Genomic DNA, 72089 nt, shown 5'->3' on the forward strand with positions numbered 1-72089 from the left:
CAACCTGGAGCGTGAAGGTCGAGAACGCCTAGCTTGCGAAGAAGAGTAAGAAACTGTGGTGCACCCAAGGCTTTGGTGAAAATGTCAGCTAATTGGGACGTAGTAGACACATGAGCCGTAGTAATCAAGCCATCAATAATAGCATCCCGAATGAAATGACAATCGATTTCAATGTGCTTAGTGCGCTCGTGAAAAACAGGGTTGCGAGCAAGATCGATGGCTGACTTGCTATCGGAAAAAACCTTCATGGGATTGCAAATGTTGATGTCGAAGTTTAGAAGCAGACCTTTCAACCATTTCAATTCACAAACAAGATTTGCCATGGAACGATATTCCGCTTCAGCTGAGGATAGCGAGACCGTGGTTTGTTTTTTTGTTTTCCACGATACTGGGGACCCGCCTAAGAAAACGAACCAACCGGACACAGAGCGCCTCGAAGTTGGACATCCACCATAGTCAGAATCACACCAACCATTAATGGTTAAATCGCTATCAGCACGAAGTAAAATCCCTTGACCCGGACTCCCTTTAAGGTACCTGACAACCCGTAATGCCGCCGACATATGCTCCTCGCGGGGTTGATGAAGGAAGCGAGAGAGAATATGGACCGCATAGGACAAATCCGGGCGCGTTACTGAGAGATAAACAAGGCGTCCAACAAGACGTCGATAAGACTCGATATTCTCGAGGAGTTGGCCAGTGGCTTCACCGAGCTTGTGGTGCTGCTCGATAGGAGTAGTAACGGGCTTGCAGCCTAATAAACCAACTTCAGAAATTATGTCAAGTGCATATTTCCGTTGGGTAACATATATTCCCTCCGAACTTCGTGAGATTTCGAGACCCAAAAAATATTTGAGGGGTCCCAAAACCTTCATATGAAAGCATTGTCCTAAATATGATTTGAAATTTGCGACGGCTGGAGAATTATTCCCCGCAATGACCAGATCATCAACATAAATAAGAATAAAGAGCCGAACCTGGTCTTGCGAGTAAGAAAAAAAGTGAATAATCGGAATGAGATTGTTGAAACCCATATGCTTTGAGGGCCGTTGTTAGCTTGGCAAACCAACAACGAAGAGCTTGTCGAAGGCCATATAACGACTTCTTCAAGTGACAAACTTTACCTTCTTTGCCACGGCTGAAACCCGGAGGAATTTTCATGTATACTTCCTCGTCCAAGTCACCGTGCAAGAAAGCATTATGCACATCCATTTGATGAAGTTCCCATTTCACTACAAGAAAAAAGGATTCAGGCGACCATATAAGGCGACTGAAAACAGTCGCTAAAACCAAATTGGCGACTGAAATTGGTCGCCTGAGGACAGTCGCAAGCGATAGTCGCCTATTTTGATTCGGGCGACTGAATTCAGTCGCTAAATTTGGCGACTGCTATGTTAGTCGCCAAATAGGATATATGGCGACTGAGAGGTAGTCGCCAATTTGGCGACTGAAATTTAAGGTAGTCGCCAAATTGGCGACTGAAATCAGTCTCCAAAAAATAATTTCAGTCGCCACTTTAGAGACTGAAATCAGTCGCCACTTTTATCTTTCAACATAAAAAAGGCACTGCAACTCTAACTCTGCAACTTTGCAATATTGATGGCCACTACTTTTTTGTACCTTTATATTTGTGCTTAGAAATTCTCAACAACAATTAGGCATTTATTAAAAGGTGTTGCACATTAAACGATAATTACCAAAACACTTTAACAACCCTCAAATCCAAATAATCAACTTTCTTAATCAACACCTTGTAGGATGTAATGTCATATACACAATCCAATTCAACCATCCAGTGAAAGGAAAATAAATGTGAAAAAAAATACAAAAAAAGTAATAGCTTAATTTCTAAATTGTACTACAACCAAATAATTTGAAGTGCGGCCATAATATACATACTTCAAAAGCCATTACAATCAATTTCCATTTACATACTTTAAAAAAATTTACATTACAAACTAGTATTTACATTTACATAAATTACATGAACATACTTACAAAAGCTATAAAAAAACACCTAGAATCCGTCTCCACTGCTTCTCGTCTCGTTTTCGGCCGACTCAACACCTTGTTTTAATGAGATGAAATCCAAAAAGAGGAAGATGAAGATAAGAGAGTAATAAAACTGAAAAGAGAAATAATATCTTTAATTAATCAAACAAGTATAAAAATAAGATGAGATTCGAATTGAGACTTAATAAAACTAAAAATGTGAGGAAGCTTAATGTTGTTTTAATGAGATTATGTTGGGAGATTTTTGAATATTTGTGATTTTATTGGGAAAACAAGTGAAAGGTGAAGATATCTGAGTTGGGTTAGAATCTAAAATAAAAGAAGATGGAGATATGAAGTTGACGGATAAAACAAGAGAAAGAAGAGCTTTTTGGGTTTGTAAAAGTAAAAGTAGGTGAGGACTGGGGGAGGTGTCATCCTAGACTTTATTTGTTCACACAAAATGGCGACTGACAGAGGGGTAGTCGCCAATTTGGCGACTGGTTTCAGTCGCCCGTTCTGAAAATCAGTCGCCAGGTCAAATAATTTGGAGGAATTTGGTAGTCGCCAAATTAGCGACAGCTAGTAGTCGCCCGAATTTTTTTTCAGTCGCCAATTTGGCGACTATTTTTTTCAGTCGCCATTTTTAGTCGCCCGAAACAGGATTTCTTGTAGTGTTTATTGATAGCTGCAACGGCTAAGAAAGTGCAAACAGTGACCATTTTAACAACAGGAGCGAATGTCTCACCGTAATCTAATCCTTCTTTTTTATGGTTGCCAAAGACGACAAGGCGAGCTTTCAGTCGTTCGACCGACCCATCAGACTTATATTTGATTTTATAAATCCAGCGACAACCAAGTGCCTTTTTGTCAGACGGAAGATCAGCTAGCTCCCATGTCTCATTTCTTTCAAGTGCATCAATTTCGAGTTTCACAGCTTCGCACCATCCAGGATCACGGATAACATCTTTGAAGGACGGAGGTTCCATGCCCATAGTCACGGCTTCCAAGAAGTTACGATGCTTGTTCGAAAATAAATTACAATTAATAAAATTTGCTAATCGATATTGTGTACCTGAGGACGAAGTAGGAGAGCCCGGTGGACTAGGGGACGGAGATGGACTGTGCGTTGTGTCAAGAACGTAGCCACTAAGTCGTGAATTTGGGAAACGAAGGCGATGACCCCTGCCCATTACAGCCTCTGTTTCGGTGCACATGTCAGAGCTGGCCGAGACCTGCGTGCCTGCGGAAGTATCAGTTGCAGCAGCATCATCAACCTGGGTACCTGCGGTATCAGACCCGTCATTGGGCGCAGTACCCGAGACTTCAGTCGACGGGGATGAAACCGAATCAGGGATAAGAGACCCATTAAATGGTTCGTCGGATAGAGGCGGATCACACTCAGGAGGCGGTACTATTGCAGCCGGCCCATCATCAGTGGAGAATGGAAAATTGTTTTCATGAAAGACGACGTCGCGGGAGACGAAAAATGATTTTGTTTCAAGATCATAGAGTTTCCACCCCCTTTTTGTTAGATGGGTAACCCACGAAGATACACTTACGTCCCCGTTTAGCGAATTTGTCTCCTTTAGTGTGTTGATTATGGGCGAAGCACAAACAACCAAAAACACGGAGATTCGTGTACGATGGTGGCTCTCCAAATAAACATTCAAAGGGAGTCTTGCCATTTAGTAAAGATGACGGAGTCCGATTAATTAAATAAGCAGCCGATAGGACACATTCACCCCAAAAGGATGTGGGAAGATTACCTTGAAAGCAAAGGGCACGTGCAACATTTAAAATATGTTGATGCTTACGTTCGACACGCCCATTTTGTTGAGGCGTGCCGACACAAGATGTCTCAAATTTAATGCCTTGAGAAAAGAAATAGGCTGCGACACAATTAAATTTCGTCCCATTGTCGCTACGGACAGGTTTGATTGTTTTTGAAAATTGATTGGCAACCATATTAATAAAACTCATAAACATGTCGGTTACTTCTGTTTTATCGGGCAATAAATAAACCCATGTAGCTCGCGAGTAATCGTCAACAATAGTAAAAAAATATCGCGCACCACACGATGAAGGAGTACGATAAGATCCCCACAAGTCACAGTGTATCAATTCAAATAAATCTGAAGCATGCTTATTATTGGAATTAAAACTGTGACGATGTTGTTTTGCATAATGGCAAATATCACAAACCAAATCCTTATTGCAATTTAAATGACTAAGAGGAGGAATAATCTTGACTACTTTATCCGTCGGATGACCAAGACGCCGGTGCCAAAGATCAAAAGTACCTTGTTACGTCACATTATGCACCACCGTGGGCTTTGTCCCCGCACAGATCCAATATAGTCCATCCCGTAACTCACCGGCTCCAATCGTCGTCCTCAAGGAACGGTCCTGAATAAGACAAGTGGAATTAGCAAATTCAAAACAAAGATTAGTGCCCGAGGTAAGCTGCGAAACGGAAATCAAATTACACTGTAAAGTTGGTATATAAAGAACATCATGAAGAGAGAGCGATGCATTAATAAAAACCGATCCAATCATTGTGGCTATGACTTGTTGTCCGTTTGGTAGACAAACCGGCCTGCCACTGATAGTTTTTCGGTCTTCCAAACAGGACAGATTTCCTGTCACATGATTGGAAGCACCGGTGTCAAGAATCTAATTACACATACCGCTTAGACGATCAGAAGTAAGAAGGGAATGAGCCGTGGGATCTAGCATAGCATTGGCACGAACCGGGACACCGCCATCCTTTTCAGTGCTTGTCCCGGAGCTAGACGAGACTGAACCCGTGACAGTGCTACCACGCGAACTCCCTGAGTGTCTCATCCTATAACGTCGGTATTCGGCAAGAGTACGCGGCCTGTCTCCCCACCAGTCCGGAAACCGATTAGTCTTAAAACAACAGGTGACAATCTCATGTCCTCGGGTGTCACAGTGAGAGCAAAATAATGGGCGACGATTAGCCCGTTCTTTATCACGCAAGACCCGCCAATCAACAGTCGAATTGGCAGAGGAAAGTGCGAAAGCACTAACATCCGACACATCAGGAACAGCCTCGGAACGAAGACGTTCCTCTTGGAAGGACAAGGTTATACGCACGGTTCAAAGTGGGTAGGGGATCAAGCTGAAATTGTTGAGAGCGGATATTACCGTATAATGTCGAATCGAGGCCCATAAAGAATTGGTGTAGCCTCTCGTTATCAAGACGCCTTGTGACACCCTCATTTATTGCGGAAAAGTAAACACATAATTCTAGATAAAAACTGCATGGGTATGTTTGTAATAGGTTCATTTGGGTAAAAACCTGTAATTTTTAAAACCTGAACCTGTTACAAAAATATCCAAATGGGAAGGTGTCAAGCATGCAAGGTCTAAATAAATCTCATAAATAAAACATCGCTAAAGTCGCGAAACAAAATTATACAACCCAAATATGAAAAAGGGAGACATATGTCCCTAAAAAGTATATGACATAAAAAGTGTTTAAGGGTCACAATAAAATAAAGCCAATCTAGGTCCCAAGGTTACTTTGCTCGCTAGCTCGTCCATGTACCCCATATATGCATCACCTACTTGTCAATCGCATTTTATACAAATACGAAAGCCACAGTCAGTGGGGAGTAAGGCCCTGTTCTTTCTGGCTTATTTTCAGCCCATTTCAGTTCAGCTCAGCTTTATTCGATTCGATTACTCGATTCGATTCGATTCGATTCGGCTCCATTCGATTGATTGATTGATTCAGCTCCATTCGATTCGATTTGATTGATTCAGCTCCATTCAGTTCAATTCAGTTCAGCTCAGCTCCATTAAATTCAGCTCATTTCAGCTTTACTAATTTAAATAATAGTTATTATTAATTTTGTTAACAATAATACTATTTTTTTAATACTAATATTATTTATTATTTATTATTATTATAATTATAATTAATAATATTGTTAATAATTTATTTATTTATTTATTATTATTACTATTATTATTATGATGATGATGATGATGATGATGAATATTATTATTAAAATGAATAATAATGTTATTAATGTTAATGTTAATGTTATTGTTGTTGTTGTTGTTGTTGTTGTTGTTGTTTGTTGTTGTTGTTGTTGTTGTTGTTGTTGTTATTATTATTATTATTATTATTATTATTATTATTATTATTATTATTATTATTATTATTATTATTGTCGTTGTTATTATAATTATTATTGGTATTATTATTATTAAAATTCATAACATTTATTGGTATTATTATTAAAATTCATAACATTTATTATTAATATTATTAATGAGGCACACCGAACCGACTTGACTCACTTGCCAATACGGGGTCTTACAAGTCAACACGCTTGCCAACATGGTTACAAATTAGCTTGGTACCCTACGAATCACAAATTGTTAAAAGCGAATTCTATCAAGTTGATTACTGAAAATACATGTAACACATTTTCTATAAGCGATTCGCGAATCGGTAAGGCGTATTCATAGCGAAAATGGTAACCGTGCTTGCCAAACCATCATTTGAGTTACACATAAAACCTATAAATATCTCACTATTCACCAATCAATGGTAAAAACTTCTCACCAACAACTTCCTCTCTCTAGAAGTAAGACTAATCGAGCTACTACAAGAGGGCAGAGAGACCTTTGTTTCAAGCAATGTCCCGACTATCCACCATTACCATAAGGCATCAGAGAATGACCTTTTGCATACCCTCTGAGGCCTTTGTTACGCGTGAAAGATCCATCCGAAGAGAGCAAGCATAGGCTCGAGATACCATATGAGAGTAGAGCGTTGACTCAACCTGAATTCGAGCAACGCTTACTTGAGTGTTTTTATTCTAAACAATTATTTTACTAATATCATTATTAATATGACCTTATTATTTATTATTGTTATTAAAAATATTATTAGTAGAAAAATACTATTTTTTCATTATAATAATTTATGATTATTCATATATAATATTAAAAATTTTTTCTTATAAATATTAATTTTAGTATTACTATTATACTATGAATATTAATATATTATAGTTGATAATAACAATAATATTGAATACTATTATTATTATTAATATGATTATTTCAGTTCAATTCAGCTCAATTCAATTGATTCGATTCAAATTCATTTTCAAATTTCACTCTATTCGATTGATTGATTGATTGATTCGATTCGATTGATTCAGCTCCATTGATTCGATTCGATTCGATTCGGCTCCATTTCAGTTGATTCATTTCAGTTGATTGATTCAGCTCTATTGATTGATTGATTGATTCGGCTCTTAAAAAGCCGTAAAGAAACAGGACCTAACTCCGAGTTCTCCCAGCCACGAAATGTCATAGTTAATATAACATGTAAACATAAGAATATGAATATGAACAACACATAGCCTTAGCATACAAATGCAAGACAATCGTGCTTATCATGTGAACAACAATATAACAACACATAGTCCTAGCATGTGAATACTAGACTGACTCATACTACACTATCATGTGAATCACATAACATCCGGGAATCCAAACTCTATCAACCATAGCCGGCTTGCATCTCACCTTCTATGATTCATAGAATCATCAAACAAGAAAGGACAATATATCTAGAGACAGGCATAAGTTCTTAGGACAGTCAATAGTCACTCTATAACTCGAGTCTATACCACGAGGTAAGGTAAACACCCTAGTCCTAAACCTACGCAGACCTAGCGACATGCGGAAAATACCGCATCCAAGACCCATGATCACACACATGAGTACCCCTAAGGAGTCCACCAAAGGGTTGGCTAGTACTTAAGGTGACCACATACTTCTAAGAGTACGTCAGGAGGTCATGCCCTAACTTGGATATAAGCCCACCAAGTTAAGACACAAAGGCTATAAAGCGGTGAACATACACTCGTCAAAGACTATATACTCACCTAGGACCTAGTCCCAGCTTGAATACTTTAGCCCACTCCACACAAGACAAGTAGGACACCCAATTAACCATAAGAGGGGCAAAGAGTCCAAACTTGCACACACACAAATGATCATACACACCCTAGCATATGAAAGACTACGCAAGAGCATATTCAGCTGACAATCCAACAATATCTCCAATATCAATAATAATCCAAATTCCAGCTAACCAACAGTACCATAATCCATGAGAACAAGCTAAAATGGCAGAGAGGCAACAAGACTCAAGCATAAGGCATCCAAAGCATCCAACAACCAACATGTGAAATGATAATCACAAATATCAAGGCATCAACCTAAAACATCCAATAACAACCAATCTCACCTCAAAGACAAACCCTCGACCCTAGTCCCGCGACGGGTCATTGGTCAAATCGAGGCTGACCGGTTTAAACCTAGTTTGACCAAACTCGTTCGGTCAACTGCCCACTCGCAGTCTTGGCCTACTTTGGCCCAAATCACAAAATTCATCACAATATCATTCTCATGCCATTTCCAATTTCTATCATGTGAAAGACTATCAACATAAGAAAATATATTCCAACTTACAAAATAACTAATTCCACAAAATTCTCGCATAATAAAATAGCATAAATAACCGTCTCACACAAGGGTAAACTTTTCTATAAATTTTAATCGATAAAACGACGCCATTTACTCATACGGACTCCGAATTGAGTGATTTAAGTGGCTAAACCACCTAATTTTTCGATGCCGTTCAATCTGTCATATTTTTGGAAATATTTGAAAACGTCTCGGTCCGATACTGACGCGTTCCAGCCAAAACACGGACTTGTCACAACACATAATTCCTCATCCAAATTTGTTCCAAACAATAATATACAAATGGGTAACATAAACTAAATATAAGCATACTCATCTTACTCCATTCATTCATTTATCAACAAACAACAACAAAACAACAACAAACAACAACAAACAACAACAAACAACAAATACAACTACTAATGTGACATTAATTCATCGAGTAACTCGGAATAGTTACCTTAAGCTAGCAAAGAGACAAGTAATAACTTGAGAAAGCTTCTAAAACCCAAAATTACTCTTCATCTTCAACAACATATGAGTCACCTAACTCATCTTCAAATTCTTCACCTATAAGAACAACAAAAACACAATTATTAAGCTTAAATTGGAAACCCTAAAAAAAAGTATCTTAAACAAAAATTGGAGGAAATGAAAATAAAGCTTACTAGTAGATGAGGATTGAAGAGAGGATTCCAAATAAATAATTTTTATGAGATTTGGTGGAGAAATGAAGGATTTATGGTGGATTTAGGGATTGTAAGGAGGATTTTTAGTGAGTTTTTGGTGTTTGAGAGAAGGAGGAGATAGATTGAGTTATGGAGGAAATGAAAATTGGAAGAGGGGACAAATGGAGGGTAGGTGGCCAGCCAAAAGGCATGGGGAGATGAGTCATTTGTTTACGTTTTTTGGTTCGTTTTTATTTTGAAATTAGAAATATTCGTCGAACGCGATTTCCGAGAAAATTAAAGTTCTTAAACACGATTTTACTAAAAGATTAAGTACTCATATGCCCAATATCCAAACTCGTTTACCCAACGACCGTAAGAAATGGAAAAATCCCAATTTTACGACTTTTATCCGAAATCTATTTTATCAAAGGAAAAGGTTTAAATATAGTTTAAATTACTTTTAAACATTTCTAAACTATCAAAAATGATTACATTTCTTCAAATAAAATAAGGTTATATTTTATCAAATAAATTTTATTTCAAATAAATTAATATTAAATTAAAATAGATTAAAATATTACTCTTAAAATATAATAAAGGTCTTCAAATTTACGGGGTGTTACACGCCTGATAGCATCTCTGCCTATATCGCACTCGCACTTGTTGCATTTACACGAGAACGGCGGCTCATGTACAATTAAAGCATCCCATAAAGATTTCAATTTTCCATAATAAGAGGTAACGGACATACCTTTCGTTTGTTTGCAGTTATGCAACTGCGTTTTCAAGCCATGGATTTTGGTGCCGTCGACGACAGCGAATTGCGACTCCAATTCGGCCCAAAGAACAGAGGCATCATCGACATATGAAACGGTTTCAAGCAAGGACGTATCAATCGTATTACGAATCCATTGTACAAGGGTACAGTGGACAACCTCCCAATTCTCCAAATCGAACTTTGCGGGGGGTTTCGTGATTGTGCCATCCACAAATCCGAATTTGCGACGGGATTTCAGAGACATCTTCATCGATTGTTTCCAATCATCGTAATTGTCACGACGAAGGGTAATGTTTGAAATTTTGGCTCCTGGACCATCGTGTGATCCAAGATAATAGGGACTTGATGGATCAATTCTGGGAAATTCAGGCGTCGGAATGTCGTTCCCAGTCATTGGAAGAAATTTGAGGATTTTCGTTTTGTCGTTTTTTTTTTTTTTTTTTTTTTTTTAGGTTAGGGTTTGAAGGATCGTAAGCCTGATACCATGTTAAGAGAGTAGAGGGAAAGGTTGATTGTATTACTGCGCCTAACACGGCTTAAATAGAATTACAAACGGAATCGTAATCTCGCAACATAAGGCAAGAATATCGGGATGAATAACAAATATTATATGACTAACAATATTTCCTAATAATATGGGATATTTCCTAATAAATATTCACTTCGCTGATTTCTTTTAGCTGTTTGATGAGCCAGAATAACTATTTCATATTCACTTTGCTGATTTATTTGAAGATGGTGTGCTCATATTCCCTTCGCTGCAATTCATTTTGTTCCATTGATTGATTGATTGATGATGGACGGGGTGAACAAGGTTTTTTTTTTTTTTTCAGCTAGTCTTACTTAAGACAATATTATCTGTCTTAAGATTATATTATACGTTGTTTTTCAATGCATTCTAGTTTTATCTTATTCATCTCACATGGGTGAGTATATTTGACCCGTCTTAACTCTTTAATTTTAGACAGATAGTACCCGTTTTAAACAAAAAATGTGTTCTATTTTTGTCGTTTTCTTCATTTGTTTACCTTTCGATATCATGAAGTTTTTCTTGAGTTAATTTGTTCATACACATTCACTATTTTTCACATCAACCAACAACCACAAAAATTGCCATTTGTGCTTCCTTTTGTCCTTGTACCAAAATCAAAGATAAACAATAGTAAAAACAGAGCGAGTATGATATAAATCAATACTGTATATATAATCCAGAAATTAAAGAACTTTATTGAATTACCGTCGTTTGTATCACTGTATGCCTGCATACATGGTTGTCTTACTAAGAAAATAACTCGACCTTATGTATGTCTTGCAAAAAGTGAACAAAACATTGCCGCAGTATCAATCTCGGACCAGATTTATACTCCTAACGTCCTGCAAGGTAAGAACATCAGCTTGTCATGGATAAATTAGACAAGATAATAATTTTAACGCAACCATGAAGACAAAGATAAATGTTGGAAAGCAATTGAATTCATTGTGCCTGATGAAAGGAACTCAAAGCCAATCACTAATACTCCTGGAATGACGAATTACTTTTTTGAGCATTTAAGAAAAATCACTTTGCAATTACCAGGGATTTAAGGGAATCCGATAACCTGGATTCAAATTCACATCGTTTACTTCTACCCTACTGTTTCCGTGTTTCCCCTGTCAAACTGGCATGATTAAAATTTCTTTCTTTGTCACTCTAGACATGACAAACAATTCACTACAGGTAGATGTCAAGCATAAAACATTCTACTGCACCACGATCCTGTCGTTGTAACAAGAGCAAACTCATCTTTTTTATTAACTGAAGTTCACAACTTTGTACAGTCATAAGAATAGGCAGCCCCTTCCGTCGCAATTCACGGAGCCTTTGAGGCAATGTTGTCCTGTTGTTGTAAAGAACAATCAAATTCCAATAGTCGAAGATAGCTCATACAACTCTGCGTACAGAGAAATTTACTCACATCAAGACGAAGATCATCAAGAAGCTTTGCAATGTAATCAACTACTTCAAGTACGAAGATCGTTACGGAGATCAAAGTTATCTTGCAAATCACACCCACAATTTCTAACTAAACAAATAACAATAAAAAAAACTCTTGTAACTTCTAAGACTTAATTGTTATAAAATAAAATAAAAAATGAAAGAAGTAAATAAATTACAGCCAATTCTTGAAGAAGGTTTTGAGGCAGGTTGATTTCCTTGACACTAGAGAGTGGACAGCAAGGATCAACACCACCAAAGAAGCCGATAGTGTTGTGTGCTGGAACTGCATTCGAAATCCATTACCATACTTTGAGCTTAGAGTCGTAATTTTAATTTTCAAGCCGATTAAAGTATGACGCGTTAGTTAAGAAAAAAGTAGGTCAGAAGTAGCAGAAGATCTAATACGGGTCTTCCCAGCATCATCCATAACAGTTCGTTCGCGTTTACTTTGATTGGTATCGTATTTATTGCACAATACCAAGCTCTCAAAATATGTTGCCACATCTACATCATGATGGCTCATAGATTTTTCAATCTCCCGTACTTGGCAAGTAGCAATATTATAGGACTTCGTCCCATAAACGAGATAGCCACCATCACCCTCACAATATAAAACCCTTTGCCTTGTAGATCCCATATAGTAGAACAAATCAAAACCATCACTACTCGAACCACCTGAAAACCATAACGTCCACTCCCTCTTTCCACTCTCCTGTTTCAAAACCCATATTTTCAAACGTATAGGAGAAATACAAAAAAACGCTAGTGACTCTCCAAGAAGAAATAGAGACCCTGAAGTAGTACCTATGTCATCAAATGTAGCTGGCAATTCCAAAAAAGTGAAATTTTCTGAATCAAAATCGAGTGAAACAAGATGAGTCGGATTACCAAATTGATTACTAGAATCCCCAAATGGAGGATTTCCAAGCCAGTGAGCTGCCCCCTCACAGAAATAATAAGGCCCAAACAAATTCTTAAAAGACGAACAATCGATATTGAGGACATTATCTCTGACAGTCCATTTTTGATCACTAAGTGTGTAAACTGCAACACACAACTCTCCAACCGCTAAATAAAAAATGCATTTAATTGCGATTGTGATGATTTTATAATCCTGACTATGAAGCGCAAATCCAAGCACAAATTCCGGCAAGTATCCGTCAGGCGGAAGAAGGGGACAAGGAGGAACTCGCAATGATTTTCTAATACTCGGATTGCATAATTTCATTCCTTCAGACGTGCAGTCTGGAGAGCGGTTTATTAAAAGCAAAGAATGACATGTTCCATAAAGATCGTACTTTTTAGAACTCTCAAAAATCAAATCGATGTTTATAAGATTGTCAGTCTCACCAAGTGTCAAGCATCCTCCGTTTCGCTTGCCTCCCATTCTCTCGAGGAATAACAACTTACCCGACGATTTGTTATTGTTGCAAAATTGCAAGTACATGAAATTAGGATGATTGATAATTGAGCACCAAGATTTGCATACGCACCTGGATTTTAATAAGGTTTTAACCGGCAATTTTGCGAGAATAAGAGACAATACTTCGGAGGGTATGTATTCATTTAAAGATATCTTCGCCAATTTGATGTTGCTGCGACTCATCTTTTCTACAATTGATTGATGGAATTCTAGGGTTGTTTTGCGAGATAAGCTGCTGCCTTTGGGATTAGACCCAATTATAAGTTGCTGCCTTTGGGATTAGACCCAATTATATCTTCGCCAATTATCAATTACACCCACGTGGCCATGTTTAATCCACTTTTTTACAATTAGTATAGATCCCGCGTATGCATGTGCGGTATTTCTAGATCATTTAATTTATAATGCGCAAAAGTGGTAATTAAGCCCCTTAACTTTGTTCAATTGTGAAATTAGGCCCCATAAGTTTTATTTGGAGCAATCAAACCCCTTAAGTTTCACCAAAAGTGAAATTGAACCCCATTTTTATAATTTTCACAAGAATTTTAATTAAAAACATTTTATATTAGTATTAAACAATTTATTATATAATTAAAAATTACTAATTGCAACTTTACGAATTTCTACATAATTTATTAATTATTGAAGAGCATTTTTACATACATATTTAGTAGATTGTTTATAATTTATATAATATTCATACATATATAATAAAATGTCTATATACTATAAAATTCAAAATAAAACAATTCTCAATATTTAATATAAGTATAAAAGTTCTAAAATTATAAAAGAAATATTTTATATTTGATAAATTGTATCAAAAGTGATTTTAATATAAGAATTTGGTGAAAATTACAAAAATGGGGTTGAATGTCACTTTTGGTAAAACTTAAGGGGCTTGATTGCTCCAAATAAAACTTATGGGACCTAATTTCACAATTCAACAAAGTTAAGGGGCCTAATTACCACTTTCGCGATTTATAATGTATTATTTTGGGTTATGCCATTATACCTTGTGATTTCTACCCTCTTATTTCAATCCAATAAATCTCTTAATTACTCTTTACAATCCCAACTTACATGATGTTCACATTCCCATAATGGCATAATCAGATTCAACGCCAAGTGAATCCAGATCTCTTCTTTACACTAAGATTTGTCCCACATTTGTTCTAGCCCAGAAAATTCTAGCATCATTACACTTTTGTAAATTTGTGTTTTATACTTGTTTTCGTTTTGCAGTTGAAGAGTTAAGAACGATTAACACCTAAGAGGGGGAGGGGGTGAATTAGGTGTACCTTTTAAAAATTTTATCTTTAACTTAGTTAATTAACTACTTTAAGCTAAGAATAAAGAAGTACAAGACTTGAGAAACTTAATTGAATGAAAGTTCACAAGAAGGAAAAGAGTTCTATGTCACAAAGATAGGTGATGTGACATGTAACTTGATTAGGTAGATGCGAGAAATAGCAAAGTGGAAGAACGTAAAAGTAAATGAACAAACAAACGACATTTTAAAAATTGGTTCAGCCTCTACTCCGAGGCCTACGTCCAACCGTTATTTTATTGCTTGTTTAAAAATTTATTCAAACTTACTAAACCCCTTACAATGAAAATAACTCGCCAACCTACTCCGGTTGCACTCAAACTTAAAGCTACTCCGCTTCAAGAGTTTATGAGTTCTATCTCAAAGTGTTACAGAATCTTGAATCTCAAGAGTTCACTTAAATGAACATGGAGATTACAATGAAGATCTAACACGAGAATCAGGGAACAAACTCATCATGTCACAAAGACAAATGAATGATACTTGGAGGTTTTACAGCTTTTTTCGAAAACAATTTTGAAGACTTAAAATCAGAAAAACGTTTTGCAAACACTTGAAGAACAAAGCTTTAAATGCACAAATGATTTGCAAGGTTTTTATAATAAATGTTTTGGAAGTCTTAAGAAATAAATGTGACTAAGATACTCTATTTATAGTGGATTTAGTCTTAGGTAAGTACACTTTGAAGAATTAAATTCAATATTAAAATGATAGCTTTGAGTGATGGTAAGTGTTAGACTTATAGGCTTGGGGCTTAAGAAATCAGAAAACTTAAGCTTCTACACTCAACATGTGACAATTTACCAAAATGGCAAAAAGTTTTTCTTACTTTAGAAGTTTGACAAGTCTTTTTAGCCATTTTAGTAAAAGGTGTTTGCACAAATCTAGAGGCTTAGACAAGTGGGCTTGTGACTCCAAAATTTCAGATTATTTTCAAGCTTTTGAAAATTCAAATGTTTAAGGTTTAAAGTTTGCAAAGTTTTGACACTTAAAAACATTTGGTCGAAAATTCCTCCTCCGTATGATAGTACCAGAAACCACAGTACAGCGTACCGTTGCATGGTTTTGCCATTACTTAACTTAAATGAGAATGTTACACTTACTCTTACATATATCGACTAAGGCTTGGAAAATATCATTGTCTTGACTTCCTTGATTAGCTTGATCATCTTGAATCATTGTTGAAAGTCCATTTGATTGCTTCATTCACTAATTATTTCAACTAAGAGCAAACAATCAAATAACAAAGGGACTTGGCATCATCAATCCAATGTGTTCTAACAAATTCCCCCTTTGATGATGACAAGTCCAAACATGTGTGATATTCCCCCTTAGCCCATGGTTAGTCGGTCTTTGGTCAATTTCAACATAAACATAATTAATAAACATGATCAAGGTAGTCGAAAGGTGCAACATGCTTGGCCAAAGTAAAACATCTAATCATGGAAGCTAAGACATAATTAAGGTGGACGTTAGCCTAAGAGTTAGAAGATCACACATAGCATAATTAAACTACTTCCCCCTCTTGACATCGTCAAAGGAGGATAAAACATGTCCAAAAGTCAAGCAACACGATTTAAACACACGCAAATAGTTCAAGCAAGATAAAAACAAACAGCCGAAAGTGCAAGAGAGTGTCTTTAAAAAACAACATAGAGCCAAAGTTCATAAAGAGAGACGGGTTAAAGAGGCAAGAGCTTAGGAGGCATTCTGAAGACGTTCAAGAAGATCTTCATTCATAGTGCGAAGATCACCGACTTCATCCCTTAACTTGGCCTGTTCTTTGACCAACCGATTCACAATTCCAAGGAGTTCATCCAACTTTGCTAGCACCACACCCATTTCAACAGTAGAACCTGCTGTAGAACCGGACTGATTCTTCCTTTCCAATTTTCCATTCTTAATCTCCAAGCTCATCCGAGAAAGAAGGCCCGGTGTCATTTCATCACTCAATTTCTCAATTGCAGGGCTTCCTTTCAACACTAACCCCTCCCTCATAAAAATGATCGAGAGCCACATACCATAAGGGACCACGGCATTTTTGTCAAAGTTGCCGCTTTGGAACTCAGTGGACATCTCAAGAATTCGGTGAAACATAAGGCGAGGAAGGTTAATGGGTTTGTGCTTGACAATGTGATGAATCAGGAGCATGTCAAGGAGAGAACATCTCCCACGGCTATTGTTGGAAGGGACAAGGTTACGAAAAACCAGGTTAAAGATGAACCGGATGGGTGCGGTTAATTCAAAGGCATATATGTTGGTAGGGCCATCGTCATCATGAGGTCGAAGAACCTTCATGACCTGGGTAGAGGTAACCTCATCAACTTCACCCCAATCTCGTTTGGGGAAGGAGGTAAGCCCGACATCACAAATGTCCAGATGGGCAGCAAGTTGGTTGATGGTTAGGACAAAGGGTTTCTGATTTATAAAGGCTGAGAGAGTTCCAGATTCAACATCTACCTTGACTGTTGCATAGAATTGGATGATTTCGGACAAGTACATGGGACTATATTTGTCCAACAGATTCACCCAACCCTGTGCATACATAGCTTCTTTTAAGTATTTGAAAGCAAGAGAGGTGTCATACCAGGATTTCTTATAACGCCTTCCACTGTGGAAGCAACAAATCAGCATACCGTGGCATATCTTGAAGATCTCCTCCGAGAGATCGAGAGAACTGAGATGGTTGAGGATATCATTCTTGAATGATTCGGCATAAGGAGCAATAACAAGGTCCATGCATGTGTTGAGAGAAACCTTCTCCTCAATGATCTCATTCTCATCTATGCTCGGCAAATCCCGATGATAACGAGCCCTTTTGGGTGCTTTGGTTTTTGATCCGGATCCCCTTTTTCTTTGAGTGACCTTGGGTTTTGGAGGGGATGCCTCCGGTGTCACATCCTCATCATCATCACCGAATATTTCAAGCATCTTTCGCTTGGACCGGGTTCGTGATACGGGTTTTGAAAATAATGGGTCAAGCCCATCATCAAACACCACTGTGGCATCATCATGATCCTCAACATCAACAACTTCTTCATCAATTTTTTCAGCATTGGAACCGATTTCCCTTTCAACAGTGGAAGCCACCGTTGCATCAATCTCACTCCTCTCATCCTTCTCTAAAGTTTCACTCACCAAATCTTTTAAGAGCACATCATCATCATTCTTTTCAACTGCAACATCACTATCCTCCTTCCTTTCCTTTTCGTTTGAATCCCCTTCATTCTCATCTAATTTTTCTTTTTCTCCTCTCGATTTTTCTTCACTTTCTTTTTCTTTGTTTCCCTCTAATTTTTCCTCACTTTCTTTTGATTGCTCTTTATCTCCCTCTGATTTTTCCTCACTTTCTTTTGATTTTTCTTTACTTTCTTTTCCCTCTTTTGATTTCTCACTTCCAAGTTCCCCCTCTTTCATCTCACTTGATTGATCTTTCATTTCATTTGTTTCGGCAACATCACTTGATTTTCGAATGTCTTCATCCTTTTTGGTTGCCTTAGAACCGGAGTCCTCTTCATCGGTGTCAATGTCCACTTCAGCATCTAGTTGAAGAGAGATAGGAGGATTCCTACTTCTTCCTCCTCTGCCACGACCACCGCCCCTTTTGGCGGTTGTATTCTTTCGTGCAGCGGTTGGTTTGGCAGTGGCAGAGATTTCATTTGGTTTAGCAGCGGTTTTGGGAGCCATCTTTTTCTTGGCAATGTATTTTGGATTGAAAGTATTTCTGAGTTGAAGAACTTCCTTTGAAAATCTTGGAGGCATTTTAAGAGAGTGGAAAGAGAAAGGTTGTGACGGTTTTGGGAATTCGAAAAAGGTGAGGGTTGGTTTTTGTTTAGTGGGTAATAGGGTGTGTTAGTGGAAACAAGGAAGTAAATAAGGGGTTGGTGTAATTAATCAAGGTGAGAGGACGGTTGAGTGTTGAGAGAGTGAGGCTAGGGTGTAGGCTTTTTAGGAGTGATGGGACATAAAGTAATTTTGGAAGCTCAATGCAAAAAACAACTCAAGTGCACATAGACATTTGTTAGTTTCATTTTGTTCGACATATGCATGCATTTTAACCATATTGACTGAAATTTAATTACACGTAAATCCTCCTTCTAATCAATCATTGGACAAAGTAATCTAATTTAGCGGTATGTCACCCAATAAACCAATTTCCGACCGAAGTCTTTCGAATTGTTCTCTTTCTAACGGTTTTGTAAGAATGTCCGCAATTTGATTTTCCGTTCACTACTACAATAACCATTAAGGAGAACGGTCAAGGACCGTTCTAAATGCGTCTTTCAACCGGTCTGTGGCCAAGCGTTCTCTTTGATATATGAGAACGGTTGGTAAATGGTCAACCCGTGCTCGTTGTTACTTCAAATAGCACGGTTGCTAATGGGAACCGCTCTCATTGATATTTCAAACAGCACGGGTGTAAAAGGGGACCGGTCTGTTTGTTAAGGCGTTCTCTTTGACAGGAGTGTTTGGCGCCATTGTTGAACCTTTTCAAAGAGAACGGGGGATGGTACAACCGTCCTATTTGTTAAGGCGTGCTCTTTGATATACCATTTGGCGCCATTTTGTGCCATTTCAAATAGAACAGGTTTAACAATTAACCGTTCTCTTTGAAAAGTGTTTTTTTTTATATTTCCTTTTTCATCGTAATTCCTACACGATAGAATCGTATATATAGCTCATATAAGAATTAAACCTGCATTAAAATTCAGAAACTCCAGCATATTTTACGCAACAAATTTTATTAGAATTAACAAGGACAAATCCTTGAAAAAATATACATCGTTTAATGTTTGTAATAGCGCATAGGCTACAAATATACTTTCATACTTGCAAAATATAAATAAAAATCCTTGAATCGTTATTACTTAGTAGCATGTAAGTGCAAAAAGAATTGAACATCAAGAAATTGTAATCAGCTTCATCCACCATTACTTTTCGGCTTAAAATTGAGGGTGAATTCAGCCCAAATATTCCGCACCTCGTCGATTTGCTCAACCGTATATGTCTTTGGGGCGTTAAGCATGAACTATATATATAGGACATCCAAAAATTTAGTTAATACGCTATATATATGACGTGTAAAGTAAAGCAATTAATAAGATGGAGATTATAATAAGCAAAGCGATGGAAATAATTGAAATGAAGAAAAAAATACATACATTTGGGGTAATATTAATATATCTTCCTTTGATTAGCTCCAACATATATCGACAAATATAATACCCGCATAATACGCTCCCATCAGGCTGGCGAGGACACTAAAACAAAAACCAAACCCATATACATATGTTATATCTACTCCGACCAAAACCAGGCCAAAATAAAGCCTGATGCAAAAACTGACGAGAATGCAAATACTGATCAGGCCAAAAAACAAACAGGTGCTGCACAAAACTGACGAGAATGCAAAAATACTGATCAGCCTAAAAAACAAACAGGTGCTGCACAAAAACATGCCAAAATTCCCAGCCTGATGCAAAAACTGAAAGAAAACAGGCCAAAATAAAGTCTGATGCAAAAAGTGACGAGAATGCAAAACTAAATGCTACATGTAGAGCTACATGTAGAGCTACTTTCAAAATGGATTGACAGTAGCTGTATATGTACTAGGTACTCCATATTCAAGGAAATAAAAGAATTACTCCAAGAGACCCCCAATCAGTCAATGGTGTAGAATAGGTTATTCATACAAATCTGATGGCATATTAGTAGATATAATAGAAAGGACAATGTTCCATGAAACATGTGAATCAAGCAATGACAACACAAACAAGTCGTCCCTTCACAATGCCACAATTAATAGAACATATATCTGGGATGGTAAAACTTAGATGCCAAACAATTTTTTCAACTCTACAACTCTTTCAAACTAGTATAAAATAGAAATTATCAAAGTATCATTCTAACATCAAAATTATGGTGTTGGTTGCAGTCCTAACACTTTCTCTATCCAGTTGAAAATGAAATCAAGGTTTCAGTCTACTAGCTCAGATATAATTCACATCATTAGATGGATCTGTTTGTCTTTAGAAATTTTGAACTGGGAATTTGAAATAGTACAAGTTGCTAATTAATTACTAATTACATAACACAACTACAAGTTCTAGTATAGAGTTCAGTCATTTCAAACTAGTTCCACTTGTACTTTATTATGCTGCAATATTAAGGAAGCATTACAACATCCACATGACAGTCTAACTATTAAAATATAGGGTGAATTAAACAGATTAACAACATTATTCTGTCATTCCTGTGCCTCAATGATTACCACTAATAAATATTGACAATATAAAAGATATACCTTAATTATTCTCCAAGTAACTGGTTTTGCCTCGAGCCTTGCTAGTGGATCGATAGAGTTTCTTTTCTCGAAGGCTCTGTATGTGATTTAACTAAAATAAGTCGTCATGTCAAACATAAGTCAAATCACGCACTAACATGTAATATACATGATTTACCTATTAATTATTTCCATGATAAACTTTCGAGGCTCCGTATACCCAGCAGGATCACACCAATACACAATACTTTCAGATGGATTAATTGCAGCCAACATCCAATGATCACTTTGATTAAAAAAAGAGGACAATGAGAAAATTTCACGTAAATAGCCAGGAATAAATAAATAGAAGTTCGAAAATGGAAAGCTTTATGTATACCTTTCGTGATAAGCTGCAAATATCAGTTTTCGACCCCTGCCACACTGCGTACATGTCATAGCTCTAGCTATATAATCTGATCGTAAATCATCAGTTACGGATGCAAATTTAGACAACGTCTCCGGGAACCAGAATCCGTAGAAACTAGTAGACTTCATAGTATCACTAAGATCACTCAAATAACTACAACAAGAATCCAATGACCATTTGGGATTAATGCTCTATTACTGTTGTTTAAAACACAAAATGTAGATGCATAAACTGTTTATTTGGCTCCTCTGATAGGATCTGCAGTGGCTCAAAACCATCACCAAATTGCCTATTTTACTGAAAGGAGTGGTCACTGCCAAGGATGGTAAGTGCCACATAGCGTAACTCTAACTAATGAAGTAGCCTGTAATCCTGTATATATGACATTTCCTATATCCATCTGTGCTTATCTACAGCACGATTAGCGGTCCAATCAGGTGTTGCAGGAATCATTGTGTCCAACCATGGAGCCCGACAACTTGATTATGTCCCAGCAACTATAATGGCTCTGGAAGAGGTAATTCAGTTATCATGAAATAATTTCAGTTCCACTATCTCCCATTTATATACTCCACAAGAGTCTGATTTGGACTGCGGGTTATTCCTGTAGCTTCATTTAAAAGACGTGACAGTGTGGCGCTATCAAATGCCTTTTATGTAATTTACAGGTTGTGGAAGCTGTCGAAGGGAGAATACCTGTTTTCTTGGATGGTGGTGTTGTACATGTACTTATATTCATAGTACCCCTTCTGAGAATGCAGTTAGATGATCTGAGGTGTTGTACATGTACTTAGACAACTCATTCCATTCCTTTCTTACTCTCAAACGTTCAACAAACAAAATAACGGCTGGCTTCCTACGGATAAAAATAGACAGAACATGGTCATTAAGAAAGCTTACCTCATAAAAATAGCAATGTGAGAGGCACCTATCTCGCCTTCGTCACACCAATGAATAAGCTCCTCGTAAGAAATCGAAGAAGTGTAGTCATCAAGGTGTAATACATGGTCATCAATCGAAACGTTAATCAGTGATCCGCTCGCCTTCAATACGCGAGCCTCGAGACGTAAAGAATTCATCAGCGGGGTTCTCAACTTTTGCTTAAACTCACTACTAACTTCTACACCCAGAATAGTCGGGACAAGAGGTGGTGCAGACCTTTGATGATTCTTCTTCTTCTTCTTCATTACGATTTCCATCTTTATTATTTTTTCACAAAATAGTTAATATTTATATTAACTTATTATAAGATAATACTTCTAATTTAAAAAAAAAACTACAAAATTACCTTACTAGGACTGTGAATATGATTCTGAGGCCACTGAACATATGAGTCCTTCGCATCAATCAATACTATCAAATCATCCCCAACAGGCACAGGCAACGTATCATTTTCCGATCCAGATTGTACTTTCTTAACTTCTACTTTCTTATAACCATTAAGTAGTGATCTACCGTGAACAGTTATGAATTCCGCCTTTTTTTCCATATACATCAAGCCTGATGCCACTATCTTATTCGGATTTCCGGGTAATGATAAATCACAGTCTCTCCACCCCTTGAAATATTAGTAAAATCAGAACTTCAAACTCATTACGCAAATATATTAATAAGTTTCCTTAAAATCTTAGTGATAAATCAAAAGATGATACCTCCTTCTCTTGGCTAGGTGGCTCTTCATGTGGTATCTCTTTACGGTGTGGCTCCGGATGGGATTGCTCCTCACTCTCTTGTATTGAGATACTATGAGAACCATCCGTAGATGGACAAGCTTTCGATCCTTGAGTACTCATAGAAATTCCTTTCAGGAAGCATTCTAATAATTCTTGACTTGGCTTCTCACCACTTTGCCAAAAATGCACCATCATACTTTGCATATTTGATACTTGTGTTTGCAAAGTATTTATCTGCATGTAAGACAAAAATTCAACAAATTGGTTATGCTTAAAGTAAAATAAGTTTCAAATAATAAATATTTTGAGACGGTCTTATTCTATGTTTACATAATAAATTACCGTCTCTTTGAGACGCTCTACTTACAGCCAGCGGACTTTTTAGGAGCCTTCCCAAAATACTCAGTTATGCATATGCCATCAGGAACCCCTCGCACACGGCCACCATGTTCAGGTTTGCCAATTACCTTAGCTAGTATATCTTCTCGTCCCTTAGGCTTAAATGTACCTGCCTCCACCTCTTTTTCTAGTTCTTTCTACACCCATTCATAATATTATATTATTTAAATACATATATAGTTGTGTCAATTCCTAGAAATTAATAATTTTTGTTTTAAAAATTGAAGAACTTACAATTTTCGTAGCCACTTCCTTGTAATATTCGGTCAGGTCTCCGTTATTAGGCGTGTGACCCCTTAGCCAAGTTAAGTGCCTGTCAACTTCCTCCAATATCACTCCATTTTTGGCAAAGTCTTTTTTCTACAAAAAAAAATATTAAGAATGTCAAGAGTATAGTAAAACCTCCAGATTTAAATAAATATAAATTATAAAGGTATGTCTAGGTGTATGTACTTACGATTTTAACTTCAATCCCACGGTAACCTGCTCGAGAGCCAACGAACCTTGTCCTATTCATACAAGCATTCTTCTTGTTGTTTGCACTTATTTCCTTACATTTTACAACATATAAAGTAGTTAGAATAATTATATATAGTAAGCGGAAAGGCAAAGATACTGAGAAAGCACCGTGTTCTTTAGAAACAAACAAGCAGTTCATTGCAATTACAAGAAAAGATGAAATTTGGACAAAAGCAAAGATACTGAAAACGGTGTGTGGTGTTGGAGAAAGTTAATTGACCTGCTCATACACTCCTTCAACGAACAAAATTGTATTTAGCCGGTCTTTGGTCCTGACCGGGTTTTACCAGATCACCGGTATGCAACATACCAGGGACCTGAAAACAGATAATCCAAAACCAAAGACCTGCTGGGTAAGCTACAAGTCTGGATCAGTCTGGACCGAACTTCACAGATCGATCCGGCTAGCCAGTCAGTGCCTAGTGTTAAACAGTTCAAACATAATAAGTGAATATTACCTTAAATGCCTGAGTAGTGTGAGATGCCACAAACACATTCCAATCCTCAGGTGTTATTGAGTCATACTTTTTTGTTGGTGGTGTCCTCTGTATTGCGCCTGTCTCGTCGTATAGCCACTTACGGACTAAGGTGCATTTCCACTTTCTCCATAAATTCCCAGCCTTTATGAGACACCAATCATAACGGTCTGCGATAACGGTGAAAGCGCCCTACACAAATGACAAAGTATTGCATAAAACAGATTGCATGCTGTGGAATCAAATGCTTGTTTCTGAGCTCAAATCAGCTACTCTTTAAACAGTTAACTCTGATAGCTGGAGTTTGACTTCACTCTGATAGCTCTTAAAAAGAAAGATTTTGTTCTGAAAGTGAATATATGGAATAGGATTGACTTGCAAAGCTCGTCTCTGTGAACAACAGAAAGTGAACAAGTTCATGTAAAAGCCCATCCAATTGCTTCATTTCAAGCAACCAAACACCTAAGTTGCAGAATTTAAACTGCTCCTCTGGTGTGTTAGCTAAACAAACAAGACTCTACACATGCATTCATTTCTTTATCACAGGTAAACAGGTGCACATTATTCATGAAATTTTCAAGAATTCCATTACGGCATATTAAATCCACAGATACAAAAAATAGAGGAAACTAATACTTGGTCGCCAGTAATTAAGATTGAGGGTGCAGCATCGTCTTTGTGATCACCGATGATAAGCTCTGATTTCGTAGCTTCTGCCTGACAACAAAGGCGAGGGACTGACGTAAATAAGGAACCCACAACATAACTGACAGTGTAAAAATTTTACAGTCACTGCCACACAGGATTGGTTGAATGATGGGGAAAATGTCAATGCCATAGAAATGCCATCATTGTTCTAAACAGTTTGACCGAATTAGTAAAATTACTTTATATCGTATCACAACAACTAGCCAACAAGAAATATGACCATTGATTAAGGTCAGAGCTTGCATTAGGAAAGTAGTGACATAAAAGGTTTCACTATGAAAAATAAGTGTCACAATATCCTGTATCCTAATCACCTAGCTAAGAAACAATGTTCATCGAGAAAGACAAAGCAATGCGACTACTGAGTCAAGAGTGTCAGCTGAAACTGGTATTATATAGCATCAAGAAATATATAGTATTAGGTATTGTTGGGTTTGACAACACCACCAACATTACCAAAACAGAGAGCATGTAATGCAATGGTATATCAGTATATGGAATCAAACAGATTGCATGTTGTGGCTGCCCTTACTCCTTAAATCAGTATTGCATAAAACAGATTGCATGCTGTGGCTGCCCTTACTCCTTAAATCTTAATTTGTTACACTTAGAGAATGGTAGAAAAAAAGTCTGAGCTATTATATATAAACTTTTTACTAGGAGTATATCAGTCTTCAGCTAACTGTTAAAAATGATATGCGACTTTCAATTAATCCTAATGAAACTTTAAATGCTCTTGGTTTTTGACACTTACTATTTTATGCATAGAATAACCAAGTCAATTATCAGATAACCAAGACAATTACTGACCGTGATACTATCCAAAATTTCTTGCTTCGTGACATCATCCACATGGTCCCACATTTCCACTGCGCAACTAACATGCCTCCGAGTAGTAACGCCAACCCAGCTACTAAACTTCCCAGCGTACGTTCCTGTAGGCAATCTATGCACTTTATCCCACTCTAATTCAATTGGTTTCTTCTCCTTAAGTGCTTTTGAAACTAAGGCCAACACTGTTCGACCCCTCTCCTTAGACCTTCTCTTCCTCTTCTTGCCTGAGTCATCAGAGTTAGTATTCTGAGTTCCTTTACACCTCTGTGAGCCCATCGATCAACCTGGCCTGCATTAACAAATTACACACTCATCAAATTCTGTAAATATATCAACATAAATAAGACGTAAATATATCAAATTCTGTAAATATATCAACATAAATATATCAAAAGCTTCTGAGACAGCAGGTTAAAATAAGGGGTTGGGGGTAAAGTGGCTCAGTTATGCAGGTAGGTAGGTAGGTAGGTTGGTGTTGGTTAGATGTGTCCTTCCTTATAAGGTATGTGGTGATGAAGTCAGAGCAGGAGAAGCGCGCAACTGTTATAAGGGCAGAAGGAGAAAGTGAGGCTGCCAAGTTGATTTCAGAGGCAACTACATCCAGCACCTCCACCTTGGTGATCTTAGTAATAGATACTTCTACTCTAGGATTTCTGCTAGAAATGTTAGAAATAATATTGGCAGAATCATTGATGATGCAGGAAGGCAGTGCACAGGATTTTATAAAGCATAACTATAATAAACATAAATCATCATGACTTACTCATTTTTCAACAACACGAGGGCGTTTTCTGGAAGGGGTGTCAGTATTAATCCATATTCCTTCGTTGTGATCATCACGCGTATATAAACTCGAACTATTGACAGTATACGTATCATCTAAACCTGATACATTACGATCAAAACCCTCATATACAACATCTTCATCAAAACTATCCACATCCCGCCTACTCCTTACGGATAAAACAACTGACCAATTTTTATCTTTTGGATCGGTCACATAAAACACTTGTTTGGCTTGTGTGGCTAAAATGAAAGGATCTTCCTTATGTCCACTTTTATCAAGATTCACCAAAGTGAATCCTAATTCATCCTTACGGACACCGGTATTAGTTTGACACCATTTGCACCAAAAAACAGGGATATCGAAATCTGTGTAATCTAACACCCAAATCTCTTCAATAACTCCATAATAATGCATCTTACTTAAAATTGGATTCTTATCTTTTGAACTAGAAAAGTGCATGGCTTCAGCTTCTACACTTACCCCACTATTTTGCATTGTACTCTTGTCATCTTGCTCACGAGTGTAAAAGGTGCACCCATTAATGGCATAACCACTATAAGAAGATGCATATGTATTTGGGCCGAAACAAAGCCTTCTTAATCTAGAAGAAATATAATCAGGATATTTTTGCAAGTCTTCTATCACTCGACCCTTGAACCATGCTCGAAATGTCTTGTTGTGCTCATTTCCGATCCACATCTCGGTTTTATTTCGATGCTTGTCCCTCAAGAAAACCATGTGTTCCTCAATGTACGGCTGTACCTCATCCTCGTTATGAAGGACATATGTGTGTGCTCCATGCCACTTATCAAATGCCATATCTTGACGAACATGACCCCTAAGACCTTTGCCCTTCATCCACTCACTATGTCGATTCTTAGGGATCCCAAGTATCTCAGAATTTGATAAGTGTGTATAACAATAAGAAAGTGCTTCATCGATGATGGCACGCTCGGCAATGCACCCTTCAGGATGATATCTATTAGACGTATAATCCTTATATACTTTCATCAATCTTTCAAAAGGATATTGATACCTTAAGTAAACAGGTCCTAGATACTTGATCTCTCTTACCAAGTGTACGGTCAAATGAACCATGATTGTAAAAAATAAAGGAGGAAAGTACATTTCGAATTGACAAAGAGAAGTGACAACTAAATTTTGCAAATCCTCTAACTCTCCAGGATCAATAACTTTGTTACATATGGCATTAAAGAAAAAACAGAACTTGGTTATGGCATATCGAACCTTTGTAGGTAAAATGTTACGTATGGCCACAACTAGTAATTGTTGCATCAAAGTATGACAGTCGTGAGATTTTAAACCAAAGAAGCTTGAGATCTCGCATTGATACGAGGCTACTAATATTCGAAGAATATCCTCCGGCACTTTAACACCATGCAAACATTCACAAAACTCTATTTTCTCCTTTTTTGAGAGTGTATGGGCAGCAGGAGGCAAATAAGTCCGTCCTCCCTTCTCTTGCGGGGCCAACTCGGGTCGAATTTTCATATCCACCATATCCTTCCTAGCTGCCACATTGTCTTTTGACTTATTTGGGACATTCAAAAGAGTGTTGATAATATTGTCACAAACATTCTTTTCGATATGCATAACATCCAAACAGTGTCTTATGGAGAGTTCCCGCCAATATGGGAGTCGTTCAAAAAGAGGAGACATCTTCTTGAATCCCCGTGATGCTAATTTAGAACCCTTCTTCCCATATGTAATTTTAATATCTTTCACCTTTTGATATACATCATGACCGCTTAATATCTTAGGACATGGACGATGATCAGGTTTTCCATTGAAAGCTTTTTGTTGCTTGCGATACGAATGATCTTCCTCCAAAAATTTACGGTATCCTAAGAAAGCCTGCTTTCGATAAAACCTCAAATAAGAAGTCAACATCTTCTGCACACAAGGGGCACGCCTCTTTCCCATGCACAGTATGTCCACAAAGATTACCGTATGCAGGAAAATCAGATATAGTGCATAATAACATTGTTTTCAAATTGAAAAAACTATTTTGGTACGCATCAAAGACTTCTATTCCTTCATCCCATAGTGTTCTCAAATCGTCAAGAAGGGGCGCCAAGTAAACATCTATATCATTACCCGGTTCTTTGGGACCAGAAATCAATAAGGACAGCATCAAATACTTCCTTTTCATGCACACATATGGAGGTAAATTGTAAATAGCTAAAAGCACAGGCCAAGTGCTATGTTGACTACTTAAATTCCCAAAAGGATTCATCCCGTCAATAGAGAGTGCAAGTCGAAGATTTCTGGGTTCTTTCCCAAATTCGGGATACTTGGAATCAATGTGTTTCCACTCTAAACCATCCCGGGTGTCTCAACTTGCCATCATTAACTTTTGCATTTTTATGCCATGTCAACAACTTTGCATCTTCCTTATTCGCAAAGAGTCGTCGCAACCTGGGTATTATCGGAAAATACCACAAAACTTTTGCTGGGATCCCCTCCTTCTTTTTATATCGCCATTCATTACAAACTGGACAATGAGTGAAACTCTCATATTCCTTGCGATATAATATACAATCATTAGGACATGCATGAATCTTCACATATTTCATACCAATTCCTCTAAGTATCTTCTTGGCTGCATATGTACGATTAGGAAGAACATTATCTTCTGGAAGCATGTCCTTCAATAATTCGAGGAGGTGGGTAAAACTTTTATCACTCCACCCATTTGTTGCTTTCAAATTATATAGCTTAACAACGGCTGACAATTTTGTATAATTCTTACAACTCTTATACAAAGGCATTTCAGCGTCTTTTAGCTTCTCTAATACAATGCTTGTGATGTCATCTAAATTAGTAACATCGGGTTCTTCATCTTCACCTAGAATGTCATCTATATCAGCGGGATCATGATCTACGTAAGGGTTATCTTCTTCAAGACCGTCCTCAATTAACCGATCTCGTAATATTTTTTCTAATTCATCATCATCAAACTCGTCAGCGGACACAGAATTCATATCACAAGAATTCATATCCCAGTCCGAATCTTCCAGTGAGTCGATACCTTTATCTATAGGAAGACTTCCCCCTCAATCTGAGTCTCTCCCATATTTTCCTCCATTCTCTGTACCACTCTAGACTCCCCATGAAACCTCCAAAGTTTATACTTTGAATTAAATTTATGCTTTTCTAAATGGATTTTAACATCCGAGAAGCTCATATATTTGATATTCAGACATATTTCACAAGGGCATGGCATATTAGACTTGTCTTTCACATTCTTTCTAACGAATTCATAAAATTCACTAAACCGCATCATATTTAGGATCACCTCTTTTCCCATCCATCATCCACGTACGATCCATATTGGTCTATATAATAGAAAAAAGCAACTAATATTACAAATATATTTAATTTGACACTATATATGGGATATGGGCACTTGCTTTAAAAGCGATAGAACGACTCTTTTGGAGCATGAAGATAGACAAACACAGAGAAGTCTGCAATGTGAAAGAGACTCGACAAACAGAATAGAAGTAAAATTAAGCAAAAGAGTTATGACACGATATATCATTATTTAATACAAAGATGTGTTCTTGTCCCTTCACCTTAGGGAAAGGGAAGGGTGTACTACCATAGTACCATTCTTATTTGTGTAAATTATCAAAAACTACCTTTTATATACAACTTTTTAAAATTTACTCCCTTTTAAATTTTTTTTAAAAAAATTACTACCTTTAAACGCACTTTTTTTAAAAATTGCTACCAAACTTCTATTTTTGTGTTTTTGTGACGAAAATGCCCCTAATCTTTCTAATTGGGCAGAATTGGGTCATTTTGTTTGCTTCATATCTAGAGTTTTACATGGACAAAAATTATGTTCTTTATACGGATAGAATCTTGAAGAAGTCTACTTTCCAATGGCGTTGGAATCAATAAGTTTTACCGTGTGAATTTTGCCCAACAAGCCTTCAAAGACTGATACGATTTTATGATGATTTGCGTCTTTCCACGAGAATTGCGATTCCCGACAAACTACAAATCACCCAGAAGTCTACCTTACCAATTCGGAAACTAGACTCAAAGGGCTACAACCATGTGAAAGGGGGTTTACATTAAATCAAAATAACACCATGGAAATGGCTCCTCAGTATCAGACACGAATCTGGAAAAACAGAGAATTTCAGTCTTAAAATCGTATCAGTCTTTGAAGGCTTGTTGGGCAAAATTCACACGGTAAAACTTATTGATTCCAACGCCATTGGAAAGTAGACTTCTTCAAGATTCTATCCGTATAAAGAACGTAATTTTTGTCTATGTAAAACTCCAGATATGAAGCAAACAAAATGACCCAATTCTGCCCAATTGTCGCTAAGAATAGTCTTCTTTTATTGTCGCTAACAATATTTATAGTTGTAAACAATAATGAATAATAAAGAACAAATTGTCCTAGTAGTTTTATAATAGTCATCTAAAATAATCAAGAAATATTTTTCCCCTGATATTTCTTGATTCTTGAATGGACCTCAAATGTCAACACATAACAATTGTTACCCAAAAAAAAAATGTCAATACAAAAACACTGAAAACAACTAGAAGTTCTATTAGACTTAGCCTTTGTTCTTTTAAACTTAATTTTGTTGAACTTTTCGGAACCGAACTTTTTTGTTGTTGTAATGTGAGTAAATATTATTAAGATCATCAACAAAATAATGTCTAATTACATCAAAAAAGTTCAGCCAAGGACAAGATAAAAGAGCTACATCATATCTCTAGCTTACTCAACCAACAATCAGTGTTCCTATTAATAGGATACTTGATCATTTGTCTAGCTCGATTTGGTACCTGCTGCTTTATATAATACGGAATTAGTTCAGGTCTCCTAATCACCAGGTTACATCTACTATTATTTCTTTCTCTCCAAATATAATAGTAGTAAGCCATCATGATCATCATAACCCTTTTCCTCTGAATAATGTAATAGTAGTAAGCCATCATGATCATCATTATTTGCCTAAGTTCTTAACTAGCTCAATGATTCTATTACTATAGCAGCAATTGTAGAAGATGTAGTTCTGATTTTCAGGCAGTAAGCCACAACGACAGCAACTGTCATCATCACAACAGCCAATTTGCATTAGTTTGCTACTTTGCTCCTCACATTCACCCATTTGAGGCCTTTTTCACTTGAAATATTGTTCTTTATTATTCATTATTTGTTATTTGTTTTGTTCAGGTTCGTGTAAAAGCTGCACTCAACAGACAATCAAAAACCAGACTAATAGGTCCAACTGCCCTGACATCATTAAACCAGGAGAGTGCAAGATAGGAATTATGCCTGGCTACATCCTTACTCCCTTGTAGATGTATCACACTGACTATCCTTACTCGAGAAATTTGAATTCAGCAAAGCAAAATAAAAGTTAACCAATTTTTCACATTATTTGTATCGATCAAACAATAAATTCCCACTCTTATCAGAACTAAACCCGTAACTACTAAACCCTAGCATCACCAAATACTAAACCCTAACATCAGCATACATTAAAGTATACAATCAACAACAATGATGAAAGACGAGCAGCAAGGATCAATGAAATAAACAGATAATATAATCTAAGATTGTAGTATTAAAGCTAACATTAAAAATAATGAAAAACGATCTTACCAGCAGCAACGATCAACGGCGATGAAACACAAGTGACCAACGACAATAAGGCGGTGGCCGGAGTACGAGCAAGCACTGACAAGAAGGGGCAACTGATAATTTGATTGAAATTAAAACTTGCGATGATGATAATAAAACTGTGCGAAGGAAACAATTAGGGCGCAGTACGTAGAAGTGTAAACGCCAAGTTTTCATTTGATCGAGTTAATTAGAAATTTATGAAGGAGAACAGTTGGGAAGGGAGCCGTTCTCTATGACAGATGAAGGAGAACGGTGCAGAGGATGAAGCGGTCTGAATGAAATTTCTAGTTTGTATGAACACGGTTGGTCAAAGCAACCCGTTCTCTTTGTTTATCTACAAGAACGGTTCGACCCAATAACCATTCTATTTAGAATTCATAATTGCCCGCCTAACATGAAAAAAAAAAGAGAACAGTTCCGTTACCAACCGTTCTCTAAGTGGCGTTCTCGTAGCCTTAAATTGTAGTAGTGGTTTTACAAAAGCTTAGACAAATATTACCTTTCTCAACTTGATCACGTAGAAAATGATGTCGTATGTCGATGTGTTTAGTTCGTGAGTGTTGTATAGGATTCTTTGATATATTAATTACACTAGTGTTGTCACAAAATATAGGGGTAGTCTCGAAAGTAAGGCCATAATCATGCAATTGTTGACGTACCCAAAGAATTTGTGCACAACATAGAGCGGCACTCACATATTCGCTTTCGGCCGTGGACAATGCAATGGTGTTTTGCTTCTTCGAAGCCCATGAAATGAGACACGGTCCTAGGAAAGTAGCAATGCCCGAGGTGCTTTTTCTATCTAATGTATCACCGGCATAGTCCGCATCCGAAAAACCTACAAGATCAAGTTCGTAGTGAGTTGGGTACCAAAGATATAGCCCTTGTGTTCCAATCAAATACCTAAAAATCCGTTTGACGGCTTTGAAATGAGATTCTTTAGGATTTGCTTGGAAACGGGCACAAGCACACACACTAAATTGTATGTCGGGTCGACTAGCGGTTAAGTAAAGTAAGGAACCGATCATACCTCGATATACCTTTTCACTAATGCTCTTACCGTTTTCGTCTTTGTCAAGCTTGACTTTAGACACCATTGGTGTAGGCATAGGATTAGAATTAGTCAACCCAAACTTACTTAGCATTTCTTTTAAGTACTTTTGTTGGTGAATCATCGTTCCATTCTCACATTGTTTGATTTGAAGACCAAGAAAGAATCCGAGTTCTCCCATCATACTCATTTCAAATTCCGAAGTCATCAAATCAGAAAAGTACTTATAAAGAACATTGTTAGTTACACCAAAAATAATGTCATCGACATATACTTGCACAAGCAACAGTTCATCTCCTTGTGACTTGATAAACAACGTTTTATCCACGGACCCACGTATGAAACCATTTTCCAATAGAAACTTTGAAAGCCTATCATACCAAGCCCTAGGAGCCTATTTTAAACCATAGAGTGCTTTATCTAGTTTAAAAACGTGGTTGGGAAACTCGTTGTTTATAAAGCCCGAAGGTTGTTCAACGAACACTTCTTCATCAAGGTATCCATTTAAAAATGCGGTTTTGACATCCATTTGAAAAAGCTTTATACCTTGAAAAGATGCAAAAGCTACAAGCATTCGTATGGCTTCAAGCCTAGCTACCGGTGCAAAGGTTTCATCGTAATCAATTCCTTCTTGTTGGTTAAAACCTTGCACCACTAGTCTAGCTTTATTCCTTACGATTTCTCCAACATCATCTAGCTTATTGCGAAAGACCCACCGTGTACCAATTACGAAGACGTTGGGAGGGCCTAGGGACAAGATGCCATACCTTGTTCCTTTCGAATTGCTCCAATTCCTCTTGCATTGCAATCATCCAGCATTCATCAGTCAAGGCTACTGTGACATGGTCTGGTTCGATTTTTGAGATGAAGGCATTATGTGCACAGAAATTTTGAAGCGACGATCTGGTTTTTATTCCAGAGGTTAGGTCACTGGTTAAGTTTGATAAAGGATGTGAGCTTTGGTGTTTCCATTTCTTGGGGATAAGTGAGTTAGAGGATTCGGTTTGTTCGTCTGCAACAGTAGAGGGGACTGTTGCATGAGGATTGTTTGAAGGAGGTGATTGTGGTTCGTCTATGATTAGGTTGGGTTGTTCTTCACCATCCTTGTTCCCCCTGGATGAGGTAGCATTATCTTGGGTAGGAGGACGATTAGTTCCCCCTGAATTTTGCGCATCCTCCTCATGCAACAGTGGTTCCAACTGTTGCTCAGCTTCTTCTACCACTTGATCCATTTCATGTCGTATCATACCAATCTCAAAATCATCATCATATTCATCATCCTCTTCATCAACCTGTGTGTTTGACACAAAAAGACTAGATTCGTCAAATATTGCATGAACGCTTTCTTCCATTTTCATAGTCCTTTTGTTATAAACTTTATAGGCTTTACTATGATCGGAATAACCAACAAAAACTCTTTCATCACTACGAGCATCAAATTTGCCAAGGTTGTCTTTTCCATTATTGTGCACAAAGCATTTACTACCAAAGCATTTTAAATGTGAAAGATTAGGTTTTCTTCCTCGTAGTAGTTCATAGGGAGTTTTCTCAATGATTTTTCTAATCATGACACGGTTGTAAATATAACAAGATGTGTTTACGGCTTCGGCCCAAAAATTCTTGGGAACCTTAGAGCTAATGAGCATGGTCCTAGCCATATTTTCAAGAGTTCGATTCATTCGTTCCACAACCCCATTTTGTTGTGGGGTTCTTGCGGCCGAAAAGTTATGACTAACACCATACTCATTACAATAGGACTCAAATGACGAGTTCTCAAACTCGGTTCCATGGTCGGATCTCAATGAGACAAGTTTATAACCAAATTTGTTTTGAACCTTTTTTACCCAAATTAAGAACTCATCAAATGTTTGATCCTTAGAACTTAAGAAGAGAAGCCAAACAAATCTTGTGAAGTCATCTACAATGACACAAATAAAACGACTTCCACCTCTACTCACAACTCGCATGGGACCACATAAATCAATATGAATGAGTTCAAGAGGTAAGGAAGTGCTAACAACCTTTTTGGATTTAAAAGAGCACTTAACTTGTTTTCCTTTAACACAATCATCGCAAAGTGATTTAAATTCAAATTTAATGTTAGGAATGCCGTCAACTAGATCAAGTTTCTTAAGTGTGTTAAGTGTCTTAGCATTTACATGACCAAGTCGTTTGTGCCAAAGCCAAGGGTCGTTCTTTTGAACACTCATGCATGATAGTGATTGACCCGACAATGCATACAAGTTAGTCATGTAGACATCTTTAACACGTTTACCTTCAAGTATGAGTTCTCTAGTTTTTCCATTGATGATTCTACATTCACTAGCAAGAAATTCAACAATATTACCTCGATCACAAAGTTGTGAAATGCTCAAGAGATTGTGTTTCAAACCTTTGACAAGCAACACTTTGTCCACGCATAATGACTTTGACTTACCAACCTTTCCAATACCAATGATTTCACCTTTTTTGTTGTCGCCAAAAGTCACCATGCCACCATCGTAGGCTTCTAGCGAGAGGAATTGGTTTTCATCTCCCGTCATGTGACGAGAGCATCCACTGTCTAAGTACCAATTGCTGCTGCCCCTCACTAATGTCTATAAGAAATCAAATATTTAGTTTAGGAACCCAAACAAGTTTGGGCTCCTTCTTGACAACGACCTTTTTGACTTCCTCTTTCTTTATCCACACTTGTTTAGCATTTTTAGTGTTTCTTTCTAAGTCACGGACTCTTTTGTCACAACCATTAAACTCATGACCTGTTTTGCCACAATAGTTACAAATGATGTACTCAGAAGACCAAGATACTTCCTTCTTTGAAGTCGTTTGACTTGGATCCTGGTTTCGAGTGCAACAAAGTGTGTGCTCTTGTTGCATTTGAAACCAAGTCCAAGATTCTTTGCAAATTTTTCATATTCTTGTGATTGTTTCAAGAGAAACTCCAAAACATTCTGACTTCCTTCTCATTTTAAGTAGAACATCTTAGCCTCATCTAGCTCTTTAGTTAATGTTTCGATTTTAGCAAGATGATTAAGATTCAATTTACCTAAATTGTCGAAAGCTTGTTTTGCAAGTCTTGCTTCATCACTAAGTAACATCCCAATTTGTTCCAATTGTTTATTATCCCTTTGACATAATTTGAGGTCAGCTAGAATAGTTTCACGTTCCTTAGTTAAAGAAGACACTAATTTCGTGAGAGTATCTATTTCTTTTCTTGAATCAGATGCCACAGTAGAGACCTCTGTGGCATGAGTCTGTTCAGCTCTTTTTAATATCTCAATTTGAGCAAGAAGGTCATCATTTAATTTTTGAGCTCGTTCTAAGGCACTTTTGACATGACTAGACTCATCATTTAACATTTCAGCAATCTTAACAAGATCATCCTTTTTGTTGTTACGAGTAGCTAAGTCAATCAAAAGTTGGTCACGTTCTTGTGTTAGTGATGACACATTTCCTTTAGAACTGGATGCAATAGTACAGGGATCTGTTGCACTGGTTTCATCGACTTTGTTGGCTAAAAACAAATTTTGTTTTTGAAGCTTTTTGATTTCTTTTTCAAGACCCAACATGGAGCTAGGTTAATCATTCTCATTTAGACTTTCTTTTAGGACTACATTTTCCTCAGCTATGTCCTCAATTTTGATTTGCATAGCTTCCAACTTATTAGTTTGGACACGACATTTATCTATGAATTGATCTAGGAGGAGACAAACTTTGTCTTTAGAGAAAGATCGAACCTTTTTCTTGAGCTTAATTACCTCATGGTCTGAATCAGAGTCTGAATCCGCGGAGTGAGCCATAAGACACTTGATGTCTTCTTTCTTTGATGATTTGGAAGCATTTTTTGAGGAACTAGACGAGATGCTAAGTTTAGCGTCTAATTCATCCTCAAGGACATCGTCCTCTTCAGAATCAGACATGCCCCAAATAGCAGTCATTACCTTGTTTTTGTAATCACGTTTTGCAAAGTCACGTTTTTCCTTAGATTTGATATCGTTCAACTTTGGGCATTCCTTGATTTGGTGACCTTTGTCACCACATTTAAAGCAACCAACAGTGGAGTTAGAACTTCTCTTAGGAAAACGGCGTTTACTAGAGTTGTTGCTATACCTTTGAGAGTTTCGACCATTGATCATGCCAACAATGTTTTTAGTGAACATTGCAAACTCATCATCTTCATCCTCCTCATCACTTGAGAGAGCATTAAGAGCGAGTCCTTTCCCTTTAGAGCTTTCACTAGAACGCTTCATGAGAGTTAACTCATGAGCCATAAGTGAGCCCATAAGTTCATCAAGGGTAAGCAATGAAAGGTCCTTAGCTTCCTCAATAGCCGTAACCTTCGGTTGCCACTTTTCAGTTAGGCTACGAAGGATTTTACGGACTAAATCCTCGGATTGAAAACTCCTACCTAAACTCTTAAGGTCATTGACAATACTAGAAAAACGTGAAGACAAACTATTAATTGACTCATCTCGTTCCATATTGAACATCTCATATTATTGCATGAGAAGATCAATACGGTATTTCTTGACTTGTGACGTTCCCTCATAGGCAAGGTTTAGGGTGTCCCAAATCTCTTTGGCCGAAGCACATCCAGATATACGATAAATATCTTGGTCACCGATCCCATATTGAAGAATGGACATGGCCTTAGAGTTTTTCTCGATTTTCTTATAGTCGGCCTCAACATATTTATCCTCACTTTTCAAGGAGCTAGTGCCATCAGCATTAGTCACTTCGATTTTGAGGGGACCCTTTTGAATGATTAACCAACATTCATAGTCCGCACTTTTGACATAGTGCTCCATGCGATGTTTCCACCAGGCATAGTTTTCTCCCTTGAAAATGGGATACTTAGTGTGTTTTGAATCGTCCATAACTATAGGATCAACTCTTTGGATTTAACCAATATCAAGAGCACAAGGCTCTGATACCAATTGAAGAGTTAAGAACGATTAACACCTAAGAGGGGGAGGGGGTGAATTAGGTGTACCTTTTAAAAATTTTATCCTTAACTTAGTTAATTAACTACTTTAAGCTAAGAATAAAGAAGTACAAGACTTGAGAAACTTAATTGAATGTAAGTTCACAAGAAGGTACATCAGTTCTATGTCACAAAGATAGGTGACGTGACACGTAACTTGATTAGGTACATGCGAGAAATAGCAAAGTGGAAGAACGTAAAAGTAAATGAACAAACAAACGACATTTTAAAAATTGGTTCAGCCTCTACTCCGAGGCCTACGTCCAACCGTTATTTTATTGCTTGTTTAGAAATTTACTCAAACTTACTAAACCCCTTACAATGAAAATAACTCGCCAACCTACTCTGGTTGCACTCAAACTTAAAGCTACTCCGCTTCAAGAGTTTATGGGTTCTATCTCAAGGTGTTACAGAATCTTGAATCTCAAGAGTTCACTTAAATGAACATGGAGATTACAATGAAGATCTAACACGAGAATCATGGAACAAACTCATCATGTCACAGTACAACGAACTGATACTTGGAGGTTTTACAGCTTTTTTCGAAAACAATTTTGAAGACTTAAAATCAGAAAAACGTTTTGCAAACACTTGAAGAACAAAGCTTTAAATGCACAAATGATTTGCAAGGTTTTTATAATAAATGTTTTGGAAGTCTTAAGAAATAAATGTGACTAAGATACTCTATTTATAGTGGATTTAGTCTTAGGTAAGTACACTTTGAAGAATTAAATTCAATATTAAAATGATAGCTTTGAGTGATGGTAAGTGTTAGACTTATAGGCTTGGGGCTTAAGAAATCAGAAAACTTAAGCTTCTACACTCAACATGTGACAATTTACCAAAATGGCAAAAAGCTTTTCTTACTTTAGAAGTTTGACAAGTCTTTTTTGCCATTTTAGTAAAAGGTGTTTGCACAAATCTAGAGGCTTAGACAAGTGGGCTTGTGACTCCAAAATTTCTAATTATTTTCAAGCTTTTGAAAATTCAAATGTTTAAGATTTAAAGTTTGCAAAGTTTTGACACTTAAAAACATTTGGCCGAAAATTCCTCCTCCGTATGATAGTACCAGAAACCACAAAGATCTGACATCGTTGCATGGTTTTGCCATTACTTGACTTAAATGAGAATGTTACACTTACTCTTACATATATCGACTAAGGCTTGGAAAATATCATTGTCTTGACTTCCTTGATTAGCTTGATCATCTTGAATCATTGTTGAAAGTCCATTTGATTGCTTCATTCACTAATTATTTCAACTAAGAGCAAACAATCAAATAACAAAGGGACTTGGCATCATCAATCCAATGTGTTCTAACAGCAGTCAAATGAAAGGAGGAATTGGGTGAGTCATTACAACACAAACAGTATACCGCCACCCTTGCCTCCCCCCCCCCCACCCCACCCCACCCCACCCCCACATAAACCCGAATTTTAAACAACTTATTTTTATCTAACCCTAATTTAATCTCTGCGTAATTATTTACATCTAATTTAATATACATAATGAATGATTAAAGTAATGGTGAAATAAGAATCATTATTTGATTATGAGAAGTGAGATTAATAATGGAGTAATTTGATGATAATTTGGTTAATTTTAAAAGATAAAAAGAGAGAGAATTTTTTTGTTAATTAGTAAAAGGGTAAGATATGGAAATATTATGGCAAAAAGTCCACGGAAGAGTAAAACTCGTCCATGAATGAGCAACTACGTATTTATATTTATAGATTTAAAATTGAAACATTATTAATTTTTTATATTTTAATAAGGATAAAAAATTAAAATGAAAAACTAATCAAAAGAATTAAGTGTGTGTTTGGCCTAGTTTGTAAAAGTGTTTTTGGACTCAAAAACACTTTTTAGCCAAACAAGTAGTTTTCTAAAAGTTAAACAAAAATTCCCATAGAAATAGAAGCATATGTGTTGTTTCTGCTTTTGAAAAATTAAGCTTGAAAAACAAAAACTCATTTTTGAAAATCGAGGCCAAACATGCTCTTGTCAAGTCATAAAATATGTATTTTAATGAATTTTTTTACCACAAGACAGATAATTTCAATTTATAATTTCTCAATTATTTTTAAAAAATTTTTTTGTCACTAAATTAATATTATTACTTCATATATTTCTACACAAATTAAGTACGTGGTAAGTTTTTTTTACACGAAACTAATAATATCAATTTATAGATTTTTAATATACGAATTTTTGGATTTATACCAGTTTTGTTTTATTTTAATGAAAAGATTATAATTTAGTTAAAAAAAGATTATAATGATTAAAAAATCAATATATTAATTAAAAGATAATAATTTAAAAAAAAATAAAGTATTGTTTCCTTATTTAAGCAGATTCCTTTTGGAGGAAAAACTATTGAGAATTTTTATTCTCTTAGTAGTAGGGGGGATTACTCCCACGTCAAATTTTTTTAATATATCACACACAAATTAACAGCTCAAGTTATAAATTGCACCCCAATATTTTCTTCAAGAAAAAAAATGAAGAGATAGAGAGAGAAAAGGCTCTAAAATTCCTAAAACCCAAAAATATCATAAAACCTAAAAATCAAAAAATATGTCAATCGATTGTTCAAACGTTGAACAATTTCCCCCTCTGATCTCTGGTAATACAAAATCGAAAAGTCCTAAATCAACGACGAATAATGCGACATCTTCCTCTGAAGTGTCGTCTGTCCCTGTGGTGGTGGTGGTTGGAGGTCCTTCAGCTGAGGAAACCCAGAAAATGAAGAGTGTAAATTCGATCGTTGGTGTCCAACCCTATGAATTGGATTCACTCCAACCTGATGACCAGGATTGGGTGATTCAGCGTAGGCGTAAAGGGAAAAATCAGCTGGAAGTTATTGAGGAAGAACGTGATGCTTTGTTGCGATTCTCCTCTGAGGATGTTAAGGAGGAAATTGAATACTGGACAAACTCGGTGTACTGCTTCATATTGGGTGTTAATCTGCCAGTAGAAGTGGTTGATGGTTTTATTAAGAGAATTTGGGCTCATCTCCCACTTGATAAGGTATCTTTCCTTCCGAATGGGGTATTTTTGGTAAGATTTACTAATAGTGCTGCCAAAGATCGTGTCTTGCAGCAAGGTCACTTGTTGTTCAACAATAAGCCTCTTATTGTTCGTCCTTGGAGTCCTGATGTTGATTTAGTGAAGGAAGATGTCAAGGAGGTTCCAGTTTGGGTTCGGTTAGAACATCTTCCTCTGAAATTTTGGGGGAAGTGTCTTCCCAGAATTGCTGGATTGTTGGGGAAATTTGTTCAATGTGATGTGGCTACTAAGGATAAGACCCGACTTGGGTTTGCTCGAGTCATGGTGGAGGTTCCTTTTGGCAAAGCTATCCCTGATAAGCTTAAGTTTTTAGATGAAGATGGTCGTGTGGTTGTTATTAATGTTGTGTCTGAATGGAAGCCACTCTTATGTACCTCGTGTAAAGGAGTTGGGCATGCTACTGCTACTTGCAGGAAGATGAAACAACCGCAAGCCCCTGAAACCAAGGCTCAGAAAGAGACCGTAAAGCAGTGGAAACCTAAAGCCCGGCAACCAGCTGAGCCTGCAGGTTCATTGCCTTCCTCTGAGGAGACATGTCTTGTTACTCCAATTGAGAAACCTAACCAGTTCCAGGTGACATGGGGTAAGAATGGGAAGTATCATGTTGCTCAAACCCCTGCAAAGAAGATTATTCGATTCAGCAGACAGGAGTTGTTGGATAAAAGGTATAGTTCGGTCAAGTTTGGTAAAGATTCTTTTCTTGACTCCCTCAACACTGCTACTCCTACTGTTGGAATTGGTGTAATTCAGTTAAATGGTAGTGCATTACCTCATATTGGGGGTAATGTATAACTTTGGATTTTGGAACATTAGGGGACTGAATAGCCTAGTCAAGTAGAATACTATCAAGTAGTTTTTACTCCACCATCAAATTGGGTTGTTTGGCCTCCTTGAGACAAAGGTGAAGCCTTTGTCTCTAAATAATGTGAGAAATTATCTTTGTGCTACTTGGTGCGTCTCTACTAATACTTCTTATCACAAAGGGGGTCATGTGTGGGTTATTTGGCAGCCTTCTATGTTTTCTGTTCATTTCTTAGATTATACTGCCCAATCTATTCATATGGAGGTCAAGGATTTAGTCACTGGGTCTATCTTTCATTGTCTTATGGTGTATGCTTTTAATGATATGTATGGTAGGAAGGCACTGTGGTCTAAACTTTGTGCTTATAATAAGGAAATTAAGGGACCTTGGGTTATTTGTGGTGATTTCAACACTGTTTTGGTTCCCTCTGAGAGGTTAGGAGGTAATTCTACTTATGAGGAGATGGATGACTTTCAACAGTGTGTCGCTGAGTGTGGGGTTACTGATTGTTCTGCCATAGGGTCTTTGTATACATGGTCTAATAAGCAAGAATCCTCCTCTAGAGTTTTAAGTAGACTGGATAGAGTCTTGGTGAATGATGCTTGGTTAAGGAGTAATGATAATATCTATGCTCACTTCTATACTGAAGGGGTTTTTTTTATCACACTCCTTCTGTGATTCAAGAACACAATAATAGTGTTAAACCAAGGAGATGTTTTAAATATTATAACATGTGGAGTAAAGAAGGAGATTTTAAGGAGTGTGTGCAGCAAGTTTGAATTGGGATACTGACTGGAATGGCTCTTTGATGTTCCAGTTGGTCAAGAAACTGAAGTCCTTAAAATGGCCTCTGAAACAGTTAAATAAAGATAATTTTGATGACATAGTCAATAATACTGCTAGGGCTAAAATGAACCTTGAGTTTATTCAACTGAAACTCGGGGATGATCCTTCTAATGCTGCTCTCATTATTCAAGAGTTGGAAGCTAATAGCAGTGTTAGGTTCCTGGAGTATGCCTGTTCTGAGTTTCTGTTACAAAAATCCAAAGCCATTTGGGTTGATAAGGGTGATGACAACTCGAAGTATTTTCATAGTTTTATTAAGGGGAGACAGCTCAGGAATAAAGTTCTTAAGATATAGGATACTCAGGGTGTTCAATGTGATGATCCCCAGAAAATTCAGGAAGCTTTCTTGAGTTTTTATACTCACCTGTTGAGTACCTCTGAGAAGGTTCTTAATATCAGTCACAGGGTGGTTAAGTTGGGGAAGGTGTGCTTTGCTGAACACAAGCAGTTGCTCTTGCTCCCTGTCACTGATGAAGAAATTAAGAAGGCCATGTTTTCTATACCTAACCATAAGGCTGCAGGTCCTGATGGTTACTTCAGTGCTTTCTTCAAAGATGCTTGGGATGTTGTGGGGGCTATAGTTTGTCTTGCTATTAAAGATTTTTTCCAGACTGGTAAACTTCTTAAGCAATTAAATCATACCCTAATTTCTCTCATTCCTAAGTGTGCAATGCCTCAAAATGTTACTCAATTTCGCCCAATTTCTTGCTGCAATGTTGTTTACAAGTGCATTTCCAAGCTTCTGTGCAATAGATTGTCTGGGGTGTTGCCTGAGTTGATCAGTGATAGTCAAAGAGGTTTTGTCAAGGGTGGGAGCATTGTTGAAAACATTCTTATCTGTCAGAACATTGTCGGATTATACAATAGGAAATCAGTCTCTTTTAGATTCCTCATGAAAGTTGATCTGAAGAAACCATATGACTCAGTCAGTTGGGAATTTTTAGAGGAGATGTTGGTTTCTTTAGAGTTCCCTACACATTTTATTTCCTTTATAATGGAGTGTGTTAAGGCTGCTAGTTACTCCTTGGTCTTGAATGGAGATATTTTTGGTTTTTTTAATGGGAAGAAAGGGTTAAGACAAGGGGATCCTTTGTCTCCCCTCTTGTTTACTATTTCTATGGAGTACTTGAGTAGAGTCTTGGGGTATGTTACTGAAAATATGGGTTTCAGATATCACCCTACGTGTGGTAAAATCAAATTATCACATTTAATGTTTGCAGATGATCTATTATTATTCAGTAAAGGTGATGTGGGTTCTATCATGGTGTTGCTTAGAGCTTTTGCTACCTTTTCTAGGGCTTCTTATTTACACATGAGTCCTACTAAGACTAATGCTTATTTTAATGGGGTGCCTGTGGGGGTAAAGGATGATATATTTGCTTGCTACTAGGATTCAGGAAGGTCACCTCCCTTTTAAATATCTGGGGGTGCCTATTACTGTTGGTAGGTTAACTAAAGCTCAAGGCCAAATTTTGGTTGAAAAGATTACTGCAAGAATTTCAAGCTTTGGGTCCAGACACTTATCTTACTCTGGGAGGTTGGTACTTGTTAATTCAGTACTGACTTCATTATACACTTATTGGATGGGCATTTTTGTTATTCCTAAAGGAGTGCTGCATAGGTTGAACTCCATCTGTCAAAATTATTTGTGGGATGGTAGTGCTTATCAACTTAGAGTACCCCTTGTAAGCTGGGCAAAAGTATGTTCTCCAAAAAAAGGAGGGTGGTCTGGGGCTAAGAGATAGTTTTGTGTGGAATGTAGCTGCTATGGGCAAGTTAGTATGATGGATCTTTTTTAATCCTGATAAGCTTTGGGTTAAGTGGATCAGCCAGATTTACTTAAAAGGCAGGGCTTAGACTGATTATGTACCCTGTGGGGATGTTAGCTGGGGATGGAAAATAATTTGTAGAGTTCGTGATAAACTCAGTTCAGGTTATAATCAGGGACAGTGTTTATTGGATTCTAAGGGTTACACAGTGCAGAGTGGATACGAGCTGCTGAGAGTGAAATATCAGGCGGTTGATTGGCATAGCATTGTGTGGAACAAATGGGCAGTGCCTAAGCATAAATTTGTCTGCTGGTTAATGGCCAGAGAAGCTTTGCAGGTTAAAGCTAAACTCTTTGGCTTGGGTATTGCTCCTGATGAAGACTGTTTATTGTGTGGGTGTGCTGTAGAGACTCATCTGCATCTGTTCCAGCAGTGTCCTTATAGTAGAACCATTTTATTAGGGATTGCTGGTGTATGTCATGTAGCTCTTGTATCACCCCTCTCATACCAAGGTACATTACCAAGGACTACCCTAGCATGAAATTAAAGGCTGTTACCATCTCGGTTGCCCGAGGATAGTATATCAAAAGCAACAATTCAAACACATTTATTAAAGTACGAAAGTTATACAGGTTACATAATCTCAAAATCCGACATAAAGAACTATCCAAAAACCAACGGCTATAAAACGACAACTAAAACTCCTGACAGTGATAACTAAGTTTGCGTGGTGACTCCTCATGACTGCCACAAAGCTCATCGACTGCAGCACCTGTCACAATCTGTTCACCATCCCCGAATGGATCACCACAGATTTAGCAAAACACAATGGGGTCAGTTACTGTATAATGAAATTAAGACAAGCACGACAAGCAACCAGCTGATCATCCTCCACCTCCGGTCTCCCGATCTCACACAGTAACCGACTACACACCGAAGTGTGTAGCCCTGCCAAATTATCCATCACAACAGGTAATCCTCGCCGCTAGTGGGGGACCGCAGCCGATCCCCACCTAAGTCCCGCTCATCAACGAGCGATATCCCTGTCCTTTAATGTGCACATCCCCTTCCGTGACGGGTTCCACGGAGGGCGAACTAGGGTGTGAAGCCACTCCCGTAATTGACTCCACCACAATCATCACAACAACAGCACCATGACCACACCAACACCATACCATCACTCCAACGATGATCAGCAGATAAACAAACGTACACAAAGCAACATAATCTCAAATCAATTAAATAGGAACTGAGTAGGGAAACTCTACCTTTTCGCAATCCGCTATGCTGCAATCAATCAGACAATATGCATAACAAATACCACATCGTCACCTAAAACAATGATAATCAACAATCAACACACATATGATGACCAAACCCTAAACCCCCAAATTAACCCAAACAATAATTAGGGCCAAACCCTAAAAGAGACCTTATTAGCAGATTACAACGAACTAGAGACTTACCAAATAAATAGAGACAAGAGACGGAAGTGTAGACTTGCGACTGATCAATTAGCCTTGAGAATGATAAGGGTGATTAGAGAGAGATGTGAGCGTCGTTTAGTTTTGATAAAAATGATTTAGAAATCGTAAAAGCATAATTTATAATAATCTCTAATCACCTTAACCAAACCGCGGAATTAAACCTGTCATACCGGATACTCGGTCGAGTATAGAGTATACTCGGCCGAGTATCCTCTACTCGGTCGAGTATTCCCATACTCGGCTGGGTATTCCTGGGCAGTAAACTGTCTAGAAACACACGACACCCTTACTCGGGCGATCAAGTCATATTCAGCCTATTAGCAGACTTAGGAAACCGAGGTATTACAGCTCTTCCATATGATGATATTCTAAGGTGGATATGGCTGCAAAAGTGGTCTAAGAATCGAAGGGGCATCCTGCTATGTGCATTCATGGCTTGTTTTTACTTTATTTGGTTGCATAGGAATAGAGTAAGGTTGGAACATTGTTTGGTCAGGCCTGACTCTGTGTTTAGGATGGCTAGAAATGTTGCTAAATTGCGTATTTGTGCTTTCCAGAACCAGTTAGATATTCATGATAGTCAATGGTTAGAAAGTATTGATGTATGTAAGTAGAGATATGTCTCTACCAAAATTGGTATGTTTGTAAATTGTTAGGTGTAATAGCCTAAGTTTGTGCTTAATGAAATTCTTACATTTCACCAAAAAATAATATATAAATTGCACCCAAAGCCATTTTTAGGTGAAATTTCCGTCAAATTTCAAATTTTTTGAGTTAAACATTTATTTTAGGACGATTTTGCCCTCCTTCTTCCTCTATCAAGCTTATTTGTTTTCTCCTCATTCATTGCCTCTTCATCCTTCTCTTTTCCCAATTTAATTTCCTTCATTGTGCTCCTCATCCTCAAGGTAACTCATTCCCCATTGTTTTGAAATTTTTTTACTCGGATATTGGGTTTGTTAAAGAAATTGTTGATTGGCGCCGGCATTGGAAAGAGATAATGCATCTGATGATTGGGTTGGGTTCATTTATGCATTGGAAGCCCTTTATGATAAAGAAAGTGGAGTTAAGAAGATTAAATCCGTGTATTGTTCTTCATTATCAACATACTAAACACAAAATTGAGCTAGAGAACAAATTCAAAATAAGAGATGGAAGGATAACATACATAAAATTACTAAAGTGATAAATGGTGATAGATGAACAATCTATCAATAATCAAGATTTAATTAGGATTATTGCGAAATTTTTGGGGAATTTGTAAGGAGAAGATTTGGGGAAATATTTGGATAAAATTAGGGTAAAAAGTGAAATAGGAAAATTTAAATGAAGAGTCACATGATTGATAGTTATACACGCGGGGGCAATTTGGTCATTTCATAAAGTTTTTCACCTGAAAATGGCTTTGGGTGCAATTTGTAACCCGAGCTATTAATTTGGGTGTAATTTAATTAAAAAATTTGACATGGGAGTAAATGTAAAAATGTGTATTAAGTGTGGGTATAATTGATAATTTACTCTTATTTATATACTTCTTTTTTTAGATCAATTCATGGACTATACAACCAGTTGTATATGTTGTACGGTGTAGAACCTGAGCTTTGTGTCAAAGTATCCGAGCTTTATATTAAAGAATATGAGCTTTATTAGAAAGTATTGAGTTCATTCATTTACACATTAAAAACATGAAATTTAAATTAGCTCAGAAAGAATACATGTAAGCTCAGATTCTTATACTTGGTTGTACCATGCTTATGGTACAACTGGATGTATAATCCTATTTGTGTTTTTTAGATATATATACCCCTGCTACAGTCCTACCGATTATATACTCTCTTTTTTTCGTTATATCGATGTTTTATAATGAATCATCCATGTTTTTTAAAGAAAAAAGACCAACACAGTACAATCCTTTACATTCTCTTTGTCTCCCAAATTCTCCCAAAGCAATTCTTTATTTTAAAAAAAAATAGATCTTGACGATCGAAATGAGTGGCAATCACGTCATCGATAAGTTAGCTAACTTTTTTTCGACAATAGTAAACTTTTATAAAGAAATAAAACGAGTACGCAGAATACATTTAAAGTACAAAAAGTTAACTAACTTATAATAAAAAAAACGTTACAAATACATCCACGGATTAAAACGAGATTGAAACGCTAAAAATCAGTGGCAAACAATACGACCAATCTTATTTTATTGTATCTCCCATATGCATTAACGAGATTAAAATGTAAGAAATACATTATAAAATGTCGACGATACAAGAGCAAGTTACGTCTTTTTTCTTGGCGATTTGTTATGAAACGTCGACGATGTTTCACAATTCGGTTGTATTTGTAATTAATATTTATTTATTAGACCGTTTTCCTCTCCCAATCACCCTCCCACTTGCTCCTTGTGAGAGGCCACAAACTTGTGACGAAATAGTGCCGTCACAAATTAAATGAGAATTTGTGTTTATTTATTTATCAAAACCTATCTTTTATTTCATCAATTTAAATAGTTGATTGGACAATGATGTTGTTGTGCTTAGACCAGTGGGGTTTCATGGGTTCCATTGAATCCCCACTAGTTTTAAGAAATAAGATAATGGCCCTGTTTGGTAAACAGCATATTAGGTGAAATTAGTAGATTCCGACTTAAATAGTAGTTTGACCAATCAATCTACTAATTTTACATGTTTGGTTAATAGCATATTCAGATAGCATATTGGCGAAATCTCTTTGTTTTTGAATATCTTGCTAATAAAAGATATTGTAATAGCATATTGAGTTTATACATGGAAATGGTAGATTTGTCCTATAATCTGCTAATTACCAAACACGCTTTCTTAATTCTGCTAATTTCATATGATGGTCAAACATGCTACTAAAATCTGCCAACCGTATTCTGCTAACGCTATCTGCTATCATTAATCTGCTTCTGCTGTTTGCCAAACAGGGCCAATAAATCAGTAAGATAGTGTTGGTAAAATGGCTTCTGCATGACCTATGCAGGAGATTAGGGTTTGATTCCCATGATGACCAATATTTACTTGATATTTTAGAACTTTTTAAATTTAAATTGACTTTTACTTCAATTTTAATTTTTAGTGTATATACTTGAACCCCCATTACGAGTCTCCTAGAATCGCCACTGGCTTATACGAAGTGTATTTGGAATTTTTCTTTAAAATAACTATATTTTTCCAAACGGTATGTGGTAACTCGGTTTTTTTAAGAACATGCACGCTTTAAAAATACGTCCTCTATTATTGATCCAATACCAAAAGAAAACCTCAAGTAAGATCATCTAAATTCCAAAGTAAGAGTCAGGTTCATAAGGTTGACCAAGATCCAGAATTGGTTAACCCAAATACGACCAACGTCCAACCCAGATCCGATTTGGACCTTGATTGACTTATTGTTAACCCGACTTGAAATCACCCTAACTTGAAATGGACCATATTCGAAATCGCCTGAAGGGAGCCAATATATCGGCAAAATGATCTGACACAAAAATTAGTATTTATTAAAGAGGTTTAACCATTTATCCGAAAATGAACTGGCCCAAAACTGACCTGGCACAAAATAAGCCGGCATCTTCACATCTGAATATTGACTCGAAACTCGAATGACTCCACCCAACCCAATTCAAAACAATATGTGTGGCAATGTGGCATACCTGAAATAACCCGTCTTAAATTCACTCAACCTAAACTCTCCTACGTCCACCTCTACAGGCATGATTCATACTCAATTATTACGGTTTACCAAAATAATTGTTTTAGTAGGCTTTAGTAGGGATGGTATAGTGGTACTTCAATCTAGATTTCTTTGATGAATTTATTTAAGCTCTTGAAACCATAGAGATAAAACTGGCTGTCACATTGAACTAACAATCAAATCGGAACAGACAAGAACAGTCATAAAAAGACACATTGAGTGAATTACCAATAACAGATATTCAGGTAACCATCATTTCTCAGTCTTTATTGTTCATTGTACATCATTAAGCCTATATGCAGCAACACACATGTAACATATTTCTAACAGGCTCCCAAGTTCATCTATGTCGAATGATCGCAACTGTTTTGTAATCCTTACTGCAATTCGCAAAATACCTACGATCAGCCAACATATGATGTATTACAAACTCGAGACAACTACTATCAACAGTTACAAGATTGAGAACATTCAAGGCAAAATGCTAAAAAACCACATGCATTATTTTACAAGTCTATTCGGTTCCAGTGATCTATCCAAATTTTACACAAAACAACAAAAGCAGAGTAGCAGACTGATCTTTTTAGTCTTTTACTAATGTTCCTAGCAATGAACAGAAGGGAATGCTGGAAACTGTCTCATAAGAGTTACTTTACGTTTATAATTTGATCAATTATACCATATCCTCAGTTCCGTCTCTATTACACAACACCAAGTTCTCAGAATACTTTACCGGTTCTACATAACGGCTCATAGATTTTCCAAGTAACTGCACTTGGCAAGTAGTAATATTATAGGAGTACTCCTTATAAACAAGACGGCCACCATCACTTTCACAATATAATACCCTATTTGTTGTTGATCCCATATAATAGAACAAGTCAAAACCATCACTACTTGAAGGACCTGAAAACCATAGAGTCCACTCCCTCTTTCCGCTCTGCTGTTTCAACACCCATATTTTGAAACTAACAGAAGAAATGCAGAAAGTCGCTAGTGATTCCCCAAGAAGAAACAGAGACCTTGAAATAATAGTATCTACTTCATCCAACGCATGTGGCAGTTCCAAAAAAGTGAAACTTTCCGTATCAAAATCCAGGGAAACAAGATGAGTTGGTTTATCATCTTGATTACTAGTATCCTCGTATGGATCCTTTCCAAGCCAATGAGCTGCCCCCTCACAGAAATAATAGGGCCCAAACAAATGCTCATACCGCAAACAATCAATGTTGTTGAGGCCATTATCCCTAGCAGCCCATTGGTGATCACTAAGTGTATAAACCATAACACGCTTCTTTGGAATCTCTACATCCAAGTTGCTTTCAAATGAGATTGCAATGACTTTATAATCCCCAGTATTCGCCGCAAATCCAAGTACAAAGGTAAAATAATGGTAGCCGGAACAGGAAAGAAGGGGACAAAGGGGAAGTCGCAACGATTTTTTAATACTCGGGTTACATAATCTAAACCAACCATAGAATAAAGCTTTAGAAGGGGACACAAAAAGCAGAGAATGGCATGTTCCATGAAGATAATATGTTTCATTGCTTTTGAAAATCTGGCCAATTTTTCGACGCTTGTCAGACTTACGAAGTGCCAACAAACATCCACTATATCCACGTGGTGGTACCAAACACTCTAGATCTAATAATTTAATCAAATTAGAGTTGTTATTCTTACAAAATTGATGGTGGATTGAAACAAAATCAGGGTTATCGATTATAGAGCACCAAGTTTTGCCTACACACCTGAATTTCAGTAGGCTTTTGGCTGGCAAATTTACGAGAATTTGGGTCAATATTTCTGGGGGTATGTATTTATTTGAAGATGCTTTACCCATCTTCATCTTCTTGCGATTCATTTTCTGCAATTGATAGATGGTGGAGCAAAGAGGGATTTTTCAGATTAATCCCTAGGTTTTTATTAATCGGGGAAAGTTAGATGTTTGTTTGGGACTTTGGGGTAAACTGATAGATGCGTTGGATGAATAGATCGGGCAATAAGGTAAGGTCGGGTCGGGTCGGGTCAACTATCATTATCATTATCCTAATATCCTTATATAAAAGGGTTTTTTGATAACTATTTTAAGGAGTGGGGATCCTCTGTCCCATTTAGTGTCCCAATGTGTGTGTCACTCCAATCATCTTCTAACACATCAACAAATTTATATAATTATTGCAATATTTTATTTTGCAACAAGTGATGTGTCAAGAGGTGAGTGGAGTGACACACAATGGGACACAAAAGTGGGACAGATGATCCTTACTGTGTTTTAAGAACTACTAACAAAATAATTTTCGCTTAAAAACTACTACCAATAAGTTTGAATTTTTTTAAAAACACTACCAAATCTTATCCAAACTCAATAAAACACAATCTCAGCCATTTATTTTTTAATTTCCATCCTAAGTTGTTAATTTTATCCCTTAAACTAGTTAATTTGATGAAGTTTAAGCAACTTTTTTACCTTAATTACGTTAGATAGGTGAATTAGATGAAACTAATTTAACATGATTTTGCCCCAAAATGATTGGCAAACGGTAGTATTGGTAATGCTAAACGGATAAAGTTTACACCTTAAGATGGAAATTCAAAAATAAATGGTTAAAATTGTGTTTTTTTGGGTTTGGATGAGATTTGGTAGTGTTTTTAAAAAAAATCAAACTTACAGGTAGTAGTGTTTAAACGAAAATTATTTTGGTAGTATTTCTTAAAACCGTATAGTATAAAGGTAGTAGTTATCAAAAAAACCCTATATAAAAAGAGGATACAGGGTTGTGGTTGCTTTGAGACTCCTCCTGCCCCTTGACCACGTCTCTATTTACAGTCAAACCATTCAGATATTACAATTTTGCCATTTCGTCTAAATTTCATTTGTCTTCTTCTCTCACCATCCTTCTTTAATCACCATTAAAGTTGGCTGCTTCTCAAAGAAGCACACCTAGGGATGGCAATGGGTGGGATATGGATGGGGTGGAGCCATATCCATATCCATATCCATTTAATTTATGGTCATCCATATCCCACCCTCATCCATTTAATATTTTTTCATCCATCCATATCCATATCCACCGGGTGAAGCGGGTGTAGCGGGTACCCGTTGGATATTTTCACAGCTTATAAAATTTAAAGATAATATATCGTAAAAAATTGTGGCGATAAAATTAAAAGGCATACATAAATCAAGTAACAATATGTCTTAGCAAATAGTAACCCAATATATATCCAACAACAAAATGTCTTTGCAAAGCAAAGAAACCACCAACGCATTATATTATTGATTAAACTAACAAAAGTAAGTTACTTTGATTAGTGAAAACTAGTTTTATACCCGTGCAAATTGCACGGGTTCGTTATTTAGGTGGTTGTAGCAAAATGTGTTAATAGTGGTTGCTCTTAACTAAAATATCTATTAAGATTATCTAAAATATAGCAATAATAAAGTTGTATCTATCGAGAGTATTTAAAATATGGCAATAATAATAAAAATACAACAATAGCTCCTCGAAAATTTCAAAGCATAACAAAAGCAGACAAACTTGAAAAAAAAAACAATAAGCTATTAGGATGTACAATCATAAGTATATTTTAGACAATAACCTGTTACGGTGTACAATCATAAGTAGAGTGTTGTAAATAGACATGGTTAGTTTTGTTTAGGGAACCGTATTAAACCCTATTTAAAATAGTATTAAAATGCTAAAATGTAAACGGGATTTACAAATTCTTGAAAAACAACAGTGCGTTAATTTTAAGTGTTAAATCGCATTATATACAATATGAATGTTATATAGTTCTTTTAAATAAATATAATATATAATACTAAAAATACTAAACAATAATGTTCCCCTCGACTAAATTTAAGCAAAATCGCAATGTTTATATTAAGATGTGTATCTCGACCATTCTATATAAAGACCTATATATTGTAGTCGGCTATAGGCAAACCTGACAAAAAATGTCTCGGTCTTAAGAACAGACCGAAACCCAACTGAAATACCCAAACTCGAAAATGATCCGATCTAGTATTAACCCTCGTTTTTAGGGTAAAGACCCGTTCGACCCGTGATAAGATAATTTATTCAAACTTTGTATTTAATTATAATCCTCAAACTTGTATTATGTATTTACTTTTGAAATTTTGAGATAAAATATATTTTTATTTGTTTTAAAACATACTTTAGCATATGAATGCTAAAAAATGGTTATCATACAAACCTAGACACTGTTTGTCATGTACGTGTAACATTTGATCAATACTACGAATCTGACACAATATTGAATATATATGTTAGGGTGCAAACCCTTATCCCACATCGGTAGAATAAAGATGGAAGATCATCTTTATAAGTGTCCAGAAAATATAATAGTACGAGGCCTTTTGGGAAGGAGCCCAAGAGTAAATCCGTGAGGGCTTGGCCCAAAGCGGACAATATCGTACTATTATGGATTGTGGACACAGATGCAGCAGAGGCCCAACACGGGATATTCACGCTTCCGCACAACAAGTGGTATCAGAGCCCAAGGTTCGACTTGGGCTAGACACGAGGATGCATCAACAAGCCCAAGACTTGAAGTTGTACACTGTAAGGCATGGAACTCCTAGCTCGGGGTGAGTCCTTGAGCGGGACCCAGGCCCAGGGTTAAATGGATGAAAGGCGTCATAGGTCTTGTGGGACAAAAGACCATTTGTGTACTAGAAGCGTTGATCGGTGGACCCTTATCGATTGGGTGCCACAGTCTGGTGGGTCCTTTCCGGGTTGGATGCCGAGACCGTTTGTGTTCTAGGACTTAAGTGACGGACCCGGTCCAGGGTATATTGGATGCAGAGGATGTTCGATATGCATGTGTAGCCAAATCCCCAAGAAGGGCACATGGACGGCTCGTGGTAGCATGGTGTGTCGGCTAAGGGGACGGCTCGTGGTAGCATGGTGTGTCGGCTAAGGGGACGGCTCGTGGTAGCATGGTGTGTCGGCTAAGGGGAGGCTATCAAGACTTGCGATGTTTCGGGTGTCTAGAAGTTGGGGCTGTAGAGTGGGAGAGTCCTCCATGGAGGTCAAGGTCCGACTCAAGATGATGGTCCTTGGTTTGAGGGGAGGATTGTTAGGGTGCAAACCCTTATCCCACATCGGTAGAATAAAGATGGAAGATCATCTTTATAAGTGTCCAGAAAATATAATAGTACGAGGCCTTTTGGGAAGGAGCCCAAGAGTAAATCCGTGAGGGCTTGGCCCAAAGCGGACAATATCGTACTATTATGGATTGTGGACACAGATGCAGCAGAGGCCCAACACGGGATATTCACGCTTCCGCACAACAAGTGGTATCAAGAGGCTGCGAACTGATAACGGCCTAGAATTTTGTTGTTCTGAGTTCGACGAGTTCTGCAAGAATGAAGGGATTGCTAGACATCGTACAGTCCGAGATACACCTCAGCAAAATGGTGTAGAGCGAATGAATCGACACATACGGAGAGGGCAAGGTGCATGCTCTCTAATCTTTGGACTAACAAGAAGATTAAGGCGAGCGAGTTAGTACAAAGATGCTATCTCGATAAATCGGGGGACCTCACACGAGTCCGAATCTCAAAACTCCATTTGAGATGTGGTCCGGTAAGTCTCATTGATTATTCTATTTTAAGGGCTTTTGGTAGTACTGCTTATTATCATGTTAGTGAAGGTAAGCTTGAGCCACGAGCTAAAAAGGGAGTATTCGTGGGCTATGGGGATGGTGTCAAGGGATACCGTATCTGGTCTCCATCTGAGGGTAGGGTTATTTTGAGTAGAAATGTTGTCTTTGATGAAAATTCTATGGTTAATCCTACTGTGAAGTCTTACATGTTGTCGATAGTAGTAGTAGTGTTGATAAAGGTGGAGAGCAAGCAAGACACTCTTGATAAGAGTGTACCACACGGGAAGAAAATCAACCACTACGGTCGAATCCGAACTGTTCCATCGATTCTTCATTACCAGTTTCCGAATCGGCAGAGTTTGGCCCGTGAGCGGTCAATCGGCCTAATTTTGGGAAGCCTCCGAATAGACTTGGTTTTGAAGATATGGTGGGTTATGCACTTCAGGTTGCTGAGGAGGTGGATCCTGACTTACATGAGCCATCCACTTTCAAAGAAGCGAAGCAAAGAACATGATCTGACCGGTGGCGGTGGCTTGTCGCCATGGGAGATGAGATGGAGTCTCTTCAAAAGAATCAGACCTGGGAATTATCCAAGAAGCCTCAAGGGAGAAAGATTGTTACTTGTAAATGGGTCTTCAAGAAGAAAGAGGGAGAGACTGCTGCTGAGGGTATAAGGTATAAAGCTCGATTGGTAGCTCGTGGGTTCAGTCAGAAAGAGGGGGTAGACTACAATGAAATATTTTCGCCAGTGGTCAGACATACTTCCATCAGAGTGTTGCTAGCAATAGTTGCACATCAGGATTTAGAACTCGAACAGCTAGATGTGAAGACAGCTTTCCTACATGGAGAGTTGGAAGAAGAGATATACATGACTCAGCCAGACGGTTTCCAGATTCCGGGTAAAGAAGACTATGTTTGCAAGCTGAAGAAGTCCTTATATGGGCTAAAACAGTCTCCGAGGCAGTGGTATAAAAGGTTTTGACACTACATGTTGGAGATTGGCTACACTAGGAGTCCGTATGATTGTTGTGTTTATTACAACAAGATGAAGAATGAGTCTTTCATTTATCCGATCCTATATGTAGACGATATGTTGATAGTTGCAGAGAGCAAGTCTGATGTTCAGAAATTGAAGGGTCTTCTCAGTGCTGAATTTGAGATGAAAGATTTGGGTGCAGCAAGAAAAATTCTGGGAATGGAGATCTACAGGGATAGGAGCAAGAAGAAGCTTTTCTTATCTCAGAAAGGCTATATTCAGAAGGTGCTAGCAAGGTTTGGCATGTCTACTGCTAAATCCATAGATACTCCTAGTGCATCGAATGCACATCTGTCTATTGCTTTCTCACCCAAGTCATTTGAAGAAAGGAGTACATGTCCCGAGTTACGTACTCTAGTGCAGTGGGTAGTTTGATGTATGCTATGGTCTGCACTAGACCTGATTTAGCACAGTCAGTCAGTGTGGTGAGCCGGTTTATGGGTGATCCAGGTAAAGAGCATTGGCAAGCTGTGAAGAGAATTTTTCGGTACCTTAAGGGTACATCTGATGTTGGTCTCATTTATGGAGGTGATAGAGAGTGCCTTGTGTCAGGGTACTCAGATTCTGATTATGCAGGAGATGTTGACAGCAGACGATCAATGACTGGTTATGTTTTCACTCTTGGTGGTTCAGTCGTCAGTTGGAAGGCTACATTGCAGCCTACAGTTACTTTGTCTACTACTGAAGCAGAGTATATGGCGTTGACCGCAGCAGCTAAAGAGGGAATCTGGTTAAAAGGATTGGTCAGTGATTTGGGTCTACATCAGGAGCAAGCTATTGATTCTTGTGATAGTCTTAGTGCAATATGCTTGGCTAAAGATCAAGTCCATCATGAGAGGACTAAGCATATAGATGTGAGATATCACTTTCTGAGAAATGAGAAGAGGATTAAAGTGAACAAAGTGGTATCTGCTGATAACCCAGTGACATGTTCACTAAGCCGATTCCGCATAGCAAGTTCCAACATTGTTTGGACTTGCTAAATATCTAGATCTGTAATTGCCCTCTTGGGGGCAATATCCGAGGGGGAAGGGAGAAGAGCTTTTCGGCACATCTGGCATTTATGGGAATGCATCGGTACATCTGTCTGTTTGTGAGAGAATTCAAGTCAAGGTGGAGATTTGTTGGGTTTGTGCCTTGATTTCGTTAACCGCTTCGAATAACTATGCGGGGTCTGAATCCTCTACCTAGCGATTATGCTTATCATACCGTCGAATCAGAATCAAAACTCCTCACATATCAATAAAACTCTCTCCCTTCGCCCGTGGACGTAGCTAACACACCGTTAGTGAACCACGTAAATCTGTGCGTTTGTCTTTTATTGTTCTTTATTTGTTCTTTCTTGCTTCTGTTATAACAAACTGGTATCAGAGCCTTCGGGTTCCTGACCAGCGAGAAAGATGTCGGCGATGAACATAAAGATCGATCGCTTCACCGGGAGGAATAGTTTTAGTCTGTGGCAGATCAAGATGCGGGCTCTGTTAAAACAGCAAGGGTTGTGGGCGCCGCTTTCGGATAAGAAGACGGAAAGCGCAATCGCTGCTATCGCTTGCATTTGCTACCGTGAGATGGCCGGGCCTGGAGGAGGAGAAGGCACATTCAACGATTATGTTGTGTCTTGCTGATGATATCATCACTGAAGTCGCGGAGGAAACTACCGCAGCCCGGTCGTGGAAAAAGCTTGAGAGTCTTTATATGACCAAGTCTTTGACCAATAAGTTGCTTCTTAAGCAACGTCTGTTTAGTCTGAGAATGCAGGAAGGTATGCCTCTTCGAGATCATTTAGATCAGTTAAACACAATTTTACTAGAATTACGTAATATTGATGTTAAGGTAGAAGATGAGGATGCTGCATTAATTCTGTTAGTTTCTTTACCGTTATCGTATGAGAATTTCGTACAGTCCTTTATTGTGGGTAAAGATACTGTTACTCTAGAAGATGTTAGGTCATCTCTTCATACTAGAGAACTGCGCCATAAGGCGGCTGGTACAGGTACAGACAATTAGGCTGTAGGGTTAGCAGCCAGTGGGGGTTATGGACAGGGAAATTCGGGGAAGAAAAAGTATAAGAAGCCTTCTTATTCGGGTTCTTCTAATTCTGCTGGTACTTCTGGTACTTCTGGTAATTCTGGTTCGTCTGGTTCTTATGTTTCTAGAGGTCCTAAACCTAGTGATGTCTGTAACTACTGTAAAGGGAAGGGGCATTGGAAATTCGATTGTCCCAAGAAAGATAAACAGAACAAGTCTAGTACTGCTACTGCTGGTGTAGCAGATGCAGGTTCCGAGGAAGATGATTATGCTCTAGTTACGGGTAGGGCCACGCATCACACTGATGTGTGGATTCTGGATTCTGGAGCATCTTACCATATATGTCCGCGCAGGGAGTGGTTTACAACTTATGAACAGGTAGATGGAGGCACTATTTCTATGCCTAATAGTGCTGTTTGCAGGATAGTTGGAATCGGCTCAGTCAGGGTAAGGACACATGATGGTAAATTCTGTACATTGAACGAGGTTAGACATGTTCCACTTATGACAAAGAATCTGATCTCCTTAAGCACGTTAGACAAAGAAGGGTTTCAGCTTTCAAGGTGTAGGTGGAGTTCGAACGTCCGCAAAGGTTCGAATGTAGTTCGAGGGGTATCAAGCATGGTACTCTATATTATCTTCGAGGGGATCTACTCTGTCAAGTTCTCATTCGTTGCATCCTCGGATGTTGATAAAGAAGATTTGACTAAGTTGTGGCATATGAGGCTTGGTCATATGAGTGAAAGGGGATGCGGATCTGTCAAAAGAAGATCTTTCGTGGTCACAAGGTCAAGAACTGGATTTTGTGAGCATTGTGTATTTGGGAAGCTACATCGCAAACAAGTTTCCTAAAGCAAAGTGCATAGGACCAAGGGCACACTTGATTACATCCATTCTGATTGTTGGGGTCCTTCTAAGGTGGAGTCTTTGGGAGGTCACAGGTATTTTGTGTCTATTATTGATGATTATTCCAGGAAGACTTGGATTTATTTGATGAAGCACAAAAACGAAGCCTTTACTCACTTTAAGCAGTGGAAGGCATTAATGGAGAATCAAACTGGGAAGGAGCCCAAGAGTAAATCCGTGAGGGCTTGGCCCAAAGCGAACAATATCGTACTATTATGGTCAATGGACACAGATGCAGCAGAGGCCCAACACGTGATATTCACGCTTCCGCACAACAATATAAAATAAAAACGTGTATTCTTATTATAACATACACTCCATTAAAGTAACTAATTATAAAAATTAAGAATAACTATATGTTTATTACACAAAAAATGAAGATAAACATTTGTAAAAAGATGTGAATCGACTTGTAGACACTCAACCAACATTTTTCTCTAAACCCGAATAATTGAACCCGGTACCCTTCTAACCGATCTGATTGAAAGGTTATGTCTATGTGAGGGAATTTTTAGTTCACATCAATAACATTGTATGCTTTGTAGATAGATGCAAAAAAAAATCATTTTTTGTTAATGAAAACAAACTCATCAGTTTCACACGACAATCAATACTATATATTAAATCCAGAAACCAAGGGACTTCAATGTAATTAAAGAAAGTTATACAAATCAATTATACTATATAGTTTTAAATCACTAGCACCGTGTGATGGACCCGATTAAGGGGTCTCAATGCAAATATTATATAATTTGAGTTAAAATTAAATTAAATAAAAGTTTGATAATTTTCCTAAACATTTGTAAGAGACTAAAACATGGTCAATTTCCTTAAAATAAAATAATTAATTAAGATGGTCAATTTTCTTAAAATAAAATAATTAATTAAGATGGTCAATTTCAAGGAGACTAAAAGAAAGAAGATGTTTGGTAATTTCCCTAAATATTTATAGAAGATTAGAAGATGGTCAATTTTCTTAAAATAAAATAATTAATTAGTATAAACATGCACACTTATGGTATTAATTATTATCATCATAAAATTATATATTAAATTAAAATCTATGCAATTTTATTAAAATAATTAATTAGTATAAACATGCACACTTATATGGTATTAATTATTATCATCATAAAATTATATATTAAATTTAAAATCTATGCAATTTTATTAAAATTTATAGTTTATTAGATGTATAGAGATGTTAATTATTTAACATAAAAAAATATAATATAAGTAGGTTAAAAATAATTCAAGTTAGATTCCATAATATATAATATTGCATAATTCTTTCGATTTGATTTAATGCATATATGTAATATATTTATATAAATATATAATCCTCTTAAAATTGCATGTCTAAGTAGTAAAAGTAATTTCGTCAGTAAAAAAAGAATTGTAGTAACATTAATCACTCATTTGAATAGTAAAAGTAACAATATTATCAGCAAGATTAGTGAAAGTGGTAGAAACAACAACGGGAGTAGTGAAATAATCAATATTAATGCGGAAATAGTGAAAGTAACAATAATTACGGCTGGAGTAGTGAAATTATCAATATTAATGCGGCAGTAGTGACAGGAACAATAATTACGGCTGGAGTAGTGAAAGTAACAATGATTACGGGCAAGTAGTGAAATGTTATTACTATTATTTCATTAATAATAGTAAAATATTAATAGCGGGAGTAGTAAATTTGTCTCAAAATTTATTTCATCGTAATTTTAGGATATGTCATAGAAAAATATATTAATGATAAATTTATGGGTTACGCAACTTTAAGTAATTTTATTTAATGAAAAAAAAAATTTAATGATAAGTAGAGGTAGCCCGGGCGAAGCCGGGCACCAATACTAGTAATTACAAAATGGCCATACCCAACGTCCCAACTTTTGCATCGTTATTCATTAATTAGCTTGACCATATTAATCTCTGTCCATTATAAGCCCATCTACATCTAACACAAATATACAAATTATTTATTTATTTTTTATAAAAAATGTCCATAAAATCATTTGGTAACCCTAACAAAACCCTTATTTTCCTCCCAAGACTGCCCCCCTCTCTCTCTCTCTCTCGCCTATCTCTCAATTCAACCAACCTCATTTCTTTCCAGTAAAGACAAAAAAATTACACTACCATGAATTCTAAACTTCCTTGTTTATCTTGATTAATAAGGGAGGCCATTAATCAATATTGCATTTAGTGTAATCGTTGAATATTCAAACCATATCTAACTTGTTTATTTATCTTGAAACCAGAAAATTAAAAGCTTCCATTAAATTAAAATCCCGATTGAAAATAAAACCCAAAAAATTATCACATATCCAAATTGTCTCACAAACATTTGATTTGTCTCTAATCTATATCTCCGCATCTCTCCAATCCATTATCTTCACCCACACCTTTACAAACCCGTTGACGACGGAGTCCAATAATTGACAGAGGAGCTTATTCATTGAAGATAATATACATTCCCTTACTAACCGGTTTTAAAGTTTCGAAATTGTTCCCTTTTCTCGAGAAAAAAATTGTTCACTCTGTTTAAAGAATTTTAAGTCTTCCCTTAATGCGTTTTTTTATCATATTTTTAGTAGGATGTTTCTTTTTGATGATTTAAATTATGTAAGTTGATTATTATCAGTATTATTGTAACGCTCCGGAAAGCAGACAGGCAGCTCAAAAGGACTCTTTTTATTAATAATAAACAGCAGCGAAATTACAAGGGCGTCACCGCCGTATTCCCCTTTCGGAGAATACAAGGCTTATGTAAAAATAATAATATAAAAACACTTTTTAAAGCTAAAAACTAATTACTCTGTTATATATTCATCCTATTAGGCCATTGATCCTATCTGAAATTCCTCACACTTGTCATTCCCCGACACTTGTACCTGAAAAAGAATGAAAGTAACGGAATCAGTCAACCAGAGGCTGAGTATGACTCTGGTCACCTCCACCGGCCCTACCTTCCTTCATTTTAATATTTTACTTCTTCCTGGTCGCACAAGTACTATAAAATAGATCACATGAACACAGTCAAATAATTATTAAATAGACATGCACAACCTGTCATTTCAGAATGCAATAACTCACTCCACTTTTATACCGGTTTACCATTACTGAATAGAGAGACATTACGGAGCCGAAACTCCTCCAGCCTTAGTCCACCTTTATGTACATAGTATAAGAAATCCGGGTCTGAGACCCATCTCGGCCATTGCCGGATAACATAATTATCATTCATATGGGGCCATACTTTCCCCTCCCCTCATCATTCATATGGGGTCATACTTCCCCCTCCCCTCCTCATTCATATGGAGTCATACTCCCCCCTCCCCTCCTTCCATGTACATAGGACAATACTGTCGTCTCTATCCAATAATTGTATCCCGAATGCGACAATTGGCCAATAGTATATTATAACGATAGTACCATTATCACAGTCATAACTTTATAAGACGTTAAATAATATAACATGTGGGCAGTATAACAATCATAAGATGAAATTAACAATAAAAGTAATATAACGATTATTATTTTTAATCTCTTATTCAAGGGAAATAAAGATAAATAATTACTTATATCGACAAAGGGTCCCGAAATCATACCTTATTTCCTTATATAAGGAGTAAGTTGTATTTACGAAATATTATAAAATATTTTCCATCTTTCTAACTTTAGTGGATAAGAGTAAAATGAAAATGAGACTAATTCTCATTGAAGACATGACATATCCGTCACTCTTGAGTGACGGATACCATTTTACCTCACAAAGTACCCACTTTTTCTCTCTCTGTAACACTATTCATGTGGTCCCCTTTCTCCACTAACCCATTTTGTTACCATTTTATCTCACAAAATATCCGCCACAAATGGTAACCCGTCACAAGGGAGACCAATTGCTCTAAAATTCTCAACACATGACGGCTATTTATAGCACTCAAAAACTTGGGCAGTAAGGCACAACATACTAGATTTCAACATGAGTCATTTCCTTACTAATTAAGGAATGATTTTCCGTATGTCACGTATAGAAAACATGGCATACAAACAATCATGCCAACTTGCCAATTGCAATGCAAGTACGTGGCCTTCTAAGCCAACTTACGTCTCAGTCTCTTATATACACGTCTTTTCGATATTAACTATATTTACGAGTAATAATAAGATTAGAAAATTTAATGATATATTTTTTTTTTTATTTTTTTTTCGGGATATTACATTCTACCCTCCTTAAAATAAGTTTCTTCCCGAAACTTGAAAATATAGAAAATGAAAACGTTTAAACTTCGTTCTCAATACTCCAAAAAATCATAATAAGAATTCAACTTAATAATTAAAATTCTTTCGATTACATTTATGAAATGATTAAAGAAATTTGTGCGGCTTATGTAATGAAAGACAGGAACTCTCGTCGCGAACAAAAATTCGAGTAATCCAATTCAAAGACAAACTCAATTCATGCGTTAGTTAGCGCTGAACCGGTTATTAGATGCCTCTAATAATATGTCATAACATCTCACCAACCGCATAAAGTTAAAGAAAACAAAAATTAAACTTTCATTTTCAAAATCTTAATAAAGCAATTTTTTTTTTTTTTGAATATACAATAAAATGCTTTGAAAATACACCAAGGACTAGCTTGAACTAGTTAAATATTTTTTTAATATGTAAAACAATTCAAGTATAAAATTTCAAATGGGAACAACAATTTATAATGAATGAAGACAAAGAGTAGAAATCATAAAGGTTGAATGTCCCGAAACTTGACTATCTCACCCCGATAAATATGCTTATATATTATGGGGTACCCTATATTATGCGACTGGCAACTATATGCGATTCAAGCACAGGAAAAAAAAAAAGAATAAAACATCCTAATTATACATCATTAAATAAATGTACCAATTAATAAATAAGTCACTTAAACAAGTAACACTTTATATCTACCCCACTCTCTATTAGTCGGTTTCTATTTTAGTCTGTTACGAGTTTTATAATATAGCCCCACGAATCTTTTTCCCGCTAGACGTGCGGCCGAAGGCTCACCACGCGGTTGCAGGGCGGCTCTGATACCATTTTGTAACGCCCCGGAAAGCAGACAGACAGCTCAAAATGACTCTTTTTATTAATAATAAACAGCAGCGAAATTACAAGGGCGTCACCGCCGTATTCCCCTTTCGGAGAATACAAGGCTTATGTAAAAAAAAAAATATATAAAAACACTTTTTAAAGCTAAAAACTAATTACTCTGTTACATATTCATCCTATTAGGTCATTGATCCTATCTGAAATTCCTCACACTTGTCATTCCCCGACACTTGTACCTGAAAAAGAATGAAAGTAACGGAATCAGCCAACCAGAGGCTGAGTATGACTCCGGTCACCTCCACCGGCCCTACCTTCCTTCATTTTAATATTTTACTTCTTCCTGGTCGCACAAGTACTATAAAATAGATCACATGAACACAGTCGAATAATTATTAAATAGACATGCACAACCTGTCATTTCAGAATGCAATAACTCACTCCACTTTTATACCGGTTTACCATTACTGAATAGAGAGACATTACGGAGCCGAAACTCCTCCAGCCTAAGTCCACCTTTATGTACATAGTATAAGAAATCCGGGTCTGAGACCCATCTCGGCCATTGCCGGATAACATAATTATCATTCATATGGGACCATATTTTCCCCTCCCCTCATCATTCATATGGGGTCATACTTCCCCCTCCCCTCCTCATTCATATGGGGTCATACTCCCCCCTCCCCTCCTTCCATGTACATAGGACAATACTGTCGTCTCTATCCAATAATTGTATCCCGAATGCGACAATTGGCCAATAGTATATTATAACGATAGTACCATTATCACAGCCATAACTATATAAGACGTTAAATAATATAACATGTGGGCAGTATAACAATCATAAGATGAAATTAACAATAAAACTAATATAACGATTATTATTTTTAATCTCTTATTTCAAGGTAAATAAAGATAAATAATTACTTATATCGACAAAGGGTCCCGAAATCATACCTTATTTCCTTATATAAGGAGTAAGTTGTATTTACGAAATATTATAAAATATTTTCCACCTTTCTAACTTTAGTGCATAAGAGTAAAATGAAAATGAGACTTTCACTGGTGTCTCTAAAATTCTCAACACATGACGGCTATTTATAGCACTCAAAAACTTGGGCAGTAAGGCACAACATACTAGATTTCAACATGAGTCATTTCCTTACTAATTAAGGAATGATTTTCCGTATGTCACGTATAGAAAACATGGCATACAAATTGTTTCGGGTGTAATTCCGGAGCAGGATTGTGACCACTTGAGCTTGTAGGATGATGTCGTTGCTCGTCTCTTCCTTTCACTCTATAAAGATGAACAAACTGAGGGCTCGGCTTGGTACCGAGCGTACTCACTCCGACGCTCAAGTCAGTAAACTTAGAGAGATAAGTTGTATGTTAACTTGGCAAAGTATATTGTAGAAAGATAAGGGAGTTTATACCAGATTATTCAGTTAGTTTCTCAATGAGAGATGATGAGTATTTATGGACTTTCACCTTTTGTCACGTAGTGGCCAAGTGGCCAAGTGGCCAAGTGGCGTAGCAGGTGAAAAGACTGTTTTACCCTCGGCCGAGGGACCCATGACAGGCCGGCAGGCCTGGTTGACTCCATGCCGAGGGGACTGGAGGTGAGTACGCGGATATGCCTCTCGGCCGGCTAGTTGCCGAGCCGAGACCCAAGTGACAGGCCGACAGGCTTTGTCGGTTAGACTGTTTATATGTTGACTTGCTGTCTTTTTAGCTTTGACCTTGCTCAATATGTTGACTCGGTCAGCAGGTGCAGAATATGCCCCATCAATTTGCCCCCAGCGTAGTCTATGCCGTGGTATGGACCTTCGATGCGTATTGAGCGTATTCTGCGTATGTCGAACTTCTTCCTCGGCTTGGTCCTGTTCAGGCCGTACCATATCCCCCCTCCACATTGTTGTGTAATGGACATCGAATGTGGAAAAGAAAATGGCGCTGGCCGAGACCAAGGTTGGGAGTGCCGTGTGCTTTTGATTGCTCCCGGCCGGTGTTGCCAAGCTTGGTTGATCAGCTGGCCGTTAGCAAGTAGATACCAAGGAGCGTGTCGAAGAAGATTTGTCACTGTACGTCGATTGACATTCCGTGGCTGCATGCTTGACACGTGGCCTGGTGCTGATTGGTGGACGCTTCATGGGCTTTGCTCTTATTGGTCCACTGAATGGGCTTTGCTCTATAAATAGAGAAGTATGCCCCTCATTTTGACCTGCAAACTTCTTTTTCTTAAAAAAATTTCTCTCTAATTTTCGAAGCGTTTTCTCTCTAATTTTCGAAGCGTTACTCGGCGTAACACTTTCTTTCAAGGTAAACAAACAAATTCTTCCCCAACTTTTATTTGTTAAGTATTTGTTGCCACCATGTCTGCTGCTGATGCTCCGCCTAGTACCTCAACCCCGGGGGGCGAACCGGCGCATCCTGATGAACAGGAGCCACTGGTTGTCACCCCGGTAGGGTTCAGGTGTCGCAAGTCGCCTTCTCCTGAAATTGATGAGAAATGTTTGGAGGATTTTGATGATGATGAGGAGGAAAAGACCCAATCTGATTCAGAGAGGCCGCATTACTTGTGGCACGGCGAAGCCTGCTCGATTAAACCTGATCGCGTTTGGACGAGCAAGTTCGCTTCTGTCTCCGGGCCTGAACTTTTTGAATACCATTACTCCTTCGGCAGGGGGTATAGAATTATTTTTCCTGAGGGTGATCAGGCAGTCTGTTGCCCCCCCGAAGGCTGTATAGGCGTGTATATTAGGCATCTGGAGTACGGGCTCCGATTTCCTCTTAATGTTCATGTCGCGGCCATAATCAAAGCAATGAATGTCGCCGTGGCACAACTGCATCCGTTGGCCATTAGGACGATTATTGGCTTCGTATGGTTTTGTCTTTTTAAAGGGGAGGCCCCAACGGTGAACCTTTTCCGCCGGCTCCATCATCTTCGGCAGTCTACCCTAGGCGGCACGGGGTGGTACAGCGTGCAGACCGAGCCAGGTTACGTGACCGTCTCCAAGCTGACATCCTGCAAAGACTGGAAGGGGCGATGGGTATATGTCGAGGTTCTGGAGGACTACCCGGCGCCCGGTCCTTCCGGCGCCGCGTCAATTTGCGCTGCGAGAGTCAGGGGGAGCATGAAAGATATGTCTCCCGTAATAAGATTAAGATGGACGCCAAGAAGGTCTATCTTAAGGACGACGAAGTGCGGGCAATGAGCATGTTCGAGGCTGAGAGGGATGGCACGCCGAAGGGATGGATGCCTCCGACGCAGATCGTCCTTCAAGACGAGCCGCTTTGTCACGTCGGCCTCATACCGGCCCTCAGCCAGGGTGAGTGGGGTCGGTATGAGGCCCAACTTTGATTTTATGCTTCGATATTTGAGCCTCGGTCTACTTCTTTTGCTTAAATCCTGCTTTGTTGCTTGCAGATCGATTTGGCCGGGATCTGTCTGTCTCCATCCTAAACAAGTTGGGACTTGACCAGGACGGGAGAGTTGTTGAGCTGCACCCTAAGGCGCGCCGCTGATGACATGACGAGGCCTGCACGAACTCATGGAGCGGGCGTTGAAGGCAATGGATGTGGGGGCGACTCAAGCGAGAGATTGGCGGTAACGTCGCGCCGGAGACCAAAAACAACGTCTACGGCGGCTACGACGTCAACTCCAACTCGATCTCCAATCCCCGTAGTCCAAAAGGATAAGGTGGTCGTCAATGTTGACGAGGACGTCACCGTTCTAGAGGGTCCTCCTCCTTCAAATAAGAGGAAAGAAGCAACGCCTGCTGCTGCTGCTTTGTTATCGAGGCGAGGGGAAAGAGGAGGGTCGTGGCCCTCAATCCAAGAAGGCCGGGACTGATGTACGGATCTAACCCATGGCTCGAATTTAGTTCCTTATGCATTCACGATGACGGGCTTTCGATATGTCGATGAATGTTGACATGGACGCTTTATCGGGTTTTTATAGATCACCATCGCCCATTGTTGTTCTCACCGAACGGCAATTGGAGAGGCGGCTGTCTGACGAGACGGGCGACAAAAATGCCCCGCCGACTCCTCGTCGAGAAGGCCTCCTTCGTTCAGCTCGGGGCGGACGACATAAGGTTGGCCAAAAAGGCTGGTGAAGTGGGTGAACTCATGGCACTCATCTTCTCGAGCAAGAAAAGCTCGTGGCTCAAACTGCCCCTGCGCTCGAACGGCTTAGGCTTGAGCTTGCCGCTTCTAAGGCGGAGGCCGAGAAGACAAAGAAGGACTTCCTGGCCACCATGAAGGACTTCCTCGCTGAGCGAAAGCTTAAGGAGGACGCTGAGAAGGTGGTCCTGGCCGAGAGAGCTAAGGTTGAGTCTGCGTTGGCTGATGCCGCTAAGCTGCGGGAGGAGAGAAACAAATTTGAGGGCGGCTATAAGGCCATGGTTGAGCAGAGGGAAAGATGGAAGACCCTGCATTCGGCCGAGGCGAAGGAACATAAGGGCACAAAGGCTATCCTTGCTCAAAGGGAGAAGGATATTGAGATGCTGAAAACCGTCATCATCCCTGAAATGTGTGCCCGGTACCGGGACCAAGCTGAAGATGCTACAAGGGATGCGATTAAGGAGCTCCTTCCTGAAGGCACCTTTCCGTGGCAAGATTTTGACAGGCTTCTGGATGAGAAGGCGGCTGCTGCGGAAGCCAAGGCCGTGGCCGCGGCGAAGGCTACTCAGGAAGCTTCGGCCGAGGCGGCTCATGATGCTAAGGTGAAGGGGGCTAGAGAGGAGGCTGAGAGGGCAAAGGCAAGTGAAGCCGCCAAGTCGTCCTCTGGGCCGCCCACCGTTGGTGATGCTGCTATTGCTGCCGGTGGCGAGCAGCAACAAGCATAGGGAGACGGGCGGTCGTCACCAGATTCACCCGGCCCTTCGGACAGCTTCAATTTGTTCGGGGCCAACTATTGAGCCTTTCCTCCCTGCCATCCTTTTGGCGCTTCATGTCTTAATGTTGTAATATTTTGTTGTTCCTTCTTTTTTGTTAAACTTTGGTAGGTTGTGCTTAGGCTATCCCTATGGGGACGGCCGTCGACTTTGTTTTGCCTCACTTGTAAACATTTTTAATGAAGTTTGTTTATTTGCCTTCGGCTTGGCCGAGGCTTTGATCTCATCCTCCATTCAGTTGTCTTCTTACATTTTTAAACATATTGAGCGCTTTTTCGGTTTACCTTCGGCTTGGCCGAGGCAGTTAGATTGCGTATCTCAACTGTACTTAAACGTTTTTAGCATATTGGACGTGCCCTCTGCTGCACCTGAACAGGCCGAGGTAGCAAGATTCACGTTTCCAATTTGCTCAGCAACATGTTGGCATGTCGGTCGCTTCCTCCTCCACTCTCGGTCTGGCCGAGGCGGTCAGATTTGCGCTTCCCAACTGCTGTTGTAAACATGTTAGCATATCGGTCGTTTCCCCGTCACTCCCGGCTTTGGCCGAGGCAATCGAGGTTACGGCTCGACTGCATTCGTATCTATAGACATATTGATCGCTTCCTCTGCCACTCCCGGATTGGCCGAGGCAGTCAGATTTGCGTTTCTCACTTGTACTTATACGTTCTTAAGCATGTTAGTCGCTTTCGCGAGTATCAACTGCATTTGTAGTGACTGCCCGGCTTTGGCCGTGGCGTCTCCTTTGGTACGACTACGGAGGGGGCAAGCATTTCGACGGAAAACTTGGATCACTCTTCATTAGATATAATCACGCGTTGGGGTGCCCACAACGGTCTCGGACACCTCCGCCGCTATATGAAATATTTCCTAAGGTTGTCTGTGTTCCAGTGGCTCATTAGAGGCACACCCTCTATGTCTGTCAGCCGGTACGTCCCCTGCCTCATTTCTTCAACCACCCTGTAGGGTCCCTCCCAGTTGGCCGTCATCTTACCATGGGTGTTTCCTTTGTTGGTTGCGGCCGACTTTATTAGGACTAGATCTCCTACTCTTAAGTCCCTTTTGTGGACTCTACGGTTGTATGCTCTTCTCATTCGGTTTTGATATACTGCCAAGTTGAGCCGTGCCGTATCTCGACTTTCTTCGACCAGGTTTAGGGAGGCTCTCAGGCCTTCTTCATTTTCCACCGGGTTAAAGGTTTGCGTTCGAATGTCGGCACCGCTGCTTCAATTGCGGGGACGGCCTCGGACCCATAGACTAGGTGGAATGGATGACCTGTTGCTTCTTTCTCCGTGGTTCGAAGGGACCACAGACACCGGTAGTTCATCAGCCCATCCTCCCTTTATATCTTCAACCTTCTTCTTCAACCCGTTCAGAATCGTTTTATTAGCGCGCCTCCCTTTGCCCGTTGCTATGAGGGTGGCAGACGGAGGAGTATGCAAATTTGATACCGAGCTCTTCCAACCAATTCATTACCATGTCGCTCCAAAACTCTCGGACGTGGTCAAATACAATGACTTGGGGCAACCCAAAACGAGTTATGATGTTCTCCCAAATCACCTTTCTTACGGCCGCCGTGGTCTTGGCAGGTACCGCGACAGCCTCGACCCATTTGGTGAAGTAGTCAACGGCGACGATGAGGTACTTCCTTTCTCCGGAGGCCGTCGGAAATGGTCCTAATAAATCCATCCCCCACTGTGAAAATGGTAGGGGACTAAGTACCGGTTGCAGGTCTCGGGAAGGTGCATGTATTACCGGAGCATGCATCTGACAATTCTTGCACTTCTTGGTTTTTGCCCTGGAATCTTTCAAAGCATGGTAGGCCGAAGTAGCCGGCTCGGAGAGCTTTGTGGGCTAGCGTTATCGCCCCCATGTGATGTCCGCAGATGCCTTCGTGAATCTCTGTCAAGTATAAGCTCGCGTCGGCCGGGCCGACACATTTCAAGAGTGGTCTTATTACGGACCTTCTGTACAATTCTCCTTCGAACACTAAGTACCTTGTAGCGATCCTTCTTATCTTCCCGAGACAGATCTGCGGTCCTCCCGGCAACTCTTTTGTCGCTTGTATTTCATTATCGGAGTCATCCACGTCGTCTCGGCTTCGATGTCGCCCACCATGCCGACGGTCTCGGTGATGCTTTTAGCATTCCCGATGTCCACCAAGACGTTTTTTGACATTTGTGATGCTTGAACGGCAAGTTTTGAGAGAGCGTCGGCTCGGTTGTTCTCAGACCTGGGGATGCACTCTATTTGGAAAGATTTTAATTTTAAGGTGTCAGCTTTTACCCTCTCCAGGTACCTTACCATCCCATCGTCTC

The 72089-nt window shown here is 38.2% G+C and overlaps 5 protein-coding genes across 5 annotated transcripts; 1 reads left to right on the plus strand and 4 right to left on the minus strand.

The window, feature by feature from the left end:
- Positions 1-19422: 19422 nt before the first annotated feature.
- LOC141586540 (uncharacterized) lies at positions 19423-23521 on the minus strand. The gene is made up of 9 exons (XM_074407800.1): positions 23405-23521; positions 23042-23296; positions 22678-22947; positions 22290-22588; positions 21360-21542; positions 21159-21266; positions 21002-21077; positions 19860-19958; positions 19423-19726 (listed from the first exon to the last, which is right to left on the minus strand). Exons 2-9 carry the CDS (start codon positions 23264-23266, stop codon positions 19619-19621), a joined length of 1368 nt encoding a protein of 455 aa, XP_074263901.1. The 5' UTR covers positions 23267-23296; positions 23405-23521; the 3' UTR covers positions 19423-19618.
- Positions 23422-26388, minus strand: LOC141587803 (uncharacterized). Its single transcript, XM_074409272.1, has 5 exons — positions 25975-26388; positions 24439-24648; positions 23919-24011; positions 23696-23821; positions 23422-23598 (listed from the first exon to the last, which is right to left on the minus strand). The coding sequence occupies exons 1-5, from the start codon at positions 26272-26274 to the stop codon at positions 23422-23424; spliced, it is 906 nt and encodes a 301-aa protein (XP_074265373.1). The 5' UTR covers positions 26275-26388.
- Positions 26389-26761: 373 nt separating this feature from the next.
- LOC141587804 (uncharacterized) lies at positions 26762-28729 on the minus strand. Its single transcript, XM_074409273.1, has one exon. It carries the CDS (start codon positions 28727-28729, stop codon positions 26762-26764), a length of 1968 nt encoding a protein of 655 aa, XP_074265374.1.
- Positions 28730-41077: 12348 nt separating this feature from the next.
- On the plus strand, positions 41078-45527 carry LOC141587805 (uncharacterized). Its single transcript, XM_074409274.1, has 5 exons — positions 41078-42350; positions 42607-43022; positions 43189-43497; positions 43603-44577; positions 45162-45527. The coding sequence occupies exons 1-5, from the start codon at positions 41078-41080 to the stop codon at positions 45525-45527; spliced, it is 3339 nt and encodes a 1112-aa protein (XP_074265375.1).
- A 5327-nt stretch (positions 45528-50854) lies between these two features.
- LOC141587806 (F-box/kelch-repeat protein At3g06240-like) lies at positions 50855-52042 on the minus strand. Its single transcript, XM_074409275.1, has one exon. It carries the CDS (start codon positions 52040-52042, stop codon positions 50855-50857), a length of 1188 nt encoding a protein of 395 aa, XP_074265376.1.
- Between the last annotated feature and the right edge of the window lie 20047 nt (positions 52043-72089).

This window comes from Silene latifolia, chromosome 6 (genome assembly GCF_048544455.1).
Source record: "Silene latifolia isolate original U9 population chromosome 6, ASM4854445v1, whole genome shotgun sequence".
NCBI lineage: Eukaryota > Viridiplantae > Streptophyta > Magnoliopsida > Caryophyllales > Caryophyllaceae > Silene > Silene latifolia.

Bases quoted from the DNA above. Each gene is read 5' to 3' on its own strand.
- LOC141586540 (XM_074407800.1), bottom strand. From the start codon at position 23,266: ATGCAAAGTATGATGGTGCATTTTTGGCAAAGTGGTGAGAAGCCAAGT. The intron at 22,948-23,041 runs GTATCATCTTTT...TAATATTTCAAG, and splicing joins CACCTAGCCAAGAGAAGGAG to GGGTGGAGAGACTGTGATTT. The intron at 19,959-21,001 runs GTATATCTTTTA...TTTTTGTTTTAG, and splicing joins TTACTTGGAGAATAATTAAG to TGTCCTCGCCAGCCTGATGG.
- LOC141587803 (XM_074409272.1), bottom strand. From the start codon at position 26,274: ATGGGCTCACAGAGGTGTAAAGGAACTCAGAATACTAACTCTGATGAC. The intron at 24,649-25,974 runs GTCAGTAATTGT...TCATTTGTGTAG, and splicing joins AAATTTTGGATAGTATCACG to GGCGCTTTCACCGTTATCGC. The intron at 23,599-23,695 runs GTAAGTTCTTCA...GAATGGGTGTAG, and splicing joins AGGAAGTGGCTACGAAAATT to AAAGAACTAGAAAAAGAGGT.
- LOC141587804 (XM_074409273.1), bottom strand. From the start codon at position 28,729: ATGGGAAAGAGGCGTGCCCCTTGTGTGCAGAAGATGTTGACTTCTTAT.
- LOC141587805 (XM_074409274.1), top strand. From the start codon at position 41,078: ATGTCAATCGATTGTTCAAACGTTGAACAATTTCCCCCTCTGATCTCT. The intron at 42,351-42,606 runs GTAATGTATAAC...TTCATTTCTTAG, and splicing joins TGCATTACCTCATATTGGGG to ATTATACTGCCCAATCTATT. The intron at 43,498-43,602 runs GTTCTTAAGATA...ACCTCTGAGAAG, and splicing joins GGAGACAGCTCAGGAATAAA to GTTCTTAATATCAGTCACAG.
- LOC141587806 (XM_074409275.1), bottom strand. From the start codon at position 52,042: ATGAATCGCAAGAAGATGAAGATGGGTAAAGCATCTTCAAATAAATAC.